This window comes from Idiotropiscis lumnitzeri, chromosome 4, assembly GCF_059441095.1.
Source record: "Idiotropiscis lumnitzeri isolate Australia: NSW breed Sydney's pygmy pipehorse chromosome 4, RoL_Ilum_1.0, whole genome shotgun sequence".
Lineage (NCBI taxonomy): Eukaryota > Metazoa > Chordata > Actinopteri > Syngnathiformes > Syngnathidae > Idiotropiscis > Idiotropiscis lumnitzeri.
In genome coordinates, this window is record NC_142394.1 from 6,252,430 (window position 1) to 6,313,377 (window position 60,948).

The 60,948-nt window shown below is 40.8% G+C and overlaps 3 protein-coding genes across 4 annotated transcripts in view; 1 reads left to right on the plus strand and 2 right to left on the minus strand.

Moving 5' to 3' along the window:
• Nucleotides 1-552, minus strand: part of LOC148337946 (uncharacterized) — a 9,011-nt gene extending 8,459 nt beyond the window's left edge. The window contains exon 1 of the mRNA XM_088294048.1: nucleotides 394-552. The gene's annotated coding sequence lies outside the window, so the exon portion shown is untranslated. The remainder of the gene's footprint in view (nucleotides 1-393) is intronic.
• Nucleotides 553-11,571: 11,019 nt separating this feature from the next.
• On the plus strand, nucleotides 11,572-53,769 carry psd2 (pleckstrin and Sec7 domain containing 2). 2 transcript variants are annotated; one of them, XM_088293193.1, is made up of 15 exons: nucleotides 11,572-11,711; nucleotides 18,336-18,898; nucleotides 19,801-20,577; nucleotides 41,898-42,095; nucleotides 43,654-43,734; nucleotides 44,249-44,361; nucleotides 45,153-45,211; nucleotides 46,450-46,539; nucleotides 46,642-46,685; nucleotides 46,771-46,961; nucleotides 47,096-47,166; nucleotides 47,757-47,914; nucleotides 47,989-48,133; nucleotides 48,473-48,616; nucleotides 50,855-53,769. In XM_088293193.1, exons 1-15 carry the CDS (start codon nucleotides 11,640-11,642, stop codon nucleotides 51,083-51,085), a joined length of 2,937 nt encoding a protein of 978 aa, XP_088149319.1. In that variant the 5' UTR covers nucleotides 11,572-11,639; the 3' UTR covers nucleotides 51,086-53,769. The 2 variants fall into 2 exon arrangements, with proteins under 2 accessions (XP_088149319.1, XP_088149321.1); XM_088293195.1 differs by lacking the exon at nucleotides 11,572-11,711 and adding an exon at nucleotides 14,976-15,255 and having other exon boundaries at nucleotides 45,153-45,213; nucleotides 46,449-46,539.
• Nucleotides 53,770-55,453: 1,684 nt separating this feature from the next.
• LOC148337948 (transcriptional activator protein Pur-alpha-like) lies at nucleotides 55,454-60,637 on the minus strand. The gene has a single exon (XM_088294336.1). It carries the CDS (start codon nucleotides 60,559-60,561, stop codon nucleotides 59,716-59,718), a length of 846 nt encoding a protein of 281 aa, XP_088150462.1. The 5' UTR covers nucleotides 60,562-60,637; the 3' UTR covers nucleotides 55,454-59,715.
• Between the last annotated feature and the right edge of the window lie 311 nt (nucleotides 60,638-60,948).

Below are 60,948 nucleotides of genomic sequence, written 5' to 3' on the forward strand. Positions count from 1 at the left end.
CACTTAGCAGTCCTCAACCTGCGTCCCAGCTGCTATAATTAACCATGCACAGTCAACATAGTTGCAAAGGGACCTTAAATGTGTTCCCATGTCAAGACAAAGCTTGCCTCTCTGGCTGTGCTCCAACATGCAAATAGGCTCAGATTTTACTTGTGCCTCGGCTCACATGCTGAGAAAAGAAAGTGTGTATGTGCGTGTGTGTGTGTGTGTGTGAGAGAGAAAGAGCCGCAAGGTGTGTGCAACGCATACTGAGAGTAGAGTTTCAAAAGTCCCCCCCATGTGAGAACACAGCGGCAGTTTTCACAGTGACACAGCAGAGTGTGGGAGATAAATGAACTGAGAACGGCAACGACAACAAAGAAAGAAAGAAAGAGAAAACCAGAGTGGACTTACTCAGTGTCTGCCAGCCACCAGCATCCCCTTCTACTGGTCCTAGCTTCCTCTCGAGAGTGGTATGATGGTGTGATGTGGGCGCACAGAACAGTGCGTGTGTGTGTGTGTGTGTTGGTATGTGCGTGTGAGCTCAGTCGTCAGAGGGGTGGAATGCGCTCTCAGCTCTACTCCACCGCATTTATACTCAACATGAGTGGGACGGGCAGACAGTAAAACATTTGTCTTTTCCCTCCTCTTTCCTATAAGCGCCGGCAAAACAAATCATAGCAATATAAAACAAATCAAGAAAATATTTTCAACTACATGATACATCAACATCTCGGCATCATTACAAAAGATGAAAGATTTCATGTTCCACACAGCAGACCTTTTATATACTAATTATAAAGAAATGCATAAAAAGATCTTCGATGTGGCATTACATAATGTGGACACCACAAAACAGGAACTAGTGGGGGGGGGTCATCTTTTCTTATGATTTCATCTGTAACAACTCAGTTGTTGATCTTCAGTCTCCTTCCGTTGTTTTCTTCCTGCAGGAAGTCCTGCTGGCTTTGTGTGAAAGCAGTAATCAAAACACCACATGTGCAGGAAGGAATGCGCACACTTAAGCTAAGCTGATGACAGGTTGCTGGCACGTTTATTAAGCCACCGCTTATTGTGTTTCTCTGTCCTTCCAACTTCAAAATGCCACCATTTTAGAGTCCAGCTAACTGGTCGATTGTTACTCTCAGACTCTTGTGTTGTTGTGGTTATTTCCACTCACTAGACACTTCATTAGGCACACGAGTCCAGTTAAAAAATATTCTGTAGAACAGATGTTCAGTTTTGTCTGTGAAAAAGAAAAGACTCCAAGGATCAACAATTCTCGTACACTTTACATATCCCACTTTTTGACTCCCCGAAATCAAGCCGGCTTCGCCAGTGGTGAGTATGGATTCTGTTGCCATGACAACCAGGGACAGAGCCAGGGGTGGCTGCACTTAACGGCGAGCACCCCAAACTGTGAAGCACACGCGAGCCACCTCAAACATAGAGAAAGCAACTGAACTTCATCACACTTAGAAAATTTTGCAATATTTTACCTTATCTAGCGAAATGTAGGGCTGTCAAATATTTTGATAAACAAGTAATCATTTAAAGATTGTTTAACTTGAAATGTTCCAAATTGTCTAATATCATCCTCTCATCTGCATTTATTCTCTGGTGTCTGTTGTCCTTCATGAAAACAGTCTGATCATCTTTTGCGTTTAATCAAAATGAGAAATTTGCGAACATCTGCTTTTACCTTCATAAACAATGACCAAAAAAGGAACTGAATCAGTTTAGAAAATGTGGGTGTGCATATTAGTATGTACTGGGACCAAAATTCGGCCCAGGACTATTCGTCAACAGGGGATGCGAATGGCGGTCATCATGCACCCAACGTAGTGGGCGACAAGTGGGGGCAGAAGGCGGCCATTGTGCGCTGAAAATTCTTCGTCAACAGGGGTTGGAGGGTGGGTTCGACCAGCCCAGAAATGGACCGGCTATTTGGGAATCTTCCTAACCTCTCCATGGCCACCATACCACTTTATGTATACATCAATCCCTCTCGTCCAATATTGCTTAATTGTTTTTTTTGGCTGCTTTTTTTTTTTAAAATCAGGAAACAACTAAAAAAAAAATTGATGTTATTATGTGATTAATTAATCCATTAATAGATTTCATTATCAATTCTAGAAAATATTAGATTGTGACAATCCTAATGGTGATTCTTAAATAAATAGCATAGTCAATAAATTGTTGAAAAGGTATGTACAGTATTTTTCGTATGACTTGATAGTTTTACTTCTCGTTAGGTACCCAATGATTTAGTTAGTATCTTATTTTCATGTTGTTGATGTTTCTTTATGATTATGTGACCCCCATTAGGCCAAAACAGGTTTACTAACTTACTAAGAGCCTGCTTGTAAACACCTCAACAAAAACAACTGACAGCAAACTCCTTAGTTCTTGGAATACTACTCACAGCATTACGTTTAAGGACACCACATTGATCAGCGGCCAATACAGATGAGTTTCTGTCAAAAGTAGAGTCACACCGATACCAGACACCTGTTTGTTTTTCTCTGAGCTTGTCACTGGTGAAACAGAGGAAAGGTGAAAGTTGGGAATTGTATCGCATATACATAGTAAGGTCTGTTCACTTGTGAGGAACACGGAATGAATAGCAGTAAATCAAACGATGACTATGACAAATAAAGAGCACCTTTACGTTGACTGTCCTTTCCCTTTGATTATTTTGAGACCATTTCCTCCTGTATATATATATTGGCAGAATATCATTTAACACAAAGTTTAAGTGAATGTCTGAACCAGGAAGTACAACAACACAAATACCAGGAAACGTGAAAAGAAGGATGAGTCAGGTGAAGATTAGCACCCCTCCTTGTTTATTAATTGCTGTGCAAGAATTATGAGGAAATCGTTTCCCACTGGAAGCACGTCAATTATCCTCGTCATCACCTTACAAATGTATTTTATTGGGTACACCTTGGGAAAATCCTAACAATTATCAGCACGGCGTCATCCAGCACGTGAACGAGATAAGGATTTTAATGCAGAGTACGATTTGATGGTATCTTTGTACACACAGTGCCCTCTGCTGGACAATAGGACGATGCCACACTACAAATATACTGTTTCTCGCCCAATGACAGCTAGGATAGACCCCATCGCTTCCTAGTGAAGGGTAAGAACATGGATACAATACAATACAATGCAACTTTATTTATCTAGCGCATTTCACAACAACCGCAGCTAGATGTATGGATCTTACCAGCATTTTGTAAATGTGGTAATAAGACAGAAGAATACTGGCAGAAAACTATCGCAAGTGTAGCGCCTCTCTATCCTGGGTGACTATAATGAGAGGCGGCTCCACAAGCACAAGGAGAAAATTAAGGGAAGCCCGAATACCATTGAAGTCGTCTAATACTGGGTTTACACAAAAGGATTTTTAATGTCTCAGACTAAAAAATGACACTATATAACTCGGATGCATTAGTCTTGGCCTTGTATATAATTGTAAGTCTTTCATGACATCCCAGTTTTCGCTGTGCGGGCCACCGAGACGTTTTGCTCAGTGATTGGTGATGCGTGTCAAAGAGGGTTTGAGCCCAGAACGTGATGGACGCCTCCGGTGATGACACATTATAATATTGTTGTAAAATAAAATTATAAATTATAAATAATATCAAATGTGTGTACTTATTTATATAATTTGTGTGTATTTATTATGTATAATATATTATATTCATACATATCTAATATTTTATAACCAGGGCCATGTCCACATTCTGCAGCGTGCTCTCTTGTTAGTGTTTTTTTCCCTGCACAAACTGCTCCATGCTCTTCTTCTCCACTCTGAGGGTTTCTACCAAGAGCCTGATGGGAAAAAATGCAGTGAGGGAAACAATATGCCAAAAGAATCTTGTTGTAGTTTTGTAAAAAGTTGTGACCCTGCATTCACACTCTTTTAAAATCTCAGTCTAAGAATAATCTAAGACTAAAAACACTAGCTTTTAGTAGCTTCTCTTGAAATGTGAACAGTCTTCCAAGTGTCTTTTCCATATGTTCTCAAAGTCTTCAGATGTTGAGGAAGCCTAATGTAACCTATGACAGGCTGACCACAGAAAGTCGGGTAAGTGTGGTTGCTGTCGTTAATACTGTGTGTTAGGTCGCATTTTGTAGCTATTTGGTGTGGAATGAGGTGCTGTCGAAGGTGATAAGCTTGACTCGCTAACAATTAGGCTTGCTGCCTTGGCCCTGGCTTATACTAACTAGATTTTGAAAACAATACATTGTCTTTCAAGGATTGCGGGAGTGTTTATAATGAGTAAACTCACGTTTATTTCCAACAAATCTCAGCTATTGCATGGGTGTATAGCTGACTGAGGAACAATCACGCTACGAAAACGCACACTTCTCTTGCTTGCGAGCTATTTTGGAACTATATCGTCAGGCACCCAACTTCATAAACTAATCTCATTTGAAATGCCATACTATAAGGAATTTAAAAAAAAACTCTTCTGCAAATATTCATTTAGCATTCATTTCTGTAAATAAGAAATAAACTGTGTTTCTCTGTCACATGCAAAACTTAACATCTTTGCAGTTGTGATTTATATTATTCTTACACTGCATGAGTCAGGATTGTGGGTTGGCAAGCAAAATGGAAGGTGGGTGAACTCGGCCTCTCACGTGCTGCTTAATAACTTTATCCTTACCGACTCTCCAATTCCAGAAGCAGTCATGAAGAATACTCCGTAACATTTTCCATACTCCTGAACCAAAATAAGCATAAAACGGTGTAAAGAAAGAGGGGATCAGTTGAGAACATAAAAATATGATTCCATCTTTTTCCCTTCCTTGACTCACCTCTGATTTCTGCGCAAATTAATCAAAAAGCCTGAAAGAAAGATTTGAAAGATTAATTACAATACCTAAGGTTGAGAACTGTGATAAGTACAAAATAGAACGTCACGTTATTGGAGTATTTACCAGTCTCAATTGGTAACATGCCGCCCAAATTCTGACTTGGCAGATTCACATTCAGGCGTGTCTGAAATCTGGCCCGTGAGCCATATCCGTTTTTTTGCCGCCTATAGCACATTCAAAAAAATAATATGCACTGTAATCTGGTCTGCACTAAGCATGTGGTTATCTGCTTTGTACTTCTTACTTTCAACACTGGGTGGCCCTGCATGTCACCATTGTGAAAAATAATAGAAGTGAGTAGGCAAAGTCATCAGGCCTGCTTGGAAAAAGAAAATCAGACATCAAGATGCTGTTTAATATGCAAGGTTGTTATTGCAGTGATTTCAGACTGCAATGTTCAAAGGCTCTAGGAAAACAAACATAAGAGAACATGTTGAGGGGGCAGCAGAAGGCAAAACGGCTGATCACTAGCTTGCGAACACGACTCCTTTTTTCCAAACTATTAAATAAACCCAACAGGCATCTTATTGTCCGTCTGAAAGTGAGTTCATAATAAAGTGACTCATTAGCATTGCTGGAATAGTATGCATGAGAAAAAGCAGACTCTAACCAATGTTCGATTATCCTCAGACCCTTGGTGAAAATCAAACTTTTCCAAAACATTGATATTCAATGTAAGGTCCATGTAGCAATAAGCTGTCTTCACCAGTAGGAAAACCTTTTCATGCTAGAATGCAAGAAGGTCCATGACCAGAAAGGTCAGGAAAGGCAGGAGTGGAAAAACATGTGACAAGTGAAACACAGTTGTTCCGCTAGTGGGCTGAATTGTTGCACGACTCGTGAGGACAAAAAGTGCACTTTCCATGGATATTAAGCTGCATATACTGTAAAGCAGTGGTTCCCAACCCCCGTGCAGCGCAGATAGACAAAAAAAAAAACTTGCGGTACTTCCAATAAATCTATCATTCAAGGCTGAAGAATATTTTACTTTGAAGAGATCAGTTTCTCTCCGTTACAACCATCACTGATTGACTCACAATTTGCCACAGAGTATAGATTTTGAAGTGTGAGAAAATGTCAAGAATCCTCCCTGCAGTTTTTGGAATGTGATCCTCTACGGAAAACAATGGACACCAGTAATAGATGTTTGTGGATGGACAGACCGGAAAGTATCACAGCACTTTTTTTTCTCCAAGGTATTCTAATGGGAAGAGCATGCAAGCTGGAGGTACCATTGAGAACCATTCTCCAAAAGGATCAATGTTGAATCTCATTGAGATTTCTTTCGTATGTTTTTGTGGTAGAATGAAGAAATATTGGATTCATGGACTTCTCTATATTACAACTGAAAGTCATGTCCTGTTATGAGCAGAACAACAATTAGTTCAACTAAAGCAGGATGTATGACTCGAGTTTCTGGCGAATAATTTAGCTTTTTATTCACAAGAGAGAATGGATTCTAAAGTTGCCATCTATTCATACTCATGTCTAAAATTGGTTGCTTTTCAAACAGCTGGATCAACAGTGGAAAAAGAATTGTAGAACGTGCTTCATGTGAACACCAGCTGAGGCGCCCCCTGAAAGCGCAGAGTGCAGTCAAAACAGTAGTGAGTGTGTGTTGGCTTATTCTGTGGAAAGAAAACCAGCAGGGAAGTATGCATTCTATTTCCTGCCGCACACTCTTAAGCTCTATTAAATGATGCACTGTCAAGAGTCTGGCTTTTCTGGAAATCGGATGCAATTCACATAAAAAAGGCATGAAATCAAATTTTGAACGGCTCAAGTCAGCTCGTGGAAGGAAAAAGCAGAAGAGGCCCGACTCCATTTGCGTCTCGACTCTTACAATTTTGAAAATTAAAAGACTACTTCATTCCCCACTTACAACTCTGCATGACAGAGACTGAGCGTGTTGCTGTTGCCATAGCAACGTGTCAGTCTGTTGACCTGGCTGTGCAACAAACTCATAGTTGGCCACAATACGCAAAATGAGGCTCCAATACACACATGGCACACTCTGTCATGATGCTGGCAGGCTGTCCCATGTTTGTCTGTCTGGCGGGCTCTCCAACACACAAACACATGCTCACACAAGCACATGTGTGCACCGGAAGACGTACATGGACATTTTTCAGGTGTTAAAGGTTCCCGCTTCGGCTCCATGTGGTGTACAAGTGGTCACAGGTGAAAGTGATGGAAACCTCTCCAAGAGCGGCTTATCTGGGGCAATGTGTCATACTTTTTCATGCCTGTGGACATCATGACACACGCACACACACACACAGACAGACAGGCAATGTCCCCATCCTCCTCCATGAGAATGTAGGCTGATGAAGCTGTTATGACCGAGTCTGAATAATAATGTTAGAATCTGAAGTGACTTTCTTTTGAAATGACCTACAATGAGGTCATTGTAATGCTCATAACGCCACACCACCAAACCACACAAGTGTCAACTGGAAAGAAAAATACCTTTGATGCCTTTGAAATGTTGAAACATACTTGCACCCACTTTCATCGGATTAGCATAAACACATCCCTGCACACCAACTTACACATGCATGTGTGTACTGCAAGTGCAATGCCTCAGGGGGCTCCCTGTTGTTTTCCCTGTTGCGGGAGACAGCTTAGAAGCGTTAAGCTCTTTGGATCGATGTTAGTTTGTAGCATTTTTGCTTCACTCATTACAACTCAGTCAGCATTCTCCCATTTTTGTTTAGGTGTGTGTTATTTTTTATTTTTTTTTGGAGTACAGTATATGTGTGATATTCATTTAGATTTAAGTATGCATTGTATGAAGAGGCGTGTTAGTGGCTCGCTGCAAATGTGTGTTAGTGTTTGTCAATTTGTCCCACCCGACTGCAATTCTACAACTCCCATAATGACAACATATTGAAAACACATTTTGGTGAAATGTTTGACACAATCCTTTGTGTTCGATTTCACGAGACTATGGAAGTGTACCTAATGTTGTGGCCAATGGGTGTATTTTGATAATGTTATTCCTCAAGCTCATCAACATTAGCTTATTGATTTGTCATTAGTCATAGGACCCGAACGCCTTGCATACCTTACCCACACCGCATGCTCATGTCATTTCTTGGACACAACACTCTTCAGTACGCCCCATCACAGGGGAACACCTAACCACACCAACCAACCAACCAACCAAGCTGTTATCTTTTTTTTCATCGCGCAAGCAATAACTCCGCCCTGCCTTCCGCCATCGCATTGCCACATCAGGGATTTCCAGTGTCCCCAAAACGTTTCCGCCGTCACGGTCCAGCAGATGTCACTTAGCAGCAGACACACCTCTTTATTTCTTCATCCATCCCTCGGCCTCTCCAGGGACACAGATGTGGGTGCAATGAGTGCGTCTGTGTGTGTTTGTCTACAGAGGGGGAGGGGAGACCAGCAGGCTAATGAATTAGTAATTAGGATTGACATCGGGTCTGCAATAGGGTCCCCCGAAAATATATTTGAATCTCTCATTCTCTGGTCAGCATTGTCATCTGTATCCCCCCTCCTATCATGTCTCTCCATCTTTTGCACAAGAACATATTCTCCGCCCACCCCCTACCTGCCTCACAGTGGGCCTTGCCTGTCTAACCTTCTCTTCCCCTTGTCTTCAAACACACACACACACACACGCGCGCCTCTTTTGTTCTGCCCACAACCCCCCCATGACTTTATAAACGCGCTTCTTCCGAATACTTCTGCTCATCTCCTTCTCATGTGCGATTGATTACAAGAGATCCCTCGATTGACTGACCTTCTCAATCCATGCAGTCCTAACAATAAAGCCTAAAACCAGCATCCTAGAAGGAAACATTAGAAAATGGTTTTAATTTCATCTAAAAATAAAACAAAACAAAAAAAAACTATTGTAAACCCATTGATAGCTTTCAAATGGTGGTACAGCCAAATTGTTCAAATGGGATTCAACCAACATTTTCCACAAAAATTGACCTTAAAAGTCACGCAAGGTCAAATAATCAGCACGTGTGAAGTCCCTCAAGACACCAGCAAATGCCAGTTCTGGAGTTACATCAAGTAAGCCAACACACATTTGAAACAGTCCGAATCCAATTTGACTTTGTAGCGTGTCCAGCCATGCCTGCTGAAGATGATCTGATCAAATGGCAAGTCCAGCTTTCGTTCTGAACAGTTGCAAAGTATATCATGGATCGTTGTTCGGGTTAACAGATACATGTAGGTCAGAATGTAGCATTGCATGCTCGTTGCATGCTTTCAGTGTAGTACCACAAAATGTCACTCATGCTGGGCAACACCGATGTCCCCGGAAGAGGTGCAGCATAACAGCAAGATGAAGAGGCTGCTGCTGCAGGTATTACAGTAACATGTTGTGCTGCTTTAATATTTGTTGTTCTCACTGAGCAGAGGGACTATATGCCTGTTTGAATTGTTGCAAGCTCTGTTTGTATTTATCGTGTTTCCATGTGTGTTTTTAATGACTATAGCATATATGCACATTTTGCTTAACCTGTAAAAGTGGCCTTGCATTGTTTGTTAGCATTAAGCTAGCATGCTTTTGTTAGATAATATTCTATTTGGTTGAACATTTTGACAAATGTAATGTTTATTATTACTTTTTTATGTGTCCGTTTTACAGTAAACTTGAACTGGGAGAGGCAAATAGTATGCAACTTGAAGCAAGCATGCTCTTATTTGGAAAAAATGATTTGCTTTTTCTTTCTGTTTCGCAGATGGTCAACTGTCACGGGTTAATGCGGAACACATCCCCCACCATAAACGGGATTCACTGTATGTGTGACCCTGGGCTACATCTCATTTTTGAGTGTACTTGCTTCTACTTGCAGAGTCAGAGCCCATCGTGTGGAAAAAGTTGAGTGCCCATAAAGACAATAAAAGAATTTTAATGCACGAGGGCAGCAGGTGCAAACTTGCTCAGCCCTCCTTTTTCCTAGTAAAGAAATCCACTCTTGCCATTGGCCCAGCAGAAAATGGAGCGGGATGAAGATTTGATTACTTGCATGAGACAGCTCTTAAAAACATATTGATTTCAACAAGACCATAAAGAGGTTGTGTAAATTGTACTATTACTATTTGTCATTGGGGACATTTTGCCTAAAGCACGCAAAAGCAAGACATATGGGAACTGTTTTAAATGAAAAAAAAAACGTGATAGTGTTTTTCCCTTAAAACATGTAATTGTTGTATAATTAATTAATTACTCTGTATTTAATGACCCAATTTAACTTTGCAGGTTTACAGTAAATAAATGTTATCTGGATTGAGCCTTGTTGAGGACAGTGGAGACTGCACAGATAAATATCTTGTGTTTGACAGACACAAAGCAGCCACGTCATCACAGCTCAGGGCAGACACCAATTGCCTGTTGACAGCACAATTCACTCTTTTCTCTAATATGTGGGGGAAAATCAATTCCTCATTTTGTGAAGAACGCTTTCGCAAAAACACGATGTCCACAAGACAACAACTCAACATCTCATAAATCAGTATTTCTCAAAAGGGTGTCAGCTGACACCAAGAGCTATTTGCCTTTGTTCGCCAGGCTGCGTAATTGATTGTCTGCATTTCAGCGGTTTATTGTGAATTACTCATTATTGTGGGCTTTAACTGAATTGACAGCACTCTGCAGTCAGGAAAAATGCAAGTGGAAAAGATGCATTTCAGTGTATTCCGTTGCTAATCCAACTTTATGCAGAAGACCACCAGTCCCTGATAAAGAATTTGTTTCATTTTTCTGTTGCAGCTTTGTTTAAATTGCTATTGCAAACCATATCAAAATAAACAATTCCATGGCATACTTTCAAATACTGATTTCTAGGCAATGAGCCGGCACTTAATTGGTCCAAAAATTATTTATTTTGTGAGTCTATCTATGCCTGCGACATAGTGACACACAGAATAATTAAATTCCCTCACGCTGAAAGGCAATTAATTTATATCGGCTATTCACTTTTTGCAACATTTTTTAAAATGAGGATGGATGAAGCTGGATTTAAATGTCTATATTTAAAGTGTACATTAAAGGTGGAGAACACTTCTCTCGAGGAGCAGTTTTATCATTTGCCAGAGATTCAATTCTATAAATATGTGCATGGCCCCAAATCAGGTTTAAATTGCGTGATTTATTTATCCTGCATTTGGCCCAGAATGTATCAAATCAGGCAGTTACATTTGGTTTCGCCTAGCAGACATCAATGTTCTATCTAAACCACGCTTACATGATGAATGTTTACGTCTTGATATGACATCTGTGGTACTTTAGACCTTGGACAGAACTATTCAACTGTCTGTAAATCATCTGCACGCTGTGCCTTTTTTTAAATCACTATTCCAACTTTCCCCTCTTCCAATCAGGACTCATGTGATGTCAATACTCAGTGAAATAAATAGGCCAGTGTGAGTTGACGAGGAGGACATCGTTTCAGTCTTGCATCCTCTTCCAGAACACTACATCTAACACATTTACAGCTTTTTAATGCCTTCCAGCTTCGGTTACAACAGGCGTAACTGGCCCCAGTGACGCTCTGCTCCAGCCCAGGGAGAGTAACGGTGCTCCCGAGCGCATCACAGCCTGCGACGAGACACTCTGTGCGGTATCGTGTGGTGGTGGAGACGGGCAGTCCGTCCTCTAAAACAGAGGCAAGAGAGAGAGAGAGAGAGAGAGAGAGAGAGAGAGAGAGAGAGAGAGAGAGAGAGAGAGAGAGAGAGAGAGAGAGAGAGAGAGAGAGAGAGAGAAACGAACCCGTCTGCTCATGCTATTGCCCGGTGCGGATGTACGGAGACAGACAGCGGAAGAGGAGCATCGCCAAGCTCGTGTTTTACCGGTGAGTGAAGAAATATTCCTCGTGGACGACTGCGGTTATCATTGTATCATGATAGCGTAGCGACTCAATGGAATTGAAACATGCATGGGTTTCCTTTATATGTGTATCATGAAATACGGGCTGCTTTGACGTGCTGTTTTTCTTGCTAATCTGGGATAAAAAAAATACGAGGTCTAGACCTGCAGTGTGTTTAGCTAACGCAACCAAAAGGTCGTGGGATTTTATGACAAGTGTGTTCTTATATGTTTTGCTCCATTTCCGTCTTGATCGATTAACCCGAAGAAACGTTGTTGTTTTTTTAAACGTACAACAAGGTCTATTTTGGAGGAAAAGAAAGACACCGGCCTCAATTGAGCTTGAAACAAGTCTCCCAGCCATCTTGTTGTCATGGTTACTGGCTCGAGGAGGCTGGGAGGACATCTCTCTCTCTCTCTCTCTCTCTCTCTCTCTTTCTCAAACACACACACACACACCCCACACACGCACACCCACACACACTGGGCAAGGAGACAATGAGCCCTGTCTACCTAGTTTGTTTATGTCATTTAAAGTGAACTGGGGGACTCTGGGAAAAAAAACAAGCATGGGACAAGCACGTGTTAACAGTCAGTTGGGTCACACAACTGGACATATAAGACTATATAACTAGTAAATGCACGCACAGACAATTTTTATTTTTTGGGGGGGATAGGGGGATTTTCCTTTTATTGAAACAGGGCTTCTTTGGAAGAGGCACTCAATGGCATTTTAATTATCATCTGCATTGAAAAAAAGATACAATTATCCCAATTATACACATTTTCATGTCGAGTCAGGATCCATTGCAACCCACAGCCCTGAGACAACATTACAGTGCTTCTCCAGAGTATTAATCTCAAAGTCAAGGTGTTAGACATGGAGACGCTCCAGCAGCTGCGTCAAGCTGCATTGTCTCACACGATATTGGTACAAGTGAAGATCCAACACTACCACTGCAGAGCATGTAACAAGGATACACTTTAATGATAGATCATTTGAAGTGATGCCAGTGAACTATGTATATTTATTAGATTTTACATAACAATACTAACATTGAAATGCATGCAATGTTACAAAGACACAAATTGGAATATAATAAGCCAATAATAAGATAAATCCATGCATTATGTATGCTATATGGACAAGAAGGACTGAGACGCATCTTCATTAATTAATCAGTCAGGGGTTGGGCTCGACCCCTTAGTTCCCTGTCAATTGTAATGACACATTTTAGATTAAATATATTCTTCCATCAATGGGAGGTGGGGAAGGCTGTGATTGTGCCCATTTGCACAAAGAAAAATTCATTAAAGAACTGAATTTCCCTCACAGGATGAATAATCCCTATCTATCTATCTATCTATCTATCTATCTATCTATCTATCTATCTATCTATCTATCTATCTATCTATCTATCTATCTATCTATCTATCTATCTATCTATCTATCTATCTAAAAGTAGGCATGGATGAGTTTGGTGAATAAGAATCTGATAACACTGATCAAAATCTCATTCATAAAACTGAAACTGAAAGCAGAAGCTGTTCTCGCAGCTCTCTGCTTTTATATGTACAGTAAGGGTACTGTATCGGTAAACAGCAGCAAATGGGTGATCATGATGTGCTAGAAGTGACATATTGGGGTGATTTGGGGAAACTGTTCCGCTCCACTGGAGGCTCGATTCTTGCTGGATATAGTAGGCAGGCAAAAATGCACCCTAGATTGCTTCCAACTTTGTGTTTTCCTGCTTTCCTGTCTTGGTGTGACAAACAGGAAATTTTTTTCTTCCCCCATCTGTATGCATGACACACAAACACATTTTTAAAAGGTGACACAAAAGCGTTGGACTGTAGCTGCAGTGACAATGCTGTATGCAGGCAGCATTAGGTGAACAGGGTCAGTGGGTCATTTATAACAGTGAGAGTGAGCTTTATTTTTTTTTGGGAGCGTGGAAGAGAGGAGGAGGGGGCTCACAGACTTCACATCTTTTTGTCATTGAATCCGTATTCAGATTCATGCATATTGTATTAGCTCTGTTTAAAATAGTGACTGAAACGTGGTTGTTTTGAAATTATGGTCATGGCTGTGCTTTAAAAAGAAAGATATTAACTATTCATTACGTATTGTTTCCAGACTTTGAAGCAGAAATAAGTCACATAATGCTATACATGAATCTTAGTGACTTGATTTTATTGTATTACAAGTACAGTTATCAAGAAAAGCTGAGGCATGTCTTATTCCCTTCCTGTCCTTTAAAATGATTCCTGGAAAATTGGAGGGATTCTTCCTCTGCATTGTTATGCTTTGCTATTAACGACTGCCCATGATGCATCATTGTCCTCTTGCCTGGGATGACGAGTGACACAATCATCCACCCGTGACACAAGTGTGCACACGCATTGGACTCATGAAGGTCAGTTTAGAGGTCGAAGTGTATAAACAAGTAATCTGAGTACAGGTGGACAATACAGTTGAATTTCCAAGGTCAAATGCACCTTCTGGCATGCCGATCAACCTACAACAGTATCATTTGAAAGAGTCATTCTGACGGAGCAATGTTGAATTATATGATATGAAGTTATTTAAAAATCATACAGTTAAAATATATAAGTATAAACTCAACCATTGTATTATTTGTTCTCTTTAGATAATCGTCCTATATATTTAGCTATGGCTAGAAGATGAAATCAAAAGTTGTATTCATCTGGCTTGATTGTTGTCTTTAAGTGGATTGTGTTAAATGTGATTGCCAACAAGTGAGTCTGTTTAATTCCAGCCTGATTGCATTAGTAGCCTCTTTGGGATCTCTGACAGATCCCAATCATGGTTATCTGAGAGCCTCCCAGTGGAACGTGACTGTGAGTCAGAGCGATCAATAAATCACACCACAATATATGTGCACGATATGCAGAGGTGTGTGTGTGTGTGTGTGTGTGTACTGGACAGTGTGTAAGTGGCACTGACAGATAAAATAGTACAAAAAGAATGGGATAAGTGACAATGTTTTTTTTTATCAGCTGTCAAGCTCACAGTTGTTTGTTGGTTTACTGTAATTGTCTAATTGGTCATGGTGTGTGTGCTCACATGATTGGCAGAGTGCAATCAACGTACTTTGATAAGGTTTAAGAGCTTCGATGTTCTGCTGACAAAAGTGGAATTGCAATAAGAATCCCATAGCTGTTATATAAACACGCACGCACACTCAAACACATTTAGATGCTCCATCCATCCTTCTGATATGTGTGAGAGCACATCTGCTTTCCTCAGTAGTGGAAATCACAATGCAGCGGAGTGCCACTGTTCTCTTTTTCTAAGACCCATTTCACTCAATTAGTTGAAAACGAGAGTCTGACAGTGGATTTAGACAGAGATATTAGGAAACATAATGTGGAACAGATGAAGAGGAAGAGAAAGGAAGAGAAATGGAACACTGGAGACATTCTCGGCGAGAATTCCCACTTTCCGTGTCTGGTTTCATAACCGTTCACTGTTTCCATTTATGGAGCCCTGTCACTGTTTTGCTTGGGTATGTGCTCATATTTGTACTGTGTTGTGCAAATGCATGCTTATGGGGCTGCATAAATGGATGCTAATTGTGCTTGTTTGCATATGCTTGGTAATTACTAAATGCTCGACTGTCTACCACATTGTAGTTTGGGGCTATTTGGACTCAATTACAATTACTAATGAGGGTTAGTGGGCTTGTTAATTGTTTCAAAAATTCAAAATGTACATTTTGAATTGTGTGTGTGTTGTAGCTCATGGAATTAATCAAATAAAATGCAGGACTGTTATGTGCTACCACGGGATTGGTGTCTGCAGATGGAATATATTGACAGCCTTTGGTAAATAGATTCTGCTTCCAATTACTACGGCCCCGTGAAGAAAATGCGTCAGCCAATTGCAGCTCACATATTCAGAAAGAATCTGCTGAGGGATCATTCAGAACGTCCTTTGAGATCATCACACGACAGTGAGAAGGATTAGAGGACAGCAGCAGAGAAACGCAGTGCCTGCCTGTGGAAATAACACAAAGCGCAAAAGAGTTGCTTTTTATACTGCATGTTGATAATCTTTCCGTTTATACATTTTCTATCAAGTTCTTCATTCGAGACCAAAGAATTGTATTGGATTTTATATGTTGCTTCAACAAGAGAAAGTCTAACATGGCAGACATGCATCAGTTTTTGACTTCTGCATAATTTGCGTCATACTTTCATTATTGAAATAAAAAATTCAGTGGACCAGTGGTCTCCTCGTGCTTGGGGGCTAAACCAACGACTCTAATGCTTCCACAGTCTTAATCAAATGTGCCTACATTGAGTCATGGTTTTTATTTAAAAATTTAGAGGCTTACCCTCAGAGAACCACTCGTTTTGTTTTTATTTATTTATTTTTTTGCTGTTTGTTCAAAGGGCATCATAATATCGTTACAGTAACAGTTTGAAGTCATTTACCTTGAAATTATTTTGTTGGGTATATGTTAACAGCCTGCAATAAGTGTTTGCCCTTTTGCTCTTACACAATAATATAAGGCATTTATTTCCATTGAAATCTTAATATTACACACATTGCAACGATGCATTGTCACCTTGTGGCGACACATCTTGACAGCAATCTTTACTCCGTGCACTATTGGGACATATAAAATACATCCTGCTGGCGTTTGAAAATCAGCCGCAATTCTTTTTATTGAGCGCTACCCTGCTGTCCTATTTAAGGTCTGTCTTCCTTTCAGACTGCTGACGTCACTGGCTGTTTTGTCAATCTTTTAAATACATCCTTGGATTGGATCATCATTGTAAGAGGCTCCCATAAAGATTTTTTTCTTTGAAGACCAATTTTGCTAATAAATCACTTCATTTGAGGAGAAATGTATTAATTTTAGGGAGCAATATTTTGCAGGTTAATTGCAGGGTTAAGGGTTTTTTTAAACAACAAAACTTTACAACATTTCACTTAGTAATGAACAACCAGTTGGTGTCCTTTTTTTTTCAATACAATCAGTTTTTACTTGATAACTTGTTTTGTACAATGCAAAAAAAGCATATTTTATTGTCAAGAAAAACATTTCAGTGGCACAAGTTCAACAATTATAAATTTGAACTTAAACTTATGTTTTCTTGTATAAGAAACATAAGGAAGGAATAAAAAAAAAAATACTCTTGAGGCGTCTGAACCTTCCAACAAAATATTCAGTTTTGAGGTTTCAAAAGGTTGTAGCTTGAAAAGGGGTCACGATAAAGGCATACTGTAAATGTTGCTTGCTGCAATTTTGCTATTTTGTCGCTGAGAAGGTTGACAGCCAACCCACAGCCGCTAAATGCAGCTAGAATTTTTGCATGCTACAAAACAGACCAACTTATTCCTACGTCCCATGAGCCTTTGCATAAATTAGGTGCACAACTTCTGGTTTGAACCAAGTACCAGATGTTTTAATTAAAGGTTGACTAACACCAAAATGTCGTGTCTAAAAAAATAAATAAAATAAAACATAACATAAAAATCATACCCGGTGTTCGTCTGATAGTTGGAAGGCGCTAAATCTTCTCTGGTAGTTTGTTCAGTGCGCATTTTGCGCCCTGCTGAATTGAATTGAAAAAAGGGTCCTTTTCTGTGTGCCACAGCTCATAACTTCATAATAACAATATTTGTATCGCTGCACTTTCCGTTGTAAGTCTTGCTGCCTTCTCTTTTGTCATCAGTAGTTGAGCATCCACTAAGATGAACTCCACTAAAATCAGTCGACTAACTTGGCTGTTGAAGGATATTCTGTTTCTTTGCCTTCAAAATAAAAATCCAATCCGTTTTGAATGTTTAATCCTACATTATACACAGCTGAGTCAGTGATGGTGTAATGGTGAATTCGGCTGACTTGTGTGCGGGGAGCGTGTGGGATCGGTTCCCACTCCATTAGTTTATTATTTATTAGAACCTGTTCTGAAATGTGAAAAATTCTAAAAATATTATATTCATCAAATTTGAATGTGTTTAAGGCATGCAGAGTCAGAAGCTGTAATGTCAAACCAGGTTTTATCTTCATTAGATTTTATCTTCATGTTATGTCATCGTTAATTGATCATTAAATCTGCTGAGAATTAATATTTGTGACGTTTGTAATTGTTCTTACTTGTGATTTAACAATTCCATCAATATAGCTGTTGTATCCAAGCAAACTTAAAACTGTAAACAATACGAAATAAACCGTGTTCAAATCTCAATATGCAATTTTCACAAAACACAGCAAAAGCAGGGAAGGGAACAGGGAGTTGCTCTTCAGCTGTAGAAAATCTGCAGGGAAAGGGAAAGAAAGTGAAGGAGCTTGCTGGCTGCTATTGACAGAATCCATTTGGGCTTTATTAAACGAACTGCTGTCTGCTTGCATATGTTTCACACCCTCTTTTCATTGCTCGTTTGGGACCATGTGCAAGCTGGCAAAGTGCTTCAGACATGCAACTCATCTAATCAAAGACATTGCAAAATGTGCACCCTGTGTGGCTTTTAAATGACAGTGAAAATAATCGAATGGCTGTTCTTTACACTAACAATCTCTCTGGTGCAGTTTCGGCCTTTATTTTTAACTGACTTCTCTCACTATGCTTTCAGAGCATCCTGCCCAGTTGCCAATCTGAAGCTCTGGTCGTCCTCCCTGACCAGAGTGGACAACTGCACCCTGACGTGAAGAGCAACATGAGCCAGGAGGGGCAGACTTTGCCGTCGCCCACCCCATCAGAGAACCCAACTGAGCCCTTCCCAAGTACCAGCAATCTGCCTACAGAGGCTCTGAACCAGACAGAGCAGGACAAGCCTGGTACAAAGGTGAAGCAAGACGTAGAGCAGAGAAAAGAAGACGAGATCGGTAAAGGAGGGGAAGACACACCGAGGGAGGCACACTGTAATCCTGAAAGGAGGGCAGAGCAAAAGAATGAAGGAGGAGAGGATGATTTGAAAGAGAGCGCGGAGGTCCATGATCAACCGAAAGACGTGGGGGAGGAGGAAGAAAGGGATGCGGCAAACAGGGATGAAGGCAGAAATGATGAGGTGAGCTCACGAAGGGAGGAGGAAACACATGCTGAGGATGAGACGAAAGAAGACAAGGCAGGAGGAGAGGGCAAAGAGATGCAACCACACGCCGAGGACGACGCAACTCAGCCCCAGCAAGCTGGACGGTTAGTTCCACCGCTCTTCACCTTGTCAAGACAATGACACTATTGATATATCAATGTGAAGATGTTATTGCAAGATGTTTAAGTTGGATGACAAAAACACATCCAACTTCCAGTGCTCGGGTCAGCTGAGGCTTAGTGCAGTGAAATCACCACAACTGAATCTGTTTTTGGCAGCGCATCCACTTGCACAGAGCATCGCATAAGCTGTTTATCAAACCCTTTTATCAGCTTTAATATCCTTGAACAAGCACATACACACTGTATAGAATCATTTTTGTGAGTGGGGAAAAACATTGTTATAACATCAGCGGCCATATACTGTCGGCGTATAATGAGAACAAAGAGCTGTATGAAAACTCCGCTTTTACAAAGAAAACAGTGCTCTTTTTCACCTTCCTCTACAATTAAGTAGAAGGACCCACTCACAGAACTAGTGGAGCTTTTTTTCTTGGGAGGTGAGCCATATCGGGCGTAAGGATATCTCAGGCGGTAAACAGGGTGGGGGCAGTACCCCTGCACCCCACCGACCCCAGCTCCGGCAGTGGATAGGCCGCAAATGCAACTGCACAAAATTGTGTAAATGATAAAGTCAATTAATGTGAGTATTGTTATTAGCGTTTGCCTTCTAACTTTTGGTTTGCAACCCATAAAACTATACTCGCAAAAATCATTTTGTATCTTGTGAGTGGTACATGTGGAATATTTTAAAGAGTAAAATGTTATCTTTTTTACTCTGGAAAAAAAGCAAACCGCATACGGCCTCAAGAGAAATTCGTGGTTCAAAAAATGGTTTCTTCAGTTTTCCTTTTAAGATGAAACATTTGTACGTCTCCTCACGAAGGAATCATCTGATCTGGCTTAAAGTGAAATTGATGTTTTTTCTCTTCTTCATTTTGATGCAGATTAGCAAATGGTATAAATGGCAATCAAGACGATGATGAAGGTGGCGAAGGGGACTCTGAAGGATACGAGGGAGGGCCTCATATACACTTAGACACTTTTAGCTCTGACTTTGAAACCACTGTGGAACAGGCTGACACAGAAGTGGAGGAGGAGGAGGAGGAGGAGGAGGAAGACGTGCCAAAAGAAGGAGGTGGGAGAAGAAACCAGGACAGTTTCAGCTCAGCGTTTGAGCAGATTGTTGAGCAGGTGCAAGAGGGAGAAGCGGACGAACAGGAAACAGGCTTGGAGGAAGAGAAACCGAAAGGTCAGGTGGACAACAGAGATGGTTTCAGCTCCACTTTCGAGAGAATCGTGGAGTCTGCTTTGCTGAGGGGCGGGACCTGTTACAGCAGTTTGGACTCTCTGGATGTGCTGTCGCTCACCGACGAGACTGACAGCTGCGTCAGTTTTGAAGCGCCACTAACACCGCTCATCCAACAGAGGGCTCTCTTTCAGGGTCCTGAGCCTCTTGAGCTGGAGCTGGCAACTGTTCAAGAGCAGGAAGCGGCTGAGGCTGGACCAGATGCCACAGCCGATGAACCCAGGGATGGGGATGGTACCGGGAGAGGAGCTGGGGCTGTGACAGGAGTTGGAGGAAGCCCACTGAGGACCACCATACCAGGAAGCAGGTCAGAGTTTGTTCTGAGTCAGCCTGGACGCTGGGCCATCCCGAATGGATACCATACTGAGTCCCAGGAAGTCATGGAGACGTGTGGAGCCATGCATAACTCTGTCAGGTAAGAAAGAAGTCCGTTTTGTTTTTTATGTCCCATAATGTCAAGCTAATGAGACATGACATCATTTTTTGAATTTCTCAAGCAATCATCAGAGGTTGTAGCTTTGTGCAATTACCCCCACTTGGGCAAAGTAGGACCACACCCCTTTACAAAGTCAAACTTAAACATGAGCTGCTTCTATTTTACATATTTATTCCAATGTAAATAACACATAAGCGCCAGAGAGGTCTTGACGTTTACATTGCTATGACCTTGACTGAGCCAGCAGGTGGCGTACGTGAGGATGCATGGGAGGCGGGGTGTGAGACAGCTTGAGGAACAGGCATCTGTTGGTTGTTAATCCAATTTAAATTTATGAAATGTGAAGTAAAATAGTGAAACAAAAAAGGAGCTGTATTTGTGCAGGGTTGGGCAAAACCTCAGTACATTCATGTCGTAGAAGTGACAGCTACGCAAAAAGGAATATTGCACTAAATAATAAATCAAAGTTCCGGTATACTTGGAGAATGATCCTCTCTCACTTTCTGAAGTTAGTAGAATAAATGCTACCACAATCTGAATATATTACCTTATATATAATATTTAATATAGAGAAAAATACCTAAATGTTACAATTCTTCTTTTGTTTTAATTTATCATTGGTGAGCTATTTTTAGAACAGACACACGTGGTAGTAATGTTGTCCTTTGGGCTAATTAGCACTAGTGGGCTCATCAGTCATCATTTCGTCAATATTTCAGGCCGGCCCATTCCGTCTGTCGTTGGTGACAGCCAGCTGGCGTTGAGAACGTACTTTCTACATCACACGCAGGCGCACAACAAGCAAACACTCAGCCAAAAAAATAAATAAAATCGTGTTGTATGTACCTTTTAAGTCCCACAGCCCGCTGTGACATTGTTCCATAATTTGTATTTCCCCAATCACCACGCTGTGTGTATGAGTCTTTTGTGTTTTTTTTTTTTTTTTAAACTATTGTTGGAAGAGTGGTACTACGCATCAGTAGTATCACGTCCGACTTTTTTTATATTCAGGATCAACTTATAGAGGAATAACTGCACACAACCTGACTCGTCTGACGGTCTGGAAGAAATAAATAGTTAATTAATACAAAGCAACAAAGAATCAAAGGAACATTGTTATGTAACAAACATACATGCAACACAGTAGCAACACATTTGAGAACTTTAACACTTTATATGGCTGCCTGTCTGCTTGTGCTGGACGTAGGCCGTCCTAAAATAATGGGGGAATAATGATGACGGACTTGAAAATGAACTTAGCAAAAAGTCATCCGTGTTTTCTTTTGTCTTTCTCTTCCTACTCCATATGAAAAAAAATGTTAATCGGAGGCAATTAAGCTCGTTTACTGAACGCTGCAAGCAGCCAATCATATTGGGAGCTCGAAAAAAAATAAAAGAATAAAGATAGAATAAAGAAAGAATGAATCACTTTGGTTTTCTGACGGCAAGAGTTTGGCTCTGGATTCTCATGACTGCCTGTGGGATTTTGTTCGGCCAAATCTAAACAACTCAGAGGGTGACCAGTGTCCAGAATGTTACTGAGAACTGCTTGATCTTATTTGGTTCCACTGTACGTTTTCCCCAAAATTTAATCACGCTTGTTTCCAGAAATGTTTCGTTGAGCAGATTCTTAACACACCTCTTTAGCACAGTCTTGTAGTAACACATATCCCCAATAACAAAAATAAACCTTCCATCATAACCATGACTAGTATGGATTTTAGATTCCGTAACCTTCAAAAGTCCCACAATTGGGGAATTTGCAAATGTGGAAATGTGCAATTTTTAATTTAAGTTTGATGAGTTTTTAATGCTTCTGTTCTGACTCCATTACCCACTGGCAAATCTAAGGGCATGATGTTAATGACTTCACATCTGCTGAGCAGTCATGTTGTCTGACTTGATTCACTGGTTGTATCAAATCTTTTGACCCATCTAATGCAAAGGCCCCAAGGACCGACCAGTGGGGAACAACAACATCTCACGCACTTATTTTTAATTACCTTAATAGCACTAACCATGGCTAAAGAACAAAAATGAATGCGACTGAGGAGGATGGTGGAAACAGGAACCATATGAGGAGAACCATGTAACCTGAACTATCGTAGCACGGCTGTTTGGGTTGCCTGCACACATTCATCCCCCACACCACCCCCACTAGCGTTTCTACAGTTACAAATCGACTGGAATGCCAAATAAATGCACAGACCTCTGACATGATCTCCTCTGCTAACTGCTGGGATTTGTTTTCAGACTCTGCTGGTGCTTCCACAGCTCAGTTAGCTTTGATAAGATGATGTGGGTCCAATCCCCTCACATCTACAGATGTTGTGCTTTAGGCACAGGCTTGCTTCCTGGACACCAGTGCCAAAGTGAAAGAGCTATTGTTTATGCAATGACATCATCGTCTTCAGCTTTCCTCTACCCAGCAGGCTCTTAGTGTGTGTGGGTGTGTGTCTGCCTTGCCACACATTTGACCAATTAATTCTAGAGTGGATCCATCTGGTGGGGTAGTTTTCGTTCAAAGATGGTATCTATTTCATCATCTCAGCCAGTCAGTGATGTCTATTCAACAAAGGTTTTGGGATCTCAAAGAGGGATGTTTCAACTAATATAATGCAAGTCAGTAAAATCTTCAGTTATGGATGGTGGACAATTTGATCCTTTTTGACATATTTCTTGAAGTAATTCATTTCTGGAATTTAAGACCCTAATGAAAATGTTGGCATTGTTTTTCTTGGTGACTCACAGCATCTGCAAAGCAGATGTGAGTAAAAGCAAATATTTCCCCTGCAATGTAACTGCTGTTGTCCTCTTCTGTTGCGACCTCGTCCTCCCCATTGAGTAGTCTGGCACCAACTCAGGGTCATCAAGATAAGTAGTCTTCACTGAGGTGTAGTCCATCTATAGAACAGTTCAGCAGAATGGTCTCAGTGATGCAGATTTTTAATTTAATTTTATTTTAAGGCATGCCATAAATCTTGCATTTCATGCGAGTGGTTCATTGACTTAATTGTTTGTGTAACCCTGGTTAACATAGCCTCATAAAATAAGAGCCTGTTATTAAAACAGTCATTAACAAAATATTCATTGTAGATGCGGGAAAAATGATCAACATGACATAGAAATATATTAAATGGTTAAAAACTGGTAAATTCATTGTTTAATTAGTGTTTTTGTAATTCTTCAAAATGATTCAGCGCTTTTATTTTGAAAGGCACGTAGCGACATAATGCCGTTAGTCACGTGACTAGAAATGCGCACTTTATTTTATTCTTCTCATACCTGATAAAGAAGCTGAAGGAGAACTACGGTTAAACGAAAGAGAGACCGAGCTATTCAATGTTATTTTTGTATGTTGAAGGAGTCGTTTTTGAGTTTTCCAACCTGTCCTTCAATTGGTGATGCACTAATTACTGAACGGGTCTTGGTGAGTTCAGACTTTTATTGTATTTTATTTCATGCAATGAACATTTTACAGTTGTATTGGTCAAATGGAAAAAAAGAAAAGAAACCTTTCAATGTAAATGTATATTGTTTTATTTTAAGTAATGGCTGTAAAAGGTGAATTGATGCTTAATTGAATGCTAGTTGTAGTTTCCCTGCAATGTTTTCCATTCTTCACCGGCCACCTCCATTATTTAAACTGCGTCATTGTGTGAGCATCGATTTCATTCGACGAAAAAACGAGTTTAATTTGCATTTGATGCCACCTGATGTAATATTTAGGTTATGTGTAAGTATTATTTTGTTGTTATGATAGGCCATTAAAGTTTGGTTCAGAAACTTCTGAGCTAAATGACGGAGCTGAACTCTTGAACGAGACACAAGATGGCGAGCCACCCACGAGCCCTTGAGCTGTTTCTCACGCAGGAGCGGAGAGCAGTTACTGGACCCACGAGCCCTTGAGCTGTTTCTCACGCAGGAGCGGAGAGCAGTTACTGGACGTTGTGTTGATTCATCAACCTGGTAGGATTAATCCGTTTTCTACTCTGCTACACTGCAGTGGATTCCCGGAACACAGGATTGACTATTCAGGACAACTAGAGGAACACAAATATTCAAACAAGACACTTGGACATTGGGATCGATTCAGTCTTTTGCTGAATTGTTTTTGAGTTTTGTACATTGTGTCACATTTATTTTTGTAAACCATGCATGATAATGCTGTAACGGTATTATTGAAATGTTGACTGTGTGAACCACATCCAGTGAAATGGTTGAAAATTGAAGTTAGACTTAACTGATCAAACAAAATACTTACTTCTTACTGAACTTTATTCAACAAAGTGAGGTAAGGTAATTGAGTATAGATTAGGTAAGATTTGAACATAAAATTAGACTTTATTAAACAACAACCCGGGTTGAAATTATATTTTCCAAACTAAATAATAGTTGAACAGAAAAGGATATTGATAAAGAAAAATTCACTTGAAAGAAAGGGGAAAACATTTTTCCTTTGGGTCAACTGTGTGTAAATTGTATGTCAATTGTGTGTAATTGTATGTCATTTCCATGTCTACAACTGTTATTTACTAAATTACGCCGGCAGTTTAAACTTATTCTACTGTCTGTGGTCCTTTATTTGGTTGTTAATATTATCTATATCTATATCTTAATAGTCGAACCTAGTACTGGTCTATAATTAACTGTAATCACTCTAGAGGTGTATCAGAAGTGGCGAGCCAGCCAGGAGAAATAAATAAACCAGATAATTGTCCTTGACCCAGACATTAAAATAGGCGAAACAGGTAAAAAAAAAAATGGACATTGTCGATAAAGAAAATATTGAAGCTCATAACTCCGTTATAATTAGTGGGATAACTGATACAGACGTTGATGAGGAGCTAACTGCATTTCTGAACAGGTACGGGAAAATTGTTAGAACTCTAAGAATAGATGAACCCCAGTCTCCCTACCACAAAAATGCTATTGTGGAATATGAGAGTGGTGCTGCTTTGACAGCGCTTGAACCCCTATTGCCCTACACACTTGAGTGTTCGAACGAAGTCACCTACCAAATCAGAGCTCTGTCACCTGAGTATGTATCAGCTGTTACCAACAGCGCCACCCACAGTTTTTTCGGTGAACTGCAGAAAATTGCCAAGATAAGCGGAAAATCTTTCGAAGCTGTTTTGCATGAGCACCTTTCCAAGTGTGCTCAGTCAGTTGCAAGCAACCCAGGAACACCTGAAAGGTTGAGTTCAATCTCAGAAAGACAAAATGAACCAACAACCACCGTGGATAGACCAACACAAGTTAATGAGCAACCACAAGGTGAAACAGTAGAACCGACTAAACCTGACATGAACATCAATCTTCTTGAACCAGCCACTCATCCACAAAGTGATCTTCCATCTGATATACCAGCAAGCTTTTTAACTCATCCAGAAGTGCAAAAAGTTGTTGTGGAGCACATAGTCCGAAGTGAAGCTCCTGTCTCACAGACGACTGCCTCTTTTCGCCTCAGACAGTTTTCAGGTAAAATACCTTGTCCTAGTTCTGAGGTTGATTTTGATACATGGCGCCACAGTGTTGAGCTCATCCTTCAAGATCCTTGTCTATCTGATTTGCATCGTTCACGCAAAATCTTAGACAGTCTTGTTCCCCCTGCTGCAAATGTGGTGAAACCTCTTGGGCCTAATGCCTTACCATCAGCTTATCTTGAACTGCTGAACTCAGCTTTTGGTACCGTAGAAGATGGCGATGAGCTTTTTGCCAAATTCCTTAACACACTTCAGGACCCAGGTGAAAAGCCTTCACATTATCTCCATCGGTTACAAACAGCTCTCTCCAAAGCTTTGAACAGAGGTGGCATAGTTGCCAGTGAAGCTGACCGTCACCTTCTGCGTCAATTCTGCCGCGGATGTTGGGATAATGCCCTATTAGCAGATCTTCAGCTTGAAAAAATGAAAGATAAACCACCTACATTCACTAATCTACTACTACAGTTGAGAGTAGGAGAAGATAAACATAATGCAAAGAAAAATCGGATGAAGGACCATTTTGCTGCTTCCAGACCAAAAGTAGTATCACAGGTCATTGCAGCCAATGCTAATATTCCCGATTCAACAATGCAAAATGACCTCACTGAAATGCAAACACAAATAACTGCGATGCAAAGTCAACTGACAAGACTAAACCCGAAGAAAAAGCACCCAAAGAAAGTCCCCGAACCCGACATGGTCACGGAATTAAGAGCACAAATCACTGAACTCCAGAGCCAATTAACTAGGCTGGAGCCCCAAAGCCAGAAGAAAAACCATAACCCATCGACAGATAAAACCAAGACAAAAGCAGAATCTGTAGTACCTCAACGAATTCCCACTGCAAATAAAAGGCCGAAGCCTTGGTACTGTTTCCAGTGCGGCGAAGATGGTCACATCATTTCCTCATGTACCAACGATCCAAATCCATCCTTAGTTGCCTATAAAAGAAAACAACTAAGAGAGAAACAATCATTCTGGGATAAACAAAACAGTCAGACCCAGTCTTTAAACTAAAAGTAGCACTCATGGCGGGACAATTGAGTGCTGAAACTGAGACTAGTCCCACTGAACATTCATGTAAACCCAAAAAACCATTCCCGCGTAAACGATCTACCGCTGTGAAAATACCCAAAGGTCTGATTGGAGCTAAATACACTGCTCAAGTACAAATCAACGAACAAACATGCAATTGTCTTCTGGATACCGGATCACAAGTGACTACAGTGTCCCAGTCTTTCTACAAAAGCTATCTCTCACACCTAAAAATCCATCCAATTCAGGACCTGTTGGAAGTTGAAGCCGCAAATGGTGAAAATGTTCCATATTCAGGTTACATTGGTGTTGATATTACCTTTCCAAAGGACTGTTTTGGGACTGAAATCATCGTGCCCACTCTTGCATTAATTGTTCCAGACACGCGCTCCAATGTCCAGTCTTCTCTCCTGATTGGCACTAACACGCTTGACCCTCTCTTTGAAAGTCTTCTTATGACTGACACAGATTTCACTGTCCTTCCACACGGTTACCGAGTGGTACTAAACGTGTTGCAACAGAGGCACAAAAGGAAAAAAGAAGGCAACCTTGGTCTTGTCACACTGTCGGGAAAAGAGCCTGAAATCCTTCCTGCTGGGAAAAGTCACGTTTTTGAGGGGACAGTTCATGTCGACACTAAAATGCCAGGAAAATGGGTTGTGGTCGAGTCCCCTTCCTCATCCTCCTTGCCTGGTGGTGTTGTTGTCACCAATTGTTTACTTACCCTTCCTGAAAACCCCTCACAAAAGCTTGCAATTGTCCTAAGAAATGAAAGTGAACATGACATATTTATTCCTGCTAACAGTGTCATAGCGGAAATGCATGCTGTGCAAGAGGTACTGCAGCCCAACAAGAAATCCATCTTGAAGCCTGAAAAGCTACATCTAAATTTTTCTGATTCCCCAGTTCCTGCCGAATGGAAGGAGCGAATCATGCAGAAATTGGGTTCTATGCCTGAAGTATTTGCCCTACATGATACAGATTTTGGTTGCACTAACAAAGTCAAGCACCAAATCAAACTCAGTGATGAAACTCCCTTCAAACACAGACCTCGTCCAATACGACCACAAGACATTGATGCTGTACGCCAGCATTTGCAAGAACTGAGTGAAGCAGGGATAATCCGTGCATCTGAATCGCCGTTTTCCTCGCCAATAGTTGTGGTCAGGAAGAAAAACGGAGATGTAAGACTTTGTGTGGATTACCGGAAGCTGAATTTCAACACCATCAAGGATGCCTATGCACTTCCTAATTTGGAAGAGACCTTTTCGGCACTCACAGGATCAAAGTGGTTCTCTGTCCTTGATCTCAAAAGTGGATATTACCAAATTGAGGTAGACGAGACAGATAAATACAAGACAGCCTTCACGTGTCCGTTGGGATTCTTTGAATTCAACCGCATGCCGCAAGGTATTACAAACGCGCCCAGCACATTCCAAAGATTGATGGAGAAATGTATGGGTGACATCAACCTAAAAGAAGTCCTCGTGTTTCTGGACGACATTATAGTGTTTTCGGAAACACTCGAAGAACATGAAACAAGACTTCTCCATGTGCTTAATCGTCTGAAAGAATATGGTCTAAAGCTATCACTTGAAAAATGTATGTTTTTTCAGACATCCGTGAAGTATTTGGGTCACATTGTTTCCCAGCACGGTGTTGAAACAGATCCAGAGAAAGTTGCAGTCTTAAAAACATGGCCAAGTCCCAAAGATTTAAGAGAGCTACGTTCCTTCTTAGGGTTCGCAGGCTACTACAGACGATTTATTAAAGATTTCTCAAAAATCGTCAAACCCCTTACCAATCTCACTGCTGGATATCCACCGCTGAAAAAGAAGAATGGCTCTAAGTCAAACGATGTCCAGTACTTTCAGCCAAACTCTCCCTTTGGGGAAAGATGGACAGAAAGCTGCCAACAAGCATTCGAAACAATAATAAACAAACTGACTTCTGCCCCAGTTTTGGGTTTCGCTAACCATAGCTTGCCATATGTATTGCATACGGATGCAAGTACAACTGGGCTGGGGGCAGCCCTGTACCAAGAACAGGATGGAATGATGCGTGTAATTGCATACGCGAGTCGAGGACTATCAAGAAGTGAAAGCCATTATCCTGCTCACAAACTTGAGTTTCTTGCCCTCAAGTGGGCTGTAACCGAAAAGTTTTGTGATTACTTATATGGAAGTCCTTTCACAGTAATAACTGACAGTAACCCGTTAACTTACATTTTGACAACCGCTAAGCTGGATGCAACGAGCTATCGCTGGTTGTCTGCCCTCTCTTCTTTCGAGTTCCAGCTACGGTACAGAGCAGGAAATCAAAACGCTGATGCAGATGGCTTATCGCGCCGTCCACACCCAGAGCCAATAAATGACAGTGTCTCCTTGAAAGAACAAGAGAGAATCCGCCAGTTTGTTCAACATCACTTACCTGGTACAGATCCTTTCACTCACTTTCCTCCTCCTGTAGTAAAAGCACTTTGTGACAAACATCTTGTCCTCCAATCTCTTGATTCAGATGACAACGCTTTTACTTACCCACTTGTAACATCTTTGTCCATGTCCGCTGATGCTATTCCTGATAGTTTTGATCAGTGTGACGTTCTTCCTGTCATTTCAAGCATGTCGGAAGAGGAGTTAAGGCAAAGTCAAAGAAATGACCCTGCTATAAATGAAATTATACACCATCTTGAAACAGGTGAAACATCTGCTCCGACTGTGCGGAAGGAAATCCCACAACTTCCCATATTTTTACGTGAAGTAAAAAAACTTGAGCTGCGGAATGGTGTTTTGTACCGAAAGAGAGACGTAGGTGAAATCCAATATCAACTCATTCTTCCTGAAAGCCTGAGACCCATGGCGTTAAAAAGTCTTCATGATGATATGGGCCATCTTGGGTTTGATCGTACTCTTGACCTAGCCAGAACCAGATTCTTCTGGCCAAAAATGGCATCAGACATTGAAGAAAAGATAAAAACTTGTCCCAGGTGCATCTGCCGAAAAACACTGCCAGAGAAAGCCGCACCCTTGGTGAACATACAAGTTACCAGACCCCTCGAGTTAGTATGTATTGACTTTTTGTAAATTGAACCAGACAGCAGTGCTACAAAAGATGTCCTTGTAATCACAGACTATTTCACAAAGTACGCAGTTGCAACCCCTACTTCAAACCAAAAGGCTCGAACTGTAGCGAAAGCCCTATGGGAGAACTTCATCATCCATTATGGTTTCCCGGAGAAGCTTCACAGTGATCAAGGGGCAGACTTTGAATCAAAAACTATCAAAGAACTGTGTGACTTTGCTGGAATACGGAAAGTGAGAACTTCACCCTACCATCCCAGAGGAAACCCTGTTGAAAGATTCAATAGGACATTACTAAACATGTTAGGTACACTTAAAGATGAAGACAAGAGGCATTGGCATGACTTTGTGAAACCACTTGTACACGCATATAACTGTACCAGACATGACAGTACAGGTTTTACGCCTTACGAGTTAATGTTTGGTAGGCAGCCTCGACTACCAATAGACCTTGCCTTCAATCTTCCTCTGAACCAACGTCAACAACAATCTCATTCCCAGTATGTTAAAGCCCTCAAATCTCATCTCCAAGAGAGTTACCAAGTGGCTATCAAAAATGCTGCTAAAACTGCTGAACGTAATAAAAGCAGATATGACAAGCATGTAACTGAATCTGTCCTAACTGTTGGAGATCGTGTACTTGTGAAGAATGTCCGAATTAGGGGAAAGCACAAGTTGGCTGATAAGTGGGAGTCTGTTGTCCATGTGGTTGTGAGTCAAAAGGATAACTTGCCTGTGTATACAGTAAGACCAGAGTATCACGATGGTCCTACGAGAACTCTTCACAGAGACCTTTTGTTACCATGTGGATTTTTGCCAACTGCCCCAGTGAAATCTACTGAGGTCAAAGACAAGCCTCGTCGGCCGAACACACGACAACATCAAAGGCCTGATCCTGAAGAAGCTGAACCTGAGTACAACTCTGAGGAAGAGGATAACTACCCCTCGTGTTACCCATCAGGTCCTCCACAGGAGATCTCTAGGTCACTTGAGGAATACAAGATAGTTCTTCCCAGAATTCATTCAAATCTTCCTGATGGACCACATAAATCGAATAATGCTAAAGATTCCGAGCTTTTGACATCGGCCGATAATGCTCCAAAAGATTTATCGGAAACTGACAAATTGCGTGAAGTGGAAAAATTTGCGGAACTGGATAATGTCCTGACATCTAAAAAGGAAGGAGAACGGAATTCTCATCTCAATGATATGGACACATTCCCAGATTCATATGAGACAAATAATGAGGAAACAAGTCAAACTCAAGGAAATGAAAAGGAATCAGAACCTGTTGACAATGAAGAAATTGTCCCAGAAACAGAACAAGTAGTCAGAAGGTCTTCTCGAGAGAAAACAAAACCCAAACTGTTGACCTACCCCCAATTAGGGAACCCTATTGTCAGCATAGTTCAATCTTTGTTCCAAAGTTTAAGTGAAGCTGTAACAAATTCAATTGAGACTCATGAAATTAAAGTAGTTTAACTATGCATTATGCAAAGGGACTTGCATAGATTTAAGTGGGGAGTGTGTAACCCTGGTTAACATAGCCTCATAAAATAAGAGCCTGTTATTAAAACAGTCATTAACAAAATATTCATTGTAGATGCGGGAAAAATGATCAACATGACATAGAAATATATTAAATGGTTAAAAACTGGTAAATTCATTGTTTAATTAGTGTTTTTGTAATTCTTCAAAATGATTCAGCGCTTTTATTTTGAAAGGCACGTAGCGACATAATGCCGTTAGTCACGTGACTAGAAATGCGCACTTTATTTTATTCTTCTCATACCTGATAAAGAAGCTGAAGGAGAACTACGGTTAAACGAAAGAGAGACCGAGCTATTCAATGTTATTTTTGTATGTTGAAGGAGTCGTTTTTGAGTTTTCCAACCTGTCCTTCAATTGGTGATGCACTAATTACTGAACGGGTCTTGGTGAGTTCAGACTTTTATTGTATTTTATTTCATGCAATGAACATTTTACAGTTGTATTGGTCAAATGGAAAAAAAGAAAAGAAACCTTTCAATGTAAATGTATATTGTTTTATTTTAAGTAATGGCTGTAAAAGGTGAATTGATGCTTAATTGAATGCTAGTTGTAGTTTCCCTGCAATGTTTTCCATTCTTCACCGGCCACCTCCATTATTTAAACTGCGTCATTGTGTGAGCATCGATTTCATTCGACGAAAAAACGAGTTTAATTTGCATTTGATGCCACCTGATGTAATATTTAGGTTATGTGTAAGTATTATTTTGTTGTTATGATAGGCCATTAAAGTTTGGTTCAGAAACTTCTGAGCTAAATGACGGAGCTGAACTCTTGAACGAGACACAAGATGGCGAGCCACCCACGAGCCCTTGAGCTGTTTCTCACGCAGGAGCGGAGAGCAGTTACTGGACCCACGAGCCCTTGAGCTGTTTCTCACGCAGGAGCGGAGAGCAGTTACTGGACGTTGTGTTGATTCATCAACCTGGTAGGATTAATCCGTTTTCTACTCTGCTACACTGCAGTGGATTCCCGGAACACAGGATTGACTATTCAGGACAACTAGAGGAACACAAATATTCAAACAAGACACTTGGACATTGGGATCGATTCAGTCTTTTGCTGAATTGTTTTTGAGTTTTGTACATTGTGTCACATTTATTTTTGTAAACCATGCATGATAATGCTGTAACGGTATTATTGAAATGTTGACTGTGTGAACCACATCCAGTGAAATGGTTGAAAATTGAAGTTAGACTTAACTGATCAAACAAAATACTTACTTCTTACTGAACTTTATTCAACAAAGTGAGGTAAGGTAATTGAGTATAGATTAGGTAAGATTTGAACATAAAATTAGACTTTATTAAACAACAACCCGGGTTGAAATTATATTTTCCAAACTAAATAATAGTTGAACAGAAAAGGATATTGATAAAGAAAAATTCACTTGAAAGAAAGGGGAAAACATTTTTCCTTTGGGTCAACTGTGTGTAAATTGTATGTCAATTGTGTGTAATTGTATGTCATTTCCATGTCTACAACTGTTATTTACTAAATTACGCCGGCAGTTTAAACTTATTCTACTGTCTGTGGTCCTTTATTTGGTTGTTAATATTATCTATATCTATATCTTAATAGTCGAACCTAGTACTGGTCTATAATTAACTGTAATCACTCTAGAGGTGTTACATTTGCATGGTTTATAACCTTGCAATTTAAATGCAAGCATGCAAGATGTTATAAGATTATTTATAAAAGACTTCAGAACCCAAGTGTTTGGAAGTGACAGATTTCCCAGCAGATTAACGCTTACTAATGGTGCAATTTGGTAAAACTGTGTAAGATTTTTATTTATTTATTTTTTGCAAACAAACACTGGCAAAGATCGTAGCTCCCTTCTTGTTTATATTGATTGTGCTTACCAGGATCCATGCAGTAAAAGAGACAACACGCCCCCTTGGACATATATAAAACCCTGGCAAGCATTGCAGATATTTTGGTGTGAGCTTTTCAACACATGGAAATACAAAGTATACATTTCAAGGTTGATCCAGTAAACTGAGTGGCTCAGATTTGTCGCAGCATGTAGTCAACAGAGGTTTAATTCAATCACAACACAGAGAAATATTTAATGTGAGGCACTGGATAAAGATGCTGCAAAACACAAAGCTGAGAAATCTTGCCGCAAAAACAGCAATTATGCCCCTGTGGATGGGTGACTTTAAATGAGGTTAACTCATCTACGTGTGTACAGCATCGATGGCTGCACATGTGCATGCACGCACGCCTTTCATGGTGCGTCTGTGCTGGAAACATGCTGCAATTGTGTTCCTACCCCTTGCGTTCAGGCCTACCAGATCTAATCCCATGCAAAGCAGATAAAAAGCCAAGCACGTTTGATTCCATATCGGAAAGGCAGCCCTGCCTTGAGAACTAATCTCATGCACGTATGTTGTCATGTGATGGCACAAATGCTTGAAACTTGCTGTGCATGTGCAAACAAAACAGTGAATAATGACACAATTATGGGGTTTCATCTCTCGTGTGTGCTGAGTCGTTCTGTTTTCTACGCGTAAACTCACACTCACATAAGCATATTTCCGCAAGACACTACTGGAATAAAATCCTTAATGTGATATTCTAGAGCGTAGCGAAACCATTCTGCGGATAATCCCCTCCTGGTTCTGAGTAAGGTAGTATAGATAGACACACTCGCACACATACACTGACAGGAATAGCTAGACACACACACGCACACAAGTAGTAATGCATACAGATTCTGCTGCATCCTCACCACAGGCTCACACACAGTCGCTGAATCATTTTAGCACTGACAGATTTATTCTTGTCTATTTATAGCTGCAGTGCGTGTGTTTGACACACATCACAAAGTCTCACTGTAACAATAACAGGTTTGGTTGACATTGGCACTTCTTCCACACAAGCTTTTTACTTTGTGTCTTACTGGAAGCATGGACCCGCCAATGTGGAGTAAATATTTTTTGACTCGTTCAAACGTATTTGCAAATACTTGGACACACATTCAATATGTTTCAATGTATTTGTGGGCTAAATGCTAAAAACTGTATTTTGTTCCCCCCATTCATGCCACAGAGCATGTGCAGACCTTGTGGTATTTTGGAAAATGCTTCAAAATGCGCACGATGAGCTATGAAATTTAGCTTGTTTCATGATATTACTTTACCACTAGATGGCACTAAATCCTACACACTGTCCCTTTAATGAAAACATTTTTTCCAACAAGTTAATGATTTTGTTAGTTTTCCTTCACTCCAATAACCTTGGAACTTTTAATAGACACAAATTTTTAGGGTGAATGCACCACTATACATCTATGCAAGTCCATAAAATTATCTCTTCAAATGGGGTGAACTGTTTTGCTGTGACTGTTAAATGGTACGGAACAGTTACATCATGTTCAAAATGTGGATTAAAATGGGGTTATTGATGTTTTTGTTACGCTCCATGCCCTTTTTCTGGTTTGGAGAGGATTCTAATAAAGTCACTGGAAAGAGTGAGTGCTTTGACTAATGGCGCCTTTCTCGTGGGTGCATGCATTAGCAAGACGCTAAGTCAACCTCTGAGTTAGCTGCCATGAGAAGTTCACATCTGTGCTGCACTCACTGTTTGTAAAAGACTTGAACAAATGACAAAGGTTAACTATGTGTCATGGAACGTTGTTGACAAACTCAAAGGCCGTGCTTCAAAAAAATGTATCCTTCTGAAACTGGTGTGTGCACCTACAGTATTCATCTGCAAACCACAGCAAGACATGAAACAGATTGCTACCATTTATCAATCAATCATTGTTGCATGTCTATTCTTATCATCTGCTGTACTTCCGACCTTCCAGCTGCTTGTCTGTCAACTGCTTCTTTTTTCCTTCTTTCCACTTAATCAGAAAGAGGAAGGGGGCATGCAATGGTGTGTCAGCCCATTTTCGTGTATTTTGTGGCTGGTGTAGTCTGACAATTACATTTTGTCATGAATAGATGTATAGTAGAGATAAGCGTTCACTGCCTTTCCTGTATCGTATATGGAAAATGAGTAGTTAAATGTGACATTCATATCATACAGTAAATGTCACTGAATCATGCACAACAATTTTCCGTATGGATTTGGTCAGTTACACACACACAGAATTCATAATCATCGTCGGGTGGCGTGTCTCAGTGTGGAGTGGTCGTTTCACAACCAGGTGGTTGTGGTTTCGATCCCTGGTTATTGTGACCACGTTGAAATATCTTTGAGCAAGACACTGAACATCAGTTGCTCCTGATGGTATGTCAACAGTCGGTAGATGAGGTTGTAGTGCAAATCGCTTTGAGTACCAAAAGTAGAAAAGCACCACATAATTGACATCTCTTATAGCATTTATCATAATGATCCGTTTAGTAACATTTGATTATGTCCTTGGTTAACATTTACATGTGCAGTGACCTCGGTCATATTTTAGAGAAACCTGGTGTGGGGACCAACCACTTAGGATGGGTACATATGTGCCAAATTTTAAAATCTAAGAGTCAATTAGACTGACCTGAACCACATTGCGCCACAGGGTATTTGTAAGCAGAAAATAAAATTATTAAATTCATTTGAAGTAATACTTGTAAATAATCAATAATCGGCTAATTGTTTGATTGCAACTACGATGAGGTAGCTGCTTTGTCATTTCTACTATGGTGAATGACTCCTGTGACATGTTATATATTCACCAAACACAACCACTTGCTCCTGAATTTGATTACGGCTTGTGGCTGCTTCCTAATAGGTGATTGTTCCATTTTGAAGTGAAATAAAGTTCCTCCCCGAACCTCAACATAGCTCCTTGGAACCATTATGCCACCTAGATGGCATCAAAGCAATATAAATTTCTTGGACACTCAAAGACGCTTAACAATGGATACATGATTCATGCACTCACACAACATTCAATTGGTGGTAAACTACATTCCGTAGCCAAAACCGGCCAGACTGACGGAAGCTGGCTGCCAGTCTCCGCCTACGGCCCCTCTGACAACCACCAAATAGTCGCCAGTGTGAATGACTCTGGCGGCAAGGTGGTTGAAATGTCTTGCCGAAGGACACAACGACACATGTATAAGACAGGAGCGGAGATCCAACAATGGACCCACCAATACTCAACGACTCGCGCTACCTCTGAGCCACGGCCATTCCAATATTTAACTATTAAACAGGACTTTAGCTTGAGCATTAAAAACACCCAATATGTAAAATTGTCTGTCGATTAGGACGGGATCCAAAAACAATCTGTGACTAGGTGAATTACGAGCAAATCAAATTGGCAGGTCCACTGTATTGTGACATTGCCACATTTATCCACTCACCCCCAAATTTTTAATTTCTGTCCTAACAATGTTAATACAGAACAATAAACGCCTATTGAAACCCATTAAAACAGATGGACAAAATAATAACATTGCGTTGTTGCATTGCCCATAAACGACATGAGGCGAATTTAAGAGTCCAAAATCCAAGTCTTGCCGTACTCTTGATGTGCGGCCCCAGAGGAAGTCGAGCAGGAGGCATTGTACTGTATGTACATAGAAGCACACGGATCGGACCTTGCGTCAGGAAAAGTCTCCACTGTGCTCTGCTCCGCCCCCACATCCTTTCTGCGGCGGAGTTTTCAGACAGGCAAGAAACTTCTAGGAAAAAGTCCAAATTAATTCCGCGCCCGTCGATATTATGGCGGAATAGCACACAGAGGCGTATCATTCGTAGGCTGGATTTATATGAGAGCGGACTTCCGCTTCACTCCACTAACATTCGGACTTGGCTCGGAGTGAACTAACCAAGCGGACCCATGCAGATTTGAGCGACAGACGGATGATGTGTCGGTCGGACATCGCGCCTTTAACCAGTAATTTCCCCAGATCTGAAACGATGTGGAAAGAGGAATATGATGCTCACTTCGATTTTTTGCTGCAAATCCTGTAAGTTCAATCTTTTTTATTTCGAGAGCAATTGACGTTTTTACTGTCCAACAAGCGATTATGCAGCGTGGCAATGTGAAAAGAGTGAGCCCGCGTTGCAAGGAGAGTCACTGCCAATATATTTACTTCATTTATAACTAATTGTATATATTTTACTTTTATTCGCACATTGGCGCATTATGGTGGCATCTTAGCCTATGGTGCGCAGCTCAGTAATCGAATGTTGGAAAATAATAAGAATAATAAAAATAATAATAACAATAATAACGATTATTGCCCTAAAATTGTCCCTGTAGCCTCTTTAAATATTTTCTGCCAATGGTTATCTTCGTGAACGTACTCTGACCTGTGGTGTGGCCACCAATTTGATAAATCAATTTGAGCTTACGACACACAAAGTAACCTTAGTTGAAGAAATAGCAATTTAAAGTTAGACAGTACACATTGCAACATGTATTTTTTAAATCATATCTGCAATCCTCAACAGTTTGCTGAAACACAAAAGCACGCAAACACAAACACTTTTCTCTGTTCTGTACCTTTGTGTGACTGTATCTTGTACCTTGGTCAACCTCAATTGACCAATGAAATACCAAAATGTCATCATTTCTGATTACCCCTCATGCCAATGGGATCACTTACTGAGCCACTCATGCAGCCACTCATGTTCACACACATATTAACATACCTTGGAGGCAGACAACTTAGGTGTTCGTGCACCACCAAAGAGATTAGTTGAGTCACTGGCATGCACCATCATGTTCACTGTGTCTGTATCACTGACGCAAACATTTTAAGATAGACCGGTGCTCCCAGTTAGCAGGTATATGCAGCACCTAGCTATTTACAGTAAAATACAGTACTGTGTTGTTCTAGATTTCAACCAAGTTTTTTTGTCCCGTATGATTTGCAGACATGCATAGCTTATCAGCGGTCTAGCACACTGGTCACCAACACTTTTTAATGTGAGAGCTACTTCTTGCCAACAGTTTTAAGCAATGTATCATCTTTTCAAGTGGTTACATTTTTAGATGATTATTTCTACATAATTCCAAGGAAATCACCATGTTGGTAACACCTGGTCCACCACAATTTTTAAATGTAATCTTTGTAATTTATGGGATTTTGCTGAATCGACTGTATTCATTTGGTCTGACAGACTAATGCCGTTTAATTCCAAACAAACAAATAAATAGTTAGATGATGTTTTGCAGAGTGCGCTGAAAAAAGCGCTGCCCAAGTTTGTTGGGTTATGTAGTTGTGCAAATACATTCATCCTCCCTGCTTTACAGGAAGCATCTTAATCAGATTCCCCCAAACAGCTCCACTGGCTGCCCTTCAACACATAACTGTTCTAATGGTTTCACACTTCCGGATTTAACAGCTGCCCACCCTGTCCCTAAGGATGAGCCTAGAACCCTCCTCATGAAAGGAATTTTGGCAGATACAATCTGTACTTTAATTCGGGCTAGTCAACGTCCATGTCTTGTCTACTTGATGGATGAATGTGAACCTGCGAGCTGTGTTGCTCCCTAACGTGCTATCCCAGCGATTAATGGTTCAAGGTCATGGGTATTATGGAAAATAATTAAGGTCTTATTGAATCAACGAAGAAAAGAAAATATAACCTTGGATGGCGCAAGATGGTTCGGTGCCTTGGATGGCGTCACAGCAAAGGCTTTGTCAGCTCCTGTAGCATGCAGCATGACAAAGGAGGGCAACGGAAATCTTTGTTTGTGTATTTTTTGCGAGTTTTTCTTCAGTGTTAGTCATTAGTCACATGGCAGTTTTTGATTTTTTTGACTAGCTGCACAATTGAGCATGGCGGCCCTTGCAACTTTATCTAGCGAACAGCACTTGGTTTCTTCTGTAGCCATGGTATCTGGCATATCCCAAACGATAATGGTTAGTAATGTATTGAATTTGTGAGGGTAATGCAATTGGTTTGATCTGATTATGCAAAAACAAACCTTCTCGGGGGAATGCTGACATGCCACACTGATGCACGCCCGGAGGAAATGAACAAATGTCATTTAGAGTGATGGAGGGAAAAAGGAATCAGAGTTTTTGTTGTGAAATGCCTTCTACCGGTTAATAATCTAGTTTTTTTTGCTCATCCCAAAGTGCCGATATATTTTACATAATTCATGTTGGTGGTTTTTTTGTCTACCCCAAAGAATGCAACTTGTCAATATGTAAACAGTCATGTGACATCAGTTAAGGCACGTCAGCATTAAAAGTAAATGGATCTTCATTAGGTAAGTAGAAAGTTAGCAGCGTTGCACAAAATTTAGGAATTGGTATCTTAAAGGGAAAATCAACCCAGAAATTTTCTGGATAAAAATGTGTTCTATGCAACCCCACTAGTCGAAACACAACATCCTGATTAATATTGTGTTTGTGAAATATGAGTTAAGCAGTAAAATCCTCCAATTTATATCCATCTCATGGCCTGGCCATTAGCCTGTTGCTGTCGACTGAAAATTACATCACAGTTGCTCAGGGTTCAACTTCAGAAAAACAGATGAGTCGTGATTGGTCGTTATGCAGGCCCTGAGCAACGGTGATGACATTTTCAGTTGACAGAACAGAAAGTGGCAAAATTGCCACTCCTTGTGATTGTTAAAAATGGGTGAATTTTGCTGATTAATTCATATTCCACAAACGCAATATTAATCAGAATTCCATGCTTAGACAAGTGTAGGCGCACAGATCATATTATTGTAAAGACAATTTTTGGGTTGACTTCCCCTTTAAACCTTCTTCCTTTTATCCCACAGTTGCAGCAGATAAATGGCTTTGCTTTTCGGCAGTCTAGGCAAACGGAACATACTGTTATTGTATTGCAGGATTGAGGATCAGCCTAGTTTGTCCACAAGTCTGCTCGTGGTTGTTCATTTCCACTTGAGGTTCAAAAAGGCCTCTGAATTACTTGTACTTTTATGGCTTAGGAAATAGTCTGTTTTGATGTTCATGATGATATTTATAGCTGTGCTAGTCAATTCTTGCCATGACATTTACATGCTTCATTACATACTGTAATTTATATACGTGTAGCAAGGCATTTTAAGCTTCACATTATGTGAGTGAGTTAAAAGGAAAATGTACCCACACATTAAAGATCGTGTAAATTGAAGTAAAAGATTTATTTCCAAATACATTACATAGTGCATATTTTAAGATAAAACATGTGCTTCATAATGGTAAAATGATTTTCAACGTTTCATTTTTTTTATGGCTAAAATGGTGTCTAGTGACACCCTTTGGAGTCCGGCATGAGTCCCTCCTCCTAAAGTGTCTCTGTTATGTGGCTCTACACAACGACACAACACGGATATGAAGCTGGGATGAGTGAGTCTCCAGCTGCCTGTTAGCTTGTGAACGACGACCTTGCGCGATACATATTCCTGCCACTGGAAGCTTTAACATGTTGGGATGTGCGGGCATAAGAAAGACATGTGATTCAAGGTAGTTGATTGGCAGCTGGATGTAGTTTCAGTGCATTTGAGAGCAGAGACAAACACTTGTTTTTTCCATGATTTTATAGCCTCATTTTACATTCTTGGCAATTTTTTTAATCATTAAAATGTGGCATGGTTGTTAATAACACTCTTGTTGTGCTTCACAAGACATTTATTTGAACTTTACAGGGACTTCAACTGTTTGTCAACTTGCATAACTGCTCCTAATAGGGGTGACTAAATAGTGCACATCCAGTCCTAAAAGGGATCAGAGGACTCTGCATCAGTGTCACAGTCTTACATCCATTATTTGCCCGATCGGCAGCGAGTGAGCATGAGATGGACAATTTAGTAGGTCATCTGAAGCTATTTAGCTCAGGGGCAACTTGAAGGGCCAGAGAGAACACTTTGTGTTTGTTAAATGATCTTTCAAACAATAAAGGCTTAGTTTTGTTGTGCCGAAGCCCAATTTTCCTCATCTTAATGGAGTGTTGTAAATGAAAACCAGAACTGAAGATTTAGACGAGTTGGGCTTTGGGAGCGAATGAGACAGCTGAGATCTGCTCCTGCTTGATCAACTGGCAGCACACAGAAGAGGGACATTATTTAAATGGAAATTGACGTCAGTGTCATGCATTATTCAACAGTATAATTCTATTTTGTTAAATATGTGCACGTAATTGGCTTGTAAGTTTCTCTTCCATGAACCTGGGCACTTTGCTTGAATGTTTGTTTTGTCTACCAATGTGTTTGTGCTCCTCCCAACAGTGATGCCAACCTCACAGACGTGCTGTCTGACTCAGACGAGTGTGAGTTGGGCAGTCTGGAGCATTTGGAGCGCGGTAGCACCGACACCCTGGCCAATGGCTGCCGAGCTGACTATGAAGCTGCCAAAAGGCTCGCCAAGCGCCTTTATCACCTTGAGGGCTTCAAGCGCTGCGATGTGGCCAGGCACCTGGGCAAGAAGTGAGCACACGCAAACGTGAAGACTACTCACAAAAAGTTTGGGCTATTCGGCTTAAAGACGAACCTAAAATGCATTATATCTTTTACAGGTCAACTTTATTTGACCTGTAACCGCTCTCCCATAGTGCCTTTTTTTTTCTCACAACTTGCTATTCTCTAACTAGGAGGTGAGCGGCAAATGGCAAAAAAATACACGTTTTTTTTCTCTAAAATGCACTCTCCCTGTATCACTATGGCAACCTGCTGGTGCCACTGTGACATACTAAGCTTCGAGCATGGGTCCTTGAAATGGTCACGCATTGTTGATCAGTTGTTAAGGTTTTGTGCTGGTCTCATGATATTAAATCATAAACAGCAGGATACTGCTAATACAGTAATTCCTCGCCACTTCACGCTTCACTTTTCGCAGCTTCAGAGTTTGGTGGATTTTTCCAAAATATTCATCAAAACCAAAAATGTAAAAATACAGCCATATCGACTGCCATATTGCAGAAAGACGCGTTGTTTCAGAGAGATGAGGCACTCATACAACGGCGCGCGATTGATTCCCGACCAATGAGAGTACGAGTGGATCTATCCGTGAACTGATTGGCTGGGATGAGCCAGCATCTTCCTTTTTTTGTATCTCCAAACTCACTTCGAAACGAACAGCACTTTGAAACAACGTTCAATTCGGAAACTCATTATTCAAATGTGCCGTTTAGTTAGTCAGAGTCGAGCCGGATAAGCGGATAATAAACAACTGGGTTCAGAAACTGTAAGCGTAGCTCGCTCAGCCACCTGACAAGCAATGAAAAATTGGCAAATAAAATGCTGAATTGTTTGTTAAAGTTTCTCTTCAAACAGTTTACCTTAACAGGAATCCCGCATTGCATTTCCTCCTAACGTCCGTCCTTGTTAACGTTATTGTGCCATGTGACATCATGGCTTCGTTTTCACTTTGCACAATAACATCAACAAGGACCTTTGGATAAAATGCACCACGGGATATGCTTACTTAAACTAAGCATATTTTAGGATGCAAATTAAAACTTCAACGTAGTTATTAGCAAACATTTGCTTGTAGATCACCTCTCACAGCCCGCAGCTTGGTATTTGCATATTTGTTTAAATTTGTTATGTAACAAATACTTTGAAGCGTGTGAACCATGTCGAGGGGATCACAACTGCTTCATAAAGGCGTAAATCCGCCAAAATACAAATTACAAATAATATTAATAATAAAATAAGTCAGCCTCTACTTTGTGTTTTTTTCCCTTTTCGCAGTCGGTTCCGTTCCCAATTGACCGTAAAAATTGAGGGATTGCTGTACTTATTCTAATGTAACCAGAAAATATAATGGAGCAAATGCCTGTCGTGAATTTTGTCGTTCAGCTCCCTATTAGAGAGCAACAAGCTGTGCTAAACATTTTGAAATATTTTAGAGTTATGACAAGTGCATCAAAAAGTTTAGTGGATTAAGTTCCTAATCCGAAAGCCAAATATTATGTTTTTTTTGGGAGCAGTGTATTTTGATTTCTTTGTCATTTATTCATCGTTGCCTTCTGATTTTCTGCAGTAATGACTTTAGTCAGTTGGTGGCGTCAGAGTACCTGAGTTTCTTTGACTTCTCCGGCTTGTCACTGGATCGGGCCTTAAGGTAATGCACACAGCAGTTATGCACGTATACAAGTGTGCGGATGTCACATTCGATGTTCACAAGGCATTACTGCTTATCCAGCTGTCGAGCTCACTAGAGTTAGCCAGTGGAGCTGACAGCTAGCAAGCGCATCATTTTCTCGTAGTTGACCTCTTGGCGTTCCAACACGCTGTCGTCAGCTTGGCAGCATGACACTCAGAGTGCTTTGGAATATTTGATCACTGTTGCTAACTGAACATGAATTTTTTAATACAGTATATTTCGCTGTTTTTTCCCGCGAGATGATATGCTATGATGTATCAATCAGTGTTGTGGTCTTCTATTTCCTAATGTTGTTGGCAGTTCGGCGAAGCAAAAGCAACTCTCAGCTGTCACACGCAATCTTGAAAGAAAATACAATTTCACATTTTTGACAGTGTCATGCGTGACCTCTTTGCCTTGTTTCCAAATGCATGCTTGTCTTTATCTGTGACCTCCGACTCATGACCTCCAGTTGGTCTTTTCTGTGTGACAGGAACTTTTTAAAAGCCTTTCCATTGATGGGGGAGACGCAGGAAAGAGAGAGAATCCTAGTTCATTTCTCCAAACGCTTCTGCCACTGCAATCTGCAAACAGTCACCTCTGAAGGTCAGAGCAACGATGTTGGTTTTGACAACTTTAGGAACTTAAGCAAAACAAGATATTCCATACCATGGGGGCTTAGAATAACTTGCTTGTGTAATGTGTATTTATACAGAGTAATTGTATACGTTGACTCGTTAGCACAATATTAAGTGCATGTGCAAATCTAATTTTAGGGGGGTCGCTTGTTTAGGACAGTCTCGCCATACGACATTTCAAGGTGCAATAGTTTTACAGTTTAATATTTATTTTTTCCACCAATGTAGAATACTGTAATTGTGACATTTCAATCTGTAAGAGTGGTGTGCAATTGACTTGTTTACACAGTGGTGATGTGAGAATATGTTGTCATTTGGCACGAGAAGGCACTCTCACTTACCGTCGTATTTCTGTTTTTCATTTAATTATTATTATTTTTTTTTATGACCTAAAAGTGCCTCTGTTGGAACAGAACTTTGTTGTAAACTGAGCCCAGTCCAACAGATTTATGAAAAACAATATTTACCAAAAATGGACAATTTAATGTGTGATTTAAATATTAATCGACAAAAAAATCATTGGTTTTAATGTACCTAAAAATGTTGCCCCTCTCATTTAGCTAAATGAGCTAACTACACATTTCCGGTGATTGGACAGCGTGATGCGGTGCTTTACCATTAAGTTTAATTTATCACTCAGCGACACGAACTTGCACAGATGTCTGAGTGTGTCTCACTCCACTGGCAGAGAATGTGCGGCATTGCATGCACGTGCGTGACATGAAGTTGACCTCAGCCTTGTGTTTTGTTCCTCTGCAGATGGAGCCCACACGTTAACCTGCGCTCTCATGCTGCTGAACACAGATCTACACGGACATGTATGTGTTTACGTTCGAATGACTCCCGTCTTATCTAATCACCCTGCATATTTGTAAAATGCCAACAAAAGAGGTCTTTGCCATCAATGACATATCTTAGTTTTGATCTACATTTTTCTTTCCATCTCAAGTCCCCCACCACTTCTTCCCCCACCACTCGCTGATTCTCCTCACACTTGCCTCCCAGCCTACTTTTTGACCTGTTTCTGGCTCTCCTGTCCTCAGATAGTCTCAAGTGTTCATTTTAACTGGAGCATTGTGATGTGAACCACGTAGCGCAATCAGTAGTCATCAAATGGCCTTGTTCCCTAAACTGCTCACGTCAACCCTGCCCCTGTTAAACACTCATGTAGTGAATAGCCGTCCTTTAACTAACATCCTTTCTCTCTTTTTGGTTCCCTTTCTTCCCTTTCAAATCCTCCCCCTGCTCACCACATCCGGTTTCCTGGCCTCTCTCTGTCCCTGCAGGTGGTAAGTATTACTCTGGTGCCAACATTTGAATCGGTCCTTGTAATGTGCTCCTTTTGCTTTCTCAACCAATCTCCCAAATTTGGTGCTGAATCAACTTTCAGTTCCCAATCAGCAGATGAAGCTATCATCAAAATTACAGTGATATAAAATTGACCTGGTTCTCTCTTATCCTTTATGAAAGGCAAAAATTATAGCTCAATGTTAGGAGTTTCAATCTGTTAATTGATTCTTTGACCCTTAAGATTAGTGTTGATTGATTGAAATCAACAGATTAATAATTTCTGGAAGTGACCGAGCCAAATGTAGTACAGGGCTCTGACAAACCATCCCTTGTTGATTAAGTCTCTGCTATAGTTTGCATTTAAAAGAGCAACATTACATCAGTTATGGGACATTTTACTAAATTTTCACAGGACAATAGTTGAGCACAACAGATACTCCCATCATATTGGGGAAAAAAATCCACAGTCAGTTGAAAAAACTTACTATAATTATAACTATAATTTTAGGCAATTAATGTGAGTGTGTGTGATTTGTGAGCAAAGGTCGGAATGCACAACATTAAAACCAAAGACCATCACACTCATGTTAACGTGTTGAGCATGAGCATTGTGAAGATAAGCACTGCCACCAAGTGGACAGATGCACAACTGCATTCAGTTTGGCCCTTTCCAAAGCTATTTTACGAGTTCAATTGTCATCTTCAACGTTCTTTACACAAATTGACAATATTAAAGTGTCACACTTTTGACTTGTTCTTCCCTCAGAACATAGGAAAGAAGATGTCTTGCCAACAGTTTATCAGTAATCTAGATGGTCTCAACAATGGCAACGACTTTCCCAAAGACCTATTAAAGGTACAGCATTCACCATCTCCTGAAAATGTGCAGCTACCTCAAAACATGTCTTATTCTCGCAGGAAGATTAAGTCACACCATTGTTCTACTTTCCTTGCACAGGTCTTGTATAACTCAATCAAGAATGAGAAGCTTGAGTGGGCTGTGTGAGTATGGTTTCAGTTCTGCTAGAAAAAAAAAGTCCACTTCACTATGTGGATATCCTGTTCATTTTTTTTTGTGTGTGTGCAGTGAAGAAGAAGAGCTACGGAAGAGCCTGTCAGAGCTGGTGGAGGAGCAGTGTGAGGGCGGCAGTAAACGTGTTGCCAGGGTAACGGACAGCAATAACCCTTTCATCGCCATCCCCATCCTCCTCAATGCTGTAACCTACAAACACGGAGTTCTGACTCGCAAAAGCCATGCTGACATGGATGGCAAACGGAGTGAGTACATAAACATCAACTTAATCACTGTGACTGTATAAATTTACATATTTTTATTTTGTAAAAAATATTTTTTTTATTGTGAATCATTGAGGTAATCTATTTCTAATCTTGCTCCCATTTCTATAATTCAGCCCCACGAGGTCGCCGTGGTTGGAAGAAGTTCTATGCGGTTCTGAAGGGAATGATTTTGTACCTGCAAAAGGTACTGCAGCCCACCCATTTTCTTTGTTGCCATAGAAACACACGCACACACACACACGCATACAAACACCCCACAGGGCGCCACTGATGTGGTATATGCTGTACAGTGGTTCTACTGCACTGTGGTTTTGTGTCCTTGAGCAGTGAGGCAGATGAGCAATGAGGCCTGCCAACTATAATTTGTGTTTGTCTCCCTCTGCTGGTGATACAGCGTTATTGTAACATAGGAGAAATGTTGAGCTCAAACCTTGGACTTCTGTCTCCCAGTTCTGAAGCTCCGTGTTTGAATCTCCGCTCCGACCTTCCTGAATGAAGTGTGGAGGTTAATTGTGAACTATATGTTGTCCATAGGTGTAAATCTGAGTGTTGAATGTTTATTTCCCTGCGACTAGCCAAGGTTAGCAGAAGTTCAGTAAATTTAGGGATACTTTTCAAGTTTTCTTTGCATTGAATAAGAAGGATCATGTTAGCCTAACCTTAAACATTAGACATTTATGAAACATGCACTTTATTCTATTTCTGATACATGAAACTGAGTGTATGCCCATGACCTCAAAACATAAAATATGGCCAACAATTTGTTCCATTCAGGATGAATATAAGCCAGATGCTGACATTTCAGAGGTGGACCTGAAGAATGCCGTGCGAATCCATCACGCTTTAGCCACACGCGCCACAGATTACAGCAAGAAAGCCAACGTACTCAAGCTCAAAACCTCAGACTGGAGAGTTTTTCTACTACAGGCCCCGTGAGTAAATTCAGGAGATTTGTTTGCCTCTCCCTAATCACTAATCAGCTCATCGCTGTGCTCTTTCTCTTTAGGGGTGAGGAGGAGATGATGTCATGGATCTTCAGAATAAACCTGGTGGCAGCGCTGTTCTCTGCTCCAGCCTTCCCCGCTGCCATTGGCTCCATGAAAAAATTTTGCCGGCCCATCCTTCCATCCTCATCAACAAGACTGAATCAGGTACATACACACACACACACACACACACCCACATATGCAATGTGCTATCTCTGTTTTAAAAGCAATGTCTGATTTCCATTGGGTCATTTTCACTCATAATTTATTGATTTTGTGTGCACGTGTGTGTGCGTGTGTGTGTATAAAGTCATCTAAACTTTATTATATTTTCCCAGTACAGTGTAAGCACATCTTCACATCTTCCCATTGCGAATTAAAAAGCTCCACACATGTTCTTTATTACATTCAAACATAATTTTGCATATTCTATTTGACTGCACACCCATCTTATTGGCTGTTTTGCGTGTCTTCTGTTGTCTGCCCGGCGTGTGATTGGTGCAGGAGGAGCAGCTGCTGAGTCACGAAAGCAAGTTGAAGCAGATGAGCCTAGAGCTGGAAGAGCACCGAAAAAACCCGCCCTCATCTGACCCCAAAAGCCGCGAGTGGGAGGAGTATCGGCTCAAAGAGCACTACCTCACGTATGAGGTATATTTGGATTTGCTACACCCTATTGCGTTCCATTGCGTCATTTGTAATGTGGTTATGCTGATGATTTCTTCACAGACACCAATGGTTTGTGCGTGGCGTTATTTTCACTTACTGACCACAACAATAGTTACACTTTCCTCAATAGTATGTGATACAAGAGTTGTATCAATTACTTTTGATTGACCTTGTCATAAATCTGTACTACAGATACACAGTATATATCATTTTGTGGGTAGAGCTGGTTAAACTACACTGCACTACAAGTAGGTCGTGCATGGAGCTGTAAGGGACCTTCTAAATTTGTACAGTCAACCACACAAATACAGTGCTCCTTGATTTATTTATTAACAGCTAGAGTGATATTTTGAAAGGTTGAATTAGTTGAATTAATTGTAACGCAATGTACTGGCTCTCATTAGATTGCACAATGTTTGCATGATTTCATAAAAGGCACAGAATGCCCTTCTTTAGTAGGAAAATATTGTGGTACCTTGACTTAAGGGTTTTTAGAGATACAAGCTGTTGCTCCTATCTCCTATCTGCCAATACGCAGTGTCAAACTCGGTAAATAATTGGACCAGTTCTAATGAATTGTTGAATCCAAACCATCAATACAAGTGAGTGGTGTCCAATTAATATAGAAATACCTTTACTTTAATATCATATGGGGCAGCCCACCAAATCAGTGCCAATTGCTGTTTTTTTTTAAACACTCTCAAAATAAAGTCCTATCTTTTTTTGTCTTTGTTTTAGCTCTAAATTTGATGACATATTGAACAACTCAAAACGTGTATTGGGCAATCGCAATCACATGTTTAATGTTGCTTGTGCCATTGTTGTCTGTACTGAGACTCCTTATGGAATTTTAGCATAAAATTAGCCTATATGAACTTTAGCCATGACAGTTATACTAATATAATGCTAACATTAAGTACAATACATATCAAAGTTTGTGGTGCTTTATAAAATATAATTGTATGTAATTGTAAGATGCATTTACACATTTTATTCCTAGGGACACAAATGGCACCAATTTGTGGAATGGCCTATATTTGTGAAGAATGAAGAGTTCCCCCGTTTGCGTGCATTTGATTTATCTAATGGTAAATAATGCATTCACATGGTAATTTATTGGCATGCGCAGGCTAAAATGACGAGTTCCCGCAGCTGCATATAGTAGTTGGTGGGTACATGCTTGACGTATCGCATCTACAAGCAACACTATTGATTTATGACCTTGTTTAAACGCAACCAGTGGTGAACAAGCTTGCTTGCCACCAAATAAATTACACTCGTTAAACTTCAATTTTAAGTTATGTCGTTTGGACGAGTTACAATTGCGAACCTGTCTGTCGCTCTCTCAATTCTGATGCCGTGCAGTGATGCGGATTTATTATCTGGCGAGGCAGACATATGCTATTTTTGAAATATCTTTTGGTTTGCCATGTTTACATCATTTGTGTCTCCTTATAATTGGCATATATTTTTGTCCTCTTCAACAAATGACTGGTATTACTGCATCTTACTGAGAAGTTGTCTTCTTTATGTACATTTATGGTTGTGACTTTTAGGACATCTGTTTCATACTGCCCTCTGGTGGCCAAGGCATGCACACCAGAAGTAACGCAGCATGGGGATGGAATGGATTAATGGGAGAACCATTAATTTTAATGAGGAAAGATTACGTAAGACGTGTGTTTTGAGTTAAGGACATGACCACAGAGTGAAGGAAACTCATAAGTCAAGGCACCACTGCAGCGTGAAAGTGTTTATTTTGTGTCTGTTGTCAAACCAAAAACTACTATTCGACGGGGATGGCAGCCATGAATAATTGACATCTAGCCAGAAAGTTTGGTCATTTCCTATAGATGCCACAAAAAGGTGACACTTTTTCTTCTGTTAGACAAGGCTATGGCCTGATTACATGACCCTCCCATTCTCATGTTCATGGCACCAGATGTCACAAGATGGTACCAAAGCAATCTTTTCATTTTAGTCATGGCTTTGGTCTGCGAACAAAAACAATAGGGGAGTTTTCAAGAGGTGTCAAAGGATAATTTCCTGCTAAAAATCAGCAAATTCAGCAGGGGTCCACTCTAGTTAGCACTATAGTGTGGTCAGTGCAATTTTTAAATACGCCATTCTGCTTTTTTTCCCCATCTCTTTTACTTTAATCATTGTTGAAATCTATCCCTGTATCAAACCCTCTCCCAACTCTCCTTCCATTCTGAGCAGAAGACTCGTTATGAGACCTACATCTCCCTCCTTGGGGCCAAAATCCGCACTGAGACAGACGATTTGGAGAAGATTGAGGCCAGCGTGTTGGGTGGCCTGATGATGGAGGGTGTCCTGGCCGGGCGCGATTACCACCTCCGCAAGACTCAGTCCTCGCCGTCTATCAACCAGGCTCACAGTGGATTGAACGGAAGAGGCGCTGGATGCACTGCCGTGGGACCCTTGAGTTGAGGAGGAAAGGGCACCACAGAAACCACTGCCCAAAAAATGACTTCCCTCAAAGCCAGAACCAGCGTCATGTAACATGTTATTGGATTTCCAGATTGTCGCGTTAGCAAAATGAAAATCCTTCCGAGAATTTAACAATCCTGGTGATAAAGTTTCCTTGAGCAATAGAAGACCCTCCCTCGGCTCTCTGACTGACCCCCGCCTCGACCTCAGTACTGTTGCACATTGAAAATGATCAGAACTGTGATCACTATTTATTACATCATCAGTATTATTTTTAGGTCAAGCGTGATGCGGTTTGTCTTTAGTTGAACTATGGTTTTACTGTTGAGCAGAGACGATGAGACCAGACAGATGTTCAAGCACGTCAGGTTCGCTGGTGTCTCTGCAGGCAGCGGCTGAGATAGAGGAAAAGGAAATGGTACTACTGTAGCATTTTGGTCTTTGCATTTCACACTCACCTTTGGACCTACATTTTGGGTGGAGTGTTATTTGCAAAGGTGACACCGCAATTTTGTTACAGAAATGAAAAAAAGAAAATAAAACCTCAGAAGGATCGTCCCACGTCGAACATATTTATTTATTTATTGAATTTGTGAAAGAAAATCTTTATTGCAGCGAGTGAACTCACTCTTTTTAAAACCGTCTCCTTGCACACGCGTAGAGAGCGACGCCCTCCCTCATGGAACTGTTTGCCGGAGGAGCTCGGGGTTGAGTGCCTTACTCACGGCACCTTGACACCAGCTAGTGAGCACACGGTCAACAAGAAGAACTTGAATCAAAAAGGACTTGAAACAGAGCCAACTCTTGCGGTCTCGCTCTATGATTTCTCAGCCACCGTTAACCCTAAATAACGGCACATATTTAAATATTCTTTTTCTTTCTAGCATCTCAAAGAGGAAATCAGCATGCGACTGAAATAAAGCACTAATGTTGTGTTCTGTTATAACCGCCACTTTTCTCTTCTTCAAAGACTGCACTGATGATAGTTGGATGGGAAGTTTCTAAGGACTAGAAGACTGAACAAAAATATCAGTGGGAACACATCTCAATACAGTTAGATTCAGTGGTTGAACTTTTTTTTCGATTAATTCACCACCAAATTTGATTTGAAACGATTGTGAGTGAAGTGTAAACTTGTAGCTTTAATTTAAGGGGTTCTCCATTTACCATTCGGGAATTGCAGCCATCGTATTTTGAATATAATCATTTTCAGTGGCTGAACATTATTAATTTTTATTTTCATTTCAGAACGACATGGATTGATTATAGATTTTCACGATAGGTCTACCTTCACCGGAGTATCCTTGACTAATCTTCCTTTGTTGTTTTTTCTCACTTCTTCAATTAAAGCTGCAAAAATACACTTCATTCACATCATATCAGTGTATAAAGGCTCTCAACGTCATTGTTAAAGTACTTCTACGGTTGGTTAGGAAGAAGTTAATGTAGCAGGGTCATGCGCTATATGAAGTGTTTGTGCTGTCAGCCGTTTTAGGTAAGAAATAATCCAGAAGTGTTTTCCACAACGAGACATATCATCCCAAGCAGGCTTTCTCGTTTCAGAAAAACGTCAGCACAAATGCAGCTACCATCCTTGTGAGATGCACTTCTTCAGAAAATATCCAAATCTTGTAGTTGTGTGTTTTTCAGAGTTCTTTTTTTTCCTTTTTTTTTTTTGGTGCCATTGGCCCATTTGGTCAAGTGTAGCAGCAGGACTGTTCCAATTTGGCGCACAAACACCAATAAAAGTGTCAGAAGAGTTGCTGGAAAACAACTCCACCAGCAGCATATCCATCAAAACATCCTCCACATGGGTCGCGAAAAAAAGATTTGTTTTCCAGGAAACGAATAGTTAGGTTTTCTCAGTAAGACATTTAATAAAATATCACATGCAGGCGTCTTCTCTTGGAACTTGCATAATATGAGGACATTTGGCGTGTGGAGCAAGTGCTGATGGTACCAATGTTTGTGAGCACCTTATTGACACACACACGCACTCGCACACGTTCAAAGTAATTTGCGTCTGACACAACTGTAGAGTTAGAGCCCCTCATCCTCTGCCTCAGGGAGGCTCTTGTTGACTTTTTACCCGAAATTTCCATGTCCTCATGAGTTGTCACGTCTTTGCTACAGGGTCCAGCTCTCCTGTTGCTTAATGGACAGGTTTGAAAATAATTTGGGGACTTAACTGGAAAGTTAGAATCCCAGCTGGACAAGACATAAATTATATAAGAAGGTTGTATTATATCAGGATAAACAACATGCATTTTTTTTTACGCAAAGATTTCCCCTTGTAGTCTGTTTGGCTGTTGTGCTAACCAATGTTCCCAATGTTAGGGTGTAGGCCTGTGCTGTAAAATAGGACTGTGACAAAATAATGTTCTGTTAATTTAAAAAAAAAAAGACAACTTCGGCACTTTGATGTCAGCATTAGACCTTTTGTTTTATTTTGTTTGTATATTTGAAGTTTTTTTTTTTCGACCCGGATGTTCATACAGTGTAAAAGACATATTTACTGAATATTTAGTCTGTGCTTCATAAAGTAAGGTTTTATAGAGAAGATTGTAGTTGTGATTTATTAATATTGGCACCAAAATGATGTGCAGCAGTTTGGTGCCACTGACATCACTGATGTACTGTACATATTTCTTTGTACTCTATATTAAAGGCATTTTAGAAGAATACAACAATTTCTCAAGTTTCGTGATTGTAATCTAGACACAGAAACACAAACAGAGTTTTACGCCCTTACCTGTGGTGTGAGGGTATCGCCAACTGTTGTATGAGCACATAATGAGAACAAGGCCAAAATTCCAAAATTGTGTCTGTGCTGAGATGCAGAATGGGATGTTAATACATACCAAACCAATAAATAGTGACGTACATATATTAAATAAACTTTAAGTGGACATTTATTATTTATCCATATTGGCATGATCATAGCCCTCGACCATCATTGCTCAGTTGCTCGATCCGATCCATCCTGCCCCAAAAAAGAAAAACAGTTTGAGGGCGTTGTAACACTCGAGGCTTCTTTAATCCACGTTTGTATTACCAGTATAAATAACCGAAATATTTATTTAATTTTTCATTTTCTCACATGGGTCCAAAGTGGCATCACAATATGGACCTAGCTTAGCATGCTAATTTCACAGCACGACAAATAAAAATTAGACAGTTATTTTTGAAAGATATAAGAAGCCCATCTTATAAAAACTGGATAGTTAGTAGCTTCTGTTCTTCCTCAAACATACTGCTTTCATATACGATCATTAGGATAGCCGGGTTTTAGCATGCTAGCACAGCAGCTACTGTTTTTTTGTTAGTGGGATTAGGTTTGCAAAATGAAGAAAGCTATGCTTATTACAAACGACAAATAAAAAAAATATTATAAGAAACAATTAATACAGTAGAGAATGAAGTCATATTTTTACAAGACAAAAACTGATAATATGCGCGAATTGAAAACTTCCCACTTATTCCCATTCTGTTGTTCTTCCGTGGACGAAGCCATCCGTTTTCTAAAATGCTGAGAGTGGTTGGTAAACTGGAGCCTATCCCAGCTCATTGGGGGGGGGGGGTACATCTAAGACTGGTCGCTAGTCAACCGCGGGGCTTCCAAGACATTCTTGTTAAATTAATTGAAATATATTGAGAAAATGAATAAAGTTGACTTTGACATGCTCCTTACCACAGTAGGGATATGTTTATGCCTACATATGAATGTGGCTTTCATCCTGAAACAAAACATAGTAACAATCAATGCATTTTTAATAAATAAGGATTATTTATCATTGTCACTTTCCATGTCAGTTTGACTTCTGTTTACTGGTTTGCATCCTAAAATTCCTTGAAACTTTCAAAAACCAATAAAAATTTAGCTTGCTTTTGTTTTAAATTAACACAGTGTGTGTCTCTCAACTCTGAAACAAAGATTGGAGACCATGAAAATAGTTTGTCAAGATGTTGGACAAAGTGAGCCCCGCACAGCTGTAAGTAGACCAACATTTTTTGGGGGATTAAATTTTGCTTCGGACAGCAGGGCCAACACATTAGACATTTAGTAGTTGAACACACATTCGTATCTATTACCTGATATGTTGAATAAATATGTTTTAAATATTAGAACATAAGCGCAAGTAACCACACAAAATGGGTAAATTTTGCAGATTTACCAAGTTTCCAGGCAGTGATTTCAGGCTAGTACAAGTTTGATGACTATATTTTGGATTAAAGACGGTTAGTACTATCCTTTTCTAGATGCTACTTTTAAAAATATAGAAAGTCACATTGTTTGAAGAAAAAAAAAGACCGAAGACTAAATAGTAGCTATGTGCTAAAAACAAATAATAAAAAATATAATAAAAGTAGTTAACATCCATAAATTTATTTTTGATACATGTGAGCAGTGACAGGGACACATGGAATGAGCTTTTATTGCATGATTAATCATTTTTCAGACAACAAGACTCCCCCAAACATTAAAAATAAACAGCACTGTACAAAACAGCACACCTTTTTTTTCTTTTTTTGCCATCAACAGAAATTTAATAAGGTGGTGAATGGAGTGTGAGGACACGACTCGTGATGATTTTGAGATGTACAGGATGAGCTTGATGTCAACGTCAAAGTATAAGCACCATCGTCATGTAGTCAGGAAAGGCCATATTTTGACAGGAAATACTCTAGAAAGGGCAAGGAGGGCTTGAACATACAAAAGGATCATTATCACAGTTTTCAGACATTTTTACCAACTCAAAAAAAAATAAAATAAAGAACAATATTGGTGTATAGCACTATATTATCATGCAAGTTACTTCAGTAAACTTTCTGACACACAGACAAAATATACTTCAATAAGTAGAACTCAATACATCTCTCTGTCCAGCAATAGTCACAAAGCCAGTAATTGATATTCTTTTAATTAGATCCCTATCAAAAATAATATGCAGATTTGTATTTTTCTTAATATATCTAAAGTGCAAGTAGGTATCCATTTTTATTCAATGCTTTCTGTAAGTATAAATATACAAAGCAAAAGAAAAACGCGACATGTTTTTCCTGTTTACATTATATTTTCTAAAAGGAGGCGCATCATATATAACTATATATATATATATATATATATATATATATATATATATATATATATATATATATATATATACACATATATATATATAAATGCTCGCACACACATACACACACGCACGCGGCACAGATAAGATATTTTCGAAAAGTACAACGTATCGCATATGGGATGGTAAAGGGCTTCAGACTGAACAGTGACATGGGATATTTTCATTGTGCAACGACACCCCACTTCTCCTCCCCCTCTGCACTGTAAAATCTGGCATTCATTTACTTTCAGAACTACAATAGTGTCTATAGACTGTTGGCTGTAGGTTGCTACAGGAGTAGCCTATACAGTCTGCCAATGACGGACCTGACAGTTGGAGTGAGTGCCACCAGAAGACGAGCTGAATGAGCTACTCTGTGGGTGGTTTGTGTTGAGTCATGTGACCAGAGGCTGCTATTGGTTGTGAGGTTAACCAAGAACTCTGCATGGCCAATGAGAGACACTGAAATCTGGATTGTAACGCCAAGGCGAAATTGTGTTTGTTGTCCAGTTTGGTAAAAGGAAAGCCACCACCCACATTTGATGAAGGTTGCCTTCTGATGTCATGCATGTGTGGTCGCCCAAGTACACTAACCATGATAGCTCGTTGATTTTAAAGAGTTCTTACAAAGGCTGGCTTTGATACATGTGCAAGGAAAATCCCTATGAGCACGCATTGCGTTTTTAAATGTCATATTGTATACATTACATTTGCAAACACTGTCAATAGACAAAATTAATCAGGTGGCTACGATGACTACTGCTGCATGAAAAAAAAAACAACAACAACAACATAATGCAAACTGCACGAGGCAGCAACCAAGAACATACTGTCAAACCAAACTCGCATTTTCCATTCAAGTCGCGGAAACGGAGCACAACAAATGACTGACTGTTTACTCAAGATCTATGGGAATCTCGGATGCTGTCAGCCAACGTTCTCCCTTGGTAACAACGCATGGAACTGTGCGTTTCATTCATGAGTGGGCTTGGACTCTTCTCATATTTGGCCATGAAACATTTACAGAAATTGTTCCTTCTCTTATAGACACCATTGATGTTTGTTTAATGAATACAAGTTCATCCAAATCATGGGCCAATGTGAGAAATAGACTTCTTTTCAAGACAGAATTCTGCCTCCATGGTTGACGGGTGAAAGGTGATCATTGGTAGCCATTCTGATGAGTTGGTGTTGTTAAGCCATTAAAACGCAGTGTCAGGCTTCTTCGGGCATTTCACCAACAGTTCAAGAGACAAACCTTCCACCTTTTCTACAAAATGATTTGAATATGTTTCATAACAGACCCAAGCAGTCTACTTTTAGCTCCTCAGTGAAGCGAAAGCTTAACTCAAGTGAAACCATGGGACAAATCCAAATTTGTATGTCCTGTGATCAGTGGTCTCAGGTGAGAAAGGGGTCAAACTCCGTCCCCAAGCTTTCTCCTGGATTGTAATGAGAGGAGGCCTTGTTGGAAATACTGTAGAAGCCTCCCAAACACTGCAAAAGCAATATGAGGCCTCGGCAGGGGGGAGGATATGCGTGTGTGTGTGTGTGTGTGTGTGCGTGCGTGTTTGCGTGGGGGCTGACATGTCCATGTTGTGTGTGTATGGAGCAGAATCAAGGAAGGTAGGGTTGTTCATGGGGGGCAAGCAAACCCAACACATTGATCCAAGTTTTATAGAACTTTTAGCAGAGGAAAAAAAACCAAAACAAAACATCACGCTGTTAAGTAAGCACATTGTCATGCTTTCAAATGATCATATACCTATTCATTGTTTTCATCTTGTGACAGTCCATACACGTGACACTACGCCATGATCGGCATGCATGTTATACTGCACACTAACAAGAAATGTCCCTCTTTTATAAGTAGCTCCGCCTCCGTCTGGGAGGGAGAAACCTGACACGATATTGGACAAGACAAAGCAGTTAGAAATCTAAGGAAAAGGAAGGGGAATCAGAGGAGCAATCACGTATACGTAAAGTGAACAAAGGAGCAATGGAGGGGCTATAGCACCATAATGAGATACACTGCTTCGGCCCTGCACTGATAAAAGGTGCAAGGACGCCTCGTCTGTTTCTTTAAGAGCTTTTTGTCACCGATCCACACTGGCTAACTGTCTTGTCGAGCCTCTGCAGATTTCTTTGTTTCCGTCACCGTTGCTTTAATATCGTGCTGTGCGCAAAGCCATCAACAACAACTCGAGAACATTTAGGCCACCACGAAGCATTCCGAGGAGCGAGAAGCCACGCAGCCAGTTGGCAACCGCGGCGCTCACAACCCCCGAAAGGCCTCCCCAAACTCTATGCATCAGAACACCTTACTCTCTGTGTCACCTCCCCTGATCTATGCACCCACGGGGCCCTGGTCAGTATGAAGGATATATCTGCCTGCGTAATGACGCTTACGAATGAAAGTGGACAGAGGTCATGGACCATCCACGTGAGGACACGTAAACGAGTGGAGTGTATAAGGCACGGGTTGTAATGACGTCAGAGAGGATGCCTGCACTGCGCAGGCGTGTCTTTTCCCCTCCCTTAATTTTAAGCTTTGCACACACCCAAATGGACCCTTTTTACATTTCCCACCCCCACCCCCACTCCCGGGAGGATAAAAGCAACAACAACAAAAAATCCCCACAGAAAACGTGGGTATCTCAATAAGGATTTTTCTTTTTACATCTGATTCACAAAATCATAATTAGTACATCTAAGTTAGCACTTTTGTCACTGAAGATTCTATGGCGATGGTGTAAGAGGGTCGGATCCTTATGACAGCACAAAGATAGACTTATCCCATTTTTTTAAGTGCATGAGAGCTGCAGTTTTTATTTTCTCAGCATAATAGGAATGCTTTAATTAGATTGTGCATTTTTAGGTCAAATGAAAGGCTATTTAACCAAACCTCTGCTCAGAACACAAGTCTATAAGAATGCAGTCACACACCTGTAGAATGCTTTCATATACAGTTTGCGTACCTTTATATTAAACTATACATTAGGGATATAGTCGATAAATATTCTCTTTGTGCTGATAACAAATACGTATTTGATGAGAAGACTGTTACTTTACGTAATAGAGCTTTGTTGTCATTTCTGGTGAAATCTTTAGTATAGTTAGATTTTTTTAAATAGCTTTTGACGTGTGCAAAATCTTTTGACAGAGCTATAAACATCATCATCAATGATATCAAGTAAGAAACAGTTGAAACGTTACAGTTAAAAGTCCTTGATAGCAGCGCTTTCTGTGACATGGTGATAAAGTGGGAGACATCCAGTCAAATGAGCGAGTGCTGCCTTGAATGTAGCGCTTGCGTGTGTATGTATTCGTGTGTGTGCGTGTGTGTGCGTACGTGGAGGGGGTGCGGGGTGCTGGGTGATTCCCTTGGAGATCTCTCTTTCCAGTCACTTGACACTATTAAGTCTCATTTCTTCGATGAGATCTCAGTTTTGTTCCGCGTCTCGTCTCCGACAGTCAGTCAGTCAGTCAGTCCGTCCGTCAGTCAGTCAATCAATCGTCGTCGCCATCATCCGCGCCGTGCGGGCCCTCAGGTAGCAGTTCCGAGGCCCGTTTCTCTCGACTCCTCTCTTGAATCTTCCGCATCTCCTCTGCGTATTTACAGAAGGTGTTGCCAAATTTGGACCACACTTTGCACGGAACCGTGATGGAGTTCCGGTAGGTGGGCTTCACCTCGCTGACCCGCATAAACACGCCGTACTTGTTGGAGCCCACGTCGAAGAAGAAGCGCTTGTTGTCCACCGTGAGCGAGGTGCCCTCCGGGAGCTCGGCCGGCTCCTCGTCCACGCCGTAGTCGTCGATGAGTTTGGCTAAAGCGTCGCGGAACTCGATGAGCCCCTGTGCCGGCAGAGCGATGGTCTGGCCTTGCGAGCTTCCCAGTCCGGGCCCCCGATTAACGGTCTGCCGGATCCTCAGGAACCGCCCCCTCTGGTTCTCCTTCAGATCCATGTAATATTTCCGATTCTCCCGCACCAAGAACTCGCTCTTGAGCGCCCGCCGGGGCTCATCCTGCACCAAATCGGGATTACTCGGGCCCAGCTGGGCGTAATGTTCGATAAAGTCACCGAGATAATCACGGAACTCCACGGCCACCGACATGGAGAGCGTGAGGCGGCTCTTGTTCCCCCCAGCGCCGACCTCGGCTATCTTTAGGAAGCGTCCTTTCACATTCTGCTTGACGTCAAGGTAGAATCGCTTGTTCTGGATGTCGACCCGCTTGGAGGCGAGCTCCTCGGTGTCGTGCTGGAGCCGCGACATGGCTCCCATCGCACCCGGCGGCAGCGAGCCAGGGCCTGCGGTAGGCCCTCCGTGGTCACTGCCGCTGTCTCTGTCCGCCATGATGCTGCCTTCCCTGCTTTACCTTCCACCGTCTCCCTCTGCCTGCTGCAACCTCTACTGCCTGTCAAAACGGCTGCGTCGCGCTATCGCGAGAAGAGCGCTCGGGAAGGAGGGGGGGGGGGGAGCGGGTGGAGAGCGTACTTACTGTAGTTCAATGAGGGCTACTGCCTGTCAAAACGGCTGCGTCGCGCTATCGCGAGAAGAGCGCTCGGGAAGGAGGGGGAGCGGGTGGAGAGCGTACTTACTGTCGTTCAATGAGGGCGGGCCGCGTTCAACACATGCGCGATGCTTCTGCGACTAACTTTTTTTTACTTGGGAGTTGTTTCTTATTTCTGGTCTGTCCCCTCCTAAACTGCTGCATATAGGGCGTTTCCAACACTATTTAAC

Excerpts from the sequence above, each read along its gene's own strand:
- psd2 (XM_088293193.1), top strand. The coding sequence starts at position 11,640 with ATGCTATTGCCCGGTGCGGATGTACGGAGACAGACAGCGGAAGAGGAG. Across the intron at positions 18,899-19,800 it reads CAGCCCCAGCAAGCTGGACG|ATTAGCAAATGGTATAAATG; the intron begins GTTAGTTCCACC and ends ATTTTGATGCAG. Across the intron at positions 45,212-46,449 it reads ACACAGATCTACACGGACAT|AACATAGGAAAGAAGATGTC; the intron begins GTATGTGTTTAC and ends TTCTTCCCTCAG.
- LOC148337948 (XM_088294336.1), bottom strand. The coding sequence starts at position 60,561 with ATGGCGGACAGAGACAGCGGCAGTGACCACGGAGGGCCTACCGCAGGC.